A 72,089-nucleotide genomic window follows, 5' to 3' on the forward strand; every position below is an offset into this window, starting at 1 on the left:
GGTGCTACACAGGATTTGGCAGAATCCACATTATGGGCTTTTAGGGATTGGTATATGATATTTCAGAAGGCAAAGGAGATTGAATTACAACCAAGAATAAACTAGCCAGGAAAAACTGAACATCCTCTTTCAGTACAAAAGATGGACATTCAATGGAACAGGTGACTTTCAAACTTACCTGTTGAAATGACCAAAACTGAACAGAAAGTCTGATCAATTACAACATTCAGGTGAAGCATAAAAATGGTGGACAGGAAGGGCTAATTTTGAAGGATTTAATAATGTGGAACTACTTGTATTACTTCATGGGAAGAAGACACTAATAACTAATTTACAAGAGCAGTTAGAAGGAGAAGGCACAGGAGGGAGCTGAATATAATGGTATAATATAGCATAAAATTGGAGTCAATGGGTGGATAATAGAAATGTACTGAGAGTTAGGGAAAGGAGAAGTAGAATGGATTAAGATATTTCATGTCAAAGAGTTAATAACAATGGAGTAGAAGGGGGAAAGGTGAGGGGAAAATTCCATTCTCACAGTAATGACTCAGAGAGGAAATACCATATAGACTAAGTAGGGTATAGAAATATTAGAAATATATCTTACCCTACAGTTAAAAGGAAATGAAAATGGTAAGAGAAGTGAACAGGGGGAGGGGAGGCAGTGAAGATTGTAGAAGAGAGGGAAGATTGTGGGAGATGGTAGTCAGATACAACATACTTCTGAGGATTGTCTCAGTGGAAGGAGAGAAAAATTGATTAAATGGGAATGGTGAGGAATAGATTGGGGGATACACAGTTAACAATAGAAACTGTGGGAAAAATATTGAATCAGCTTCTCTGATGGGTTTATGATAAAGAATGTAACTCATCCTAGAGACAAAGTCAATGGTATCTGAATACAGACTAGTATACTTTTTTGTTCTTACGTCATTTCTCTTGAGGTTTCTTTGTTTTTTGGGGGGGAGAAGGTGGGGTTTATATTTATTCTCAGAACAATATAATTGTAGCAATATGAAAATAAATAAATATTTTTTAAAAATAGAAATCTAGATTTGGAGTCAGGGAGATCTGATTTCAATTCATTCCTCAGACACTTAGACATCTGTGACTCTGGATTAGTCACTTAAGTTCTTTCTGCTTCAATCTACTCATCTGTAAAATTGGGATGATATTTCCTAAGATTAATATGAAAAAATAAGCTAATCTGTGTTAAGAACTTTGAAAAGTTTAGAATACTATTAATACTAATAATCAATGTTATTATAGGCATTCACAAAAATATTAATAGAAAATTATAAATGAAAATAAAGTGTAGACATATTTGCTAATGAAATGTAGCTTATCTTAGGAATACAATTAAATTTTTCTCTTTATTAGAACATCTGAAAATATTGGGTCGGATATAATATTGCAAATTCCTATGACTAATATAGTAATCAATCAGTAGGTCACAAGTAGTAAATTAAATCTACCTCTACAAAACTTTCTTGTCTATAAGCTTATACAGGAGACTAATCCTACAGATTTTTTGACAAACCTTATAAAAGTACAAATCTAAATATTATGACATGAGCTATCATATTGAATTCTTGTCTCTTGGGGCAAGAATGATTTTTCTGTCAAATAAAATAAACAAATAATAAAAAGGTATTATACAAAAAGAAAACCTCACTGGAAAAAAATCACAGGAAAACAAAGAGAAAAAAAAACAAGATATATGTAAACAAATAAGAGGCACAAAATTAAGATATTAACCCAGTGGATTAAATGGAGAGAATTGCTGAAGAGAAAAACTGAAAGAATTGTAATTCTTCCAGAAGACTTAGTAGACATTTAGCAATAACTGCAATGGGTTTAGTAAGATAGATAATAAATATTTATAAGTATTTAGTATGTATCAGGTGTTGTGTCAAATACTGAGCATACAAAGACCCAAACATTGTTCCTTTCCTCTAGTAGTTCACATTCTAATGGAGCAACAACATATAAACAATTATAAATAGAGATTCATACAGAAAATATAGAAGGCAAATAACAAGGGCAAGGCACTAGCTATGAAAGGGAATGAGGAAAAGTCTCTTGCAGAAAATGGAATTTCAACTGTTTTGGAATAGATGGTGATGGTGATGTTTATTTTTTTGTTCCCAAAGAAGGCTTTGACTTCAAGGAGCAGTTACTATAACAAGCAAGTGAAATGAATTTGAGTGGGGTGGATGCTGTGCTAAGTTATCACTTTCACTTTCTCCTCAGGAGTCATTTGGGTCCAGTGACTAGATATGAATCAGGATAACTAGAGATTGTCCTTTACATGAAGCAATCAGGTTTATGGTCAAGGTCACAGGACTACTAAGTTTCAAGTATCAAGGTCAGATTTGAAATGAGGTCCTCCTGACTCCCAGGTCTGGTTCTTTATTCTTGCACCACTTAGGTGGAATTAGAAAAGAACAAGTAAATTCAAAACAGGAGATAATAAGGGGGAACATTTTAGAATTTCAAAATAGACATTGGGGGCTGCTAGGTCACACTGTGGATAAAGTACCGGCCCTGGAGTCAGGAGTACCTGGGATCAAATCCGGTCTCAGACACTTAATAATTACCTAGTTGCGTGGCCTTGGGCAAGCCACTTAACTCCATTTGCCTTACAAAAACCCAAAATAGACACTGGAAAGAAAAAAGACTGAAAGGTAAAGTATGGTATGTGAAGAACAACTAGAAGGCTAGAGTCATGAGATTAGAGGGAAAGAAAGGGTAAGAAAATTCAAAAGATAAAGTGAAATTGGATTGTTGGATTGTTGGCAATTAGATTGTACAATTTTAATAGCTAAAGAAAAAATTTTATAAATGTTTCCAGAGGAAATAGGACTACATTTTTATTTAATAATTAGAGGGTTGATTTGTCAGACCTATTTATCAATAAAATTAGAAATAAAATTGCTACAGGAAGAATCCAGAAAAAATGTAGTATAGTAGTGAAGTATAAAGAGTGTTGAATTTAAATGCATTAACTTGACTATCTGAGCTCTGCATTTAAATCCTGATTCTTCCATTTACTACCTTTGAAACCATAGATTAGTCACTCTTCTTCTATGAGTTTTAAAATGCAGGCATTGGAATGGAAGATCAATAAGATTCCTCCTACTTCTATATTAAAAGAGACACTGGGCCATCAATGAACAGAGATTTCTGATTTGAAATTTGAGAAGTAGATTGGATCCATAGGGAATGTTATAGATAACATAAAAAAGATTAATTAATCTAAATAATTAATAAATTAGTAAATGGATAGATAAGTAAAATATGATAAAATTGAGTGCAACCTATAAATATTTGTATCTATAGATTTGGTATCATTAAAGTTATACTCCGCAATTGGGATAAAAATACCTGGTATTTATCCCTACATTTGTAACTAAACATCCTATATTCTCTTTAGAAGATTATTTGCACTCTCAGGAAATCAGTCTAAACATCTACAAGAGCAGCTTTGAATATATGACCACTATATCTTCAGTGCTAATGAAAAAGAATGTGAAGAGCATTGCCTTCTAAGAAAATATATAATCAATGGTTATTGACTTGACTTTTAGAGGGTTGTTCAACCAACACTTTCAACCCTGACACAATAGACAAAAATTCATTGGCAGCAAAACAAACATTATAGCCTCTGGACTGTTGTTGCAACCTTTTTCTTGCTCTCAATATTTTCTGGATGCATAAACCTCAGGACTTTACTGATGTGGATACAGTGGGTTTTTTTCCTAACTCCCATGACAAACTTTACTCAACTAGCAAATATATTTCCACATGATTGTCAGCTTTGCAATCAAACACAAGGTCTTTTCCTTTGCTTTATAATTTTCTGTTTTTTTTAATTTCTTGGTTGCTCTGATTTATTCAAAATTAGTAAACATTCTATTTCTCCTCATTCACATTATTATTTTCTTTTTTCTTTTTATAGTCATATTGTTCTTTTCTCCACATTTAATGCAGTTGTCATCTCAAATGTATGTTAGGATATCTGATGTGCTATCATGTCCAATTCCACTGTGCATATGTAAACACAATCAATAAAAAAATCTATTTCTGTGTTTTCTACTTGGAGTGCTCTTAATTCACATATCACAGATACTTTTTCTTCATCTGAAAAATTGGTTATTCAAGTAATTCCTCTGGTGAACAAGAACAAAAAATAATCATTTGATTGGATAAACATTTGAAGTGTTGAGATCTCAGTCATCATCACAAATGAGAATTTATCTATAATTCAATTACTTCTGAATAACTAACCAACTCCAAAAGATGAAAAAAGAAATTCTAAGTTTCAGTTTGATTCAAGAAACTCGTAAGATGACTTCCATGGTAAAAGACAGAGAAAGAATGTCTCAAGACACATCTAACCATGAGTGTTTCCTGGAGTTTCTGGATAATGTTCATTTGGACACAAAGCAAGCATTTCATGGATTAGGAAAAGTGTTTTTTTTTTCTTTTTACTATGCAGAAATGTATATTGATTTTAAAACTTCCCAAGTATATAATCATGGAAATCACTATTCCTCTTTGTAATTATCTTCCTTATGATAATGATATTCATTTACCATCTCACAAGGTTATTGTGAAAAAATAAAATAATACCTAAAAATGTTAAATAAATGTTATTATTTTATTATTACTTGATGAGGAGTATGTTAGATTCTGAAGAAAGGTGGACAGTGACCAGAATTTAGATGGGAAGGCAAAACTGGGGAGATAAGATCTGATCTATTGGAGAAGGAAATAGATTTCAGGTTTGCTGACTGATTTTAATCTAACTCTAATGAAAATTAACCCCTAAGGGGTAGTTAGGTGATGCAGTGTTTAGAACACTGGCCCTAAAGTCCAGAATACCCAAGTTCAAATCTGACCTCAGACATAATAATTGCTTACTGTGTGAACTTGGGCAAGTCACTTAACACCATTACCTTAAATAAATAAAATTTTAAAAAAAGAAAATTAATCCCTAAATCAAACCAATACAACTTAATTCAATATTGTCTCCTGTGTATAATGTAACTATGAAATTCTTTGGGGGTTACAGTGATACGTTTAATAAAGTCTCCACTGAGAAGGAATTTTAAATTTATTCATGCAGAAGAGTAATGTACACAAAAAATGCCTCACATGTAATATATATGGAAAATAGAGATTCAGGAGAATTGTTATGAGAAATCTTAGTTAAAAAGAAACTTCTGAATTTGGTGGGGAGGGATTTGAATGGATAGAGAGGTTGTTATTTTTTTTTATTGCTGGTGAGTAGTTTCAATCATGTTTCTTGGGGTTTTCTTCAATTTATACTTAATAAACTAAGACAAACAAATTTAAGTGACTTCCCCAAGGTCACATAACTTGAAAGCTTCTGAGATCACATTTGAATTAAGGAAGATGAATCTTACTGATTTCACTGATCCAGCTATCTGCCATAGATAGAGAAGGAATTGATTTCTTCAAATATCAGTAAAAATAATCAGACTATCATGCATCTCTCAGAGTTTACAAAGTTTGCAAATAAGGAAATTAAGCTTCCAAGTGATTAACTTCCTCAAAGTCACAAAGGGAGTAAAGATAAGTTGATATCTGAATACAGACAATCTGATTAACTTTTGAAGATATCTTATGAAAAGATAAGATGTAAATTTAAAATGGAATGAACTAGTTTATCAAGGAATGCATTTGTGAAAGCAAAAGCAGAATATAAATATTGGGAAATTTTGAAGAGATGAGAAGACATAGATCAATTCACATATTTTTTTTTATCAAATACAAATGGAGAATAACTTGAAGATTCCTGAGTAGAGTCACAATTAATAGGAAAGCAGTGCCTGCCAATGGTTTTTGGTAGTAACCCCATTACCAGATGATAACTTCAACCTCTATTATGTTATGAAAGTACAGTCAAGTATAAATAAAAGAACTGTGTTATCTTTACACCCTAACAGTAACATGGGGGTGTTGATCAACCTTAATGGACTTGCTCATTCCATCAGTGCAACAATCAGGAACAATTTTGAGCTGTCTACAATGGAGAATACCATCTGTATCCAGATAAAGAACCGTGGAGTTTGAACAAATTTCAAGGACTATTCCCTTTAATTTAGAAAAAGAACCTTATATTTTATTGTCTGATCTTGTTATCTCTTATACTTTATATTTCTTCCTTAAGGATATGATTTCTCTCTCATCACACTCAATTTGGATCAATGTACAACATGGAAACAATGTGAAGACTAGCAAATTGCCTTCTGTGGACAGGTTGGGGAGGGGGGTAAGATTGGGGGAAAAATTGTAAAACTTAAAATAAGTAAAATCTTTAAAAAAAAAGAACTGCCTTATGTGTACCATGGGGTTTTATATAATTTTTCTTTTAGATCTTATCTCCCAAGGCAAAAACAAAAAAATATGAAATTTTCCACATATATTATTATTTTCAATTTTCTTTCTCTAAAATTTAGAACAAACTGTTGTAATGAATTTTCCCAGTATATCTCAAATTTTAATATGAAATAAATCCTAATTAGATAGTAGAGAGATCAGTAATCTCTAGTCAGAAAGATCTGAATTCAAATAAGGTTCGGGCACCTACTAGTTGTAAAGTCCTTAGTGGGAAAATTATTTCACATTGTGTGCCTTAAATCATCAGCAAAATATAATATAAATTATAAACTACTCATTTATCTTTGCCACAAAACAAAACAAAACAAAACAAAAACACAAATATTGAGGGGTTGATGCAAGATGGTGGAGAGAAGCTAGGAAGTCCCTCAAGATTGTCGCAATGTCTCTCTGATATAACTTTAAGTCTAAAAAGATCCTGGAGTAACAGAACACTAAATAAGAGCGAAACTTTTACCTTTTTGGTCAAGATATCTTGGCAACATTTCAGGAAAGGTCTGGTTAACTGGGTAAAAGGGGGGGAGAGGGAAAGTCAGCAGGAGGTTCTTAGCCACAGCTCAGATCCAGTAATTGAGTCTCCTCTATTCTGTCTCAGCAGATCAGAGGTTAACAGTGAAGTTCCAGACCCAGAGCAAAAAGCATATAATGAGCCAGAGAACAGCAGAGAAGAATATGAATTGGTCTTGAATTCAGAAGAGATTGATAGAAGAGATCAGAAAAGATTTTAAAAAGTAAATGGAAAAATTGGGAAAAGAAATGCAAGTGAAAATTAACATCTTGAAATAAAAAGTGACAGAAGAAAAGATCCTTTAAAAATAAAATTGAACAAAAGTAAAAGAAAACACAAATAGGCAAATGGAAAAACATAACAACTTTTAAAAAATAATGGATGAGGAAAAGGCAATACAAAAATTAAATGGTGAAAAAATGCCCTGAAAAATAAATCTGCTAATTATTTCATGTGACATCAAGAATCTGTTACACAAAATCAAAACAATGAAAAAAATAGAAGAAAATGTAAAAATACTTCACTGGTAACAGAACTGTCCTGGAAAATAGATTCAGGAGGGGAAATTTAAGTAACAAAGGACTACTTGAAAGTCATGATAAGAAAAAAGAGGCTGCAGAGTATTCCTCAGGAAATAATTAAGGAGAACTGCACCGATATCCTGGAACCAGAATCATCATTGAAAGAATCCATTAATCACCTCCTGAAAGAGATCCCAAAATGAAAACACCAAGGGATATTTTAGCCAGATTCCAGAATTTTCAGATCAAGATGAAAAATCTTGCAATTACCCAGAAAGAAGCAATTCAAATACCAAGGAGCTGCAGTCTGGATTACAGGTCTTTGCTGCATCAACAATAAAATATCAAAGGATCTGGAATATGTTATTCCAGAAGGGAAGAGAGCGTGAATTACAATAAGAATCAACTATCTCTGTAAACTGAGCCTTCTTTTTCAGTGGAAATGATGAACACTTAATGGAAATGTGACTTTCAATGATAAAAATACAAGCATTCAACAGAAAATTTGTTTTTTAAATGGGAGACTCAATATATACATGAAAAACTAAACAGGAAAACAAAAGGACCACTATTCATCAAATTTAAACTGGTTCCATTCTTACCTGGAGTAAGATTCTCTTGACTCTTGAGAATTACAACTGTATTAAGTGAATATACTTATACATGGATGCATGTTTATGGCTATGATGAAATGATGTTTAAGATTAAGATATCAAAAATTGTAAAGTTACTGGAAGATGGAAGATGTAGAATGGGGTAAATTGCTTCACTTGGAGAGGTACAAAGGGCCTATTGCAATAGGGGAAAAGAGAGGAGGGGATGAGAACCACCTGAATCTTACTGTCATCAGATTTTACTAAAGAATGATTAACTCATATATTCTGTTGGGTATAGTAATTATTCTTAGACGTCAAATATTAGGAGGGAAAAATGGAAGGGAGTAAGGGAAAGAGGGATGGAAAGCAGGAAGGGAAATAAGAAGGGGAAAAATGAAAGGGGAAAGAAAAGGGAAGGTGGATGATGAGGGAGATGGAAGAAAGGAGAGGGAGAAAGTACAAATGGAGGGGGGATAGCCTGGAAGATAATAAAGAGTAAGTATAATTGTGAATCTGAAGAGGTTGAACTCTCACAAAAATGGAAGTAGATAGCAGAATGGATTAAAAAATCAAAATCATACAATGTGCTTCTTACAAGAAATACATCTGAAGTAAGGAGACTCAAAGAGTGAAGATAAAAAACTGGAACAGAATATATATTATGCTTCAGTTGAAGTGAAAAAAAAAAAACAGGGTTAGCAATCCTTGGCTCAGACAAAGCAATTGCAAAAATACATTTCATTAAAAGAGATATGGAAGAAAACTACACCCTCCTAAAAATGTATGAAAGACAATAAAGTAATTTCAGTATCAATTTTATTTGCACCAAGTGATATAGCATTCAAATTTTTAGAGGAAAAACTAAATGAATTTCAAGAACACATAAACAGCAAAACTATATTGGTGGTGGACATCAGTCTCCCTTTCTCAAATATAGATAAATCTATCCATAAAATAAACAAAAAGGATGTTAAGGAGGTAAATAGAATGATAGAATATTTAGATATGATACACTTCTAAAGAAAACTGAATGATGGTAAAAAGGAATATCCTGTTTTTCTGGTGTAGATAGCTCCTATACAAAAATCATTGCTGTTTTAGGGCAAAAAGACCTCATAATCAAATGCTGAAAGGCAGAAATGCTTAATGCATCCTTCTAAGATTTTTATGAAATAAAAATCATGGTCAAAAAAAAGTTCCATGAGAGCTAGAACTAAAATTAATTGCAAATTAAATAACCTTATTTTAAAAATAAGTGGATTTGGGCAGCTAGGTAGCTAGTGGATAAAGCACCGGCCCTGAAGTCAGGAGTACCTGGGTTCAAATCTGATTTCAGACACTTAATAATTACCTAGCTGTGTGGCCTTGGGCAAGCCACTTAATGCCATTTGCCTTGCAAAAAAAAAAAAACCCTAAAAAAAAAAGGATGAGTGCACTGAACAAAAATCATAGAAGGAACTAATAATTTCATCCAAGATAATGACAATAAGGAAACAACACAGGACAACATATGTGATACAGCCAAAACATGTATTAGGGGGAAAATTTTATTTCTAAATGTTTATATGAATATAATAGAGAAAGAGGAGATCCATGAATGGGGCATTCCAATTAAAATATTAGAAAGAGAATGAACAAATTAAAAATCTCCAATTAAATACCAAATGAGAAATTTGGAAAATCAATAGTGAACTTAATAAAAATCAAAGAAATAAAAAAATTAATAAACTAAGAGTTAGTTTTATGAAAAAAACAGCAGAATAGGTAAATCTTTGGATATTTTGATTATAAAAGAAAATAGAAAATCAAATTACCAATATCAAAAATGAAAAAGGTGAGGAGGAAATTATGGTAATAATTAGGAGTTATTTCTTTCAAGTTGTGAGTCAATAAAGTTAATAAGTGAATTGGGTGAATATTTACAAAAATATAAACCATCCAGGATAAAAGAGGAAATTAACAACTTAAAAACCCTATCCACAAAAAAAGAAATTGAGTAAATCCTCAATGAAATCCCTAAGAAAAATCTCCAGAGCCAGATGATTCAAAAGTGAATTTTATCAAGTATTCTATTGACTAATTGGTTCCAGTTCTATATAAACTATTTGAAAAAATGGTTGAAGTTCTTCCTAATTCCTTCTATAACACCAGTTTCTACTGAAACATTAACCAAGAAGAATCAAATAAAAAAAATTCTAGACTGATTTCCCTAATTAATATGGATGCTATGATTTTAAATAAAATATTAAGAAATTAAAGAAAGTTATCACAAGTATAATACATTATGATCAAGAAATAATTATATCAGGAATGCAGGGTTGGTTCAATATTATAAAACTATCAACATAATTGGCCATATCAATAACAAACCTAAAACATATCATATAAGTATTTCAAAAGATTCTGGTAAAGCTTTAGATAAAAGACAGCATGCATTCCTCATAAAAACCATGAAAGAGCATAGAAATAAATTGAATGTTCTACAAAATGATAAGTGATATCCATCTAATTATCATCAATATGCATTATTTGTAATGGGAAGAAGCTAGAAGCATTCCCATTAATATCAGGAGTGAAACAAGGATGCATGTTATCACCACTATAATTGTATTAGAAATAGTAGCTTTTGCATTGAGAGAATAAGAAAAAAATTGAAGGAATTAGAAAAGATAAGGAAGAAACTGAAGCTTCTCTTAGCAGATTATATGATGGTATACCAGAGAACCCTAAAAAGCCATCTAGAACATATTTGAGGCAATCAGCAACTTTATCAAAGATGTGGGATATAAAATAAACACAGATAAATCCTCAGTATTTCTATAAATAGCTAACAACCCACAACAGTAAGAAAGAGAAAGAGAATTTCCATTTAAAAGAGCTTCAGTTAACATAAAATACCTGGGATTCTACCTATCAAGGCAGACTCAGAAAAATTTTAAGAAAACAGCTACAAAACACAAAATTAAAATCAGATGTAAATAACTGGGAAAAAATCAGCTGCTCATGTTTAGATCAAGCCAATATAATTAAAATGACAATTCTACCTAAATTAAATTGCTTATTCACTGTCATAGCTATCAAACTTTCAGAAAAATACTGAGCTAGAAAAAATAATAGCTAAAGTCATATGGAGAAAAAAGTCAAGGATATCAAAGAATTAATGGGAAAAAAATTCAAAGAAAGTTAGCCTAGTCAAACCAGATCTAAAGTTATATTATAAAGCATCAGTCATCAAAACTATCTGGTACTGACTAAGAAATAGAATGGTACATATAGTAATCTATTGTTTGATAAACTGAAATATTCCAGCTTCTGGGATAAAAACTCACTCTGTGTTAAAAACTGCCAGGAAAACTGAAAGATAGTATGGCAGAAACCAGGAAGAGACCAACAGCTCACACCATATACTAAGATAAGGTAAAAATGAGAGAATAATTTAGACATAAATGATAATATTATAATCGAATTAGGAGAAAAAGGAAGAGTTAACCTGTTAGATTTATGGGAAAAGGAGCAGTTTTTGACCAAAGAAGAGATAGAGAACATTATGAAAAAATAAACTGAATAATTTTGATTACATTAAATTAAAAAATTTTTGCACAAACAAAATCTCTGCAACCAAGATTAAAAGAAAATAGCAAATTGGAAAACAAATTTTACAAGTGTTTTTGACAAACGACTCATTTTATAAATATATTTTGAACTGAGTAAAATTTGTAAAAAAGCATGTCATTCCCCAATTGATAAATGATTAAAGGATGTGCAAAGACAATTCTCAGACAAAGAAATCAAAGCTATCTATAGTCATATGAAAAATTGATTTTAATCAATATTGATTAGATAAATGCAAATTAAAGCATCTCTGAGGTACCACCTCTCAGAGTGGTCAATATGATCAGAAAGGATCAGGAACAATGTTGGAGACGATGTGGAAAATTTGGATCATTAATGTATTATTGGTGCAGTTGTGAACTGATCCAACCATTCTGGAGAGCAACTTTAAATTTTCCCAAATGGCAATACAAATGTACATACACTTTCATATAACAATATTATTACTGAGTCTGCATTCTGAAGAGATCATGGAAAAGAATAAAAATTCCACATGTACAAAAAAATTCATAGAAAAAATATTTTTGTAGTAGCAATGAATTGCAAATTGGGGGGATACCCATCAATTGGAGAGTGACTGAACAAATTATGGTATATGTATGTGATGTTTTCCATTGTTAACAAAGACATCTTTAGAAATGAGATTTCAGAAAAGCTAAGAAAGATTTGAATGAATTAATGCTGAGTGAAATGAGCAGGACAAGAAGAAAAATATGCACACTAACAGCATGAAGTGGTGATCAACCATGATAGACTTGTTCATTTCAGCAGTACAATACTCAAAGTCAATTTTAAGAGATTTGTGATGGAAAATACCATCTGTATCCAGAGAAGGAACTGTGAAGTTTAAATTAAATCAATTTTTTAAAGTTTTCTTTTGTATTATGTAATTTTGTTATTTCATATGCTTTGTCTTCCTTTTGGAACTGATACTTCTCTTACAACAAGATCAATTTCAATCTACATTTAGCATGGTTACAATTGTAGAACCTATATCACATTGCTTTCTGTCAGGGGGAGGTGGAATGAAGGGAGGGAGGGAGGAAAAATTGTAAAACTCAAAATCTTGCAAAAATAATAATTAGTAAAATATACCAATGTATATAGCTGAAAATTTAAATTTTTATATAATGTGCAAAAATTAAATATTAAATAGTTTAAAAACCTCTTACGGGTTAAGAAATAGAGCAATAGATCAATGGAATAGATTAGGTGCAAAAGATACTGTAGTGAATAACTATAGCAATCTATTGTTTGATAAACCCAAAATTTACAGCTTTTGGGTTAAGAACTCACTCTGATAAAAACTGCTAAGAAAACCAGAAGACAGTATGACAGAAATGAGGTCTAGATCAGCATCTCACAACTTAATTCAAAACAAGATAGAAATCTGTACAGAATTTTGACATAAAGGGTTATATCACAAACCAATTATAGAGACAAGGGATAATTTATCTGTCCAATCTATGGAAAGGGGAGCAATTTATGACAAGAGATAGTGAATTTAATAAGACAAAATGAATAATTTTAGTTTCATTAAATTGAAACTTTCTCCACAAATAAAAACGATACAACCAAAATCAAAAGGAATACAGTAAGTTAGGAAACAATTATTGCAACTTGTGTTTCTCACAAAGGACTCCTTTCCAAAATAAATAGAGAACTGATTCAAATTAATAGTAATAAAAGTGATAAACAGTCAAAGGATAATGGCAAGGCAATTCTCAGATGAAGAAATCAATGCTATTTATAGTCATGCTCCAAATCATTGTTGATGAGAGAAATGCAAATTAAAAAAGTTCTGAGGAATCACCTCAAGTCTATCAGATTGACTGAAATGAGAAAAAGAGAAAAATGATCTATGTTGGTAAGGATATGGGATAATTGGGAAATTAATGCACTGCTATGAACTGATCTAACCATACTAGAAAACAATATGGAAAAATTCTCAAAAGGTAATAAATCTGTGCATATCCTTTCATCCATTAGTACCAATGCTAGGTCTGTGTCACAAAGAAATCATGAGAAAATGGCAACAGTTCCAAATGTTCAAAAATATTTTTATCAGATCTTTTTGAAATGTCAAAGACTTGGAAATTGAGGCAAAATCAGTTTGGGAATGGCTGAATAAGTTATGGTAAATGAGTGTTATGGAGTATTATTATTCTCAAGAAACCATGATCAATCAGTCTTTAGAGAATGAAAGGCCTTGCATGAGCTGATGCTAAGTGGAAAAAGAACCAAGAAAAAATTGTATACATCAGCTACAACATTGTGAGATGATCAACTATGATGGATATAGCTGTTCTCAGCTAGTTCAGTTATCAAGGATAGTCCTGCCTGAGAGACCCATTTATGAAAATGCCATCCACAACCACATAAAAAACTAAGGATATGCATAGCAAAGGATAATATATTTAGTTTTTCAAAACTTCTTTTATGTCTTTGCTTCTTTTTTTTTCCTTTTTAAAACATATTTCTCTTGTACAACATGACTAATATGGAAATCTTTTAAACTTACCACTAACCAATCTACTCACCATCATGAAGATGGGGTAGAGAAGAAAGGGTGTAGAAAAATGTAGAGCTCATAAACTTCCAAATGGATGAATGTTGAAAACAACCTTTTCATGTGCTTATGAAAATTAAATAAAATATCAATAAAAGAAAAAAGAGAAAGAAATATATCCTATATTCCAGAAAATAGTAAGGGTAAGGAGGGAAAAAAGTGAAGGGACTAATAGAAGGGAAGGCAGAAATAGAAGAGGAAGGGAGAAAGAAAAGAGAGGGGTTCTAACTGAGGGGTGGCCAATAGTAACATACTGGTGAGGAATATTCAGTGAGAAGAGAGAATAAATGTTTAAGTGGGGAAAAATAGGATGTAGGAAATAATAGACTTAGTAATCAAAATGGTGAATATAAATGAGATAAATTATGCCATAAAACAGAAGCTGAAATTCACATTTGAATATTGATTAAAATTTAAACAAATATTAGAAAAGAAATTACAGCAATTTATCAATAGGAAAATGTAATATGATCAGGTAAAATTGATACGAGGAATACAGAGATAGTCCAATATTAGGAAAAATTCTGCATAATTGTCTGAATCAAGAAAAAAAACTGATAGAAATAATAGGATTTTCTTAACTGATGTTGAAAACCTTTTGACAAAATTGCCACACATTCAAATTAAAATAATAAAGAGAATAAAAATAAACTGATTGGTCCTTAAAAAGATAAATAGTATCTATATAAAGTCAGCAGCAATCATTATATATAATGAGTAGAAGCTCAAACCATCCTTAATAAGATCAGGGGTAAAACAAATATGTCTACTTTCAGCACTGTAATTCAATATTATGTTATAAATGTCAACTTTAGCAATAAGAAAAGAAAATGAAACTGAAGAAATTAGAATAAGCAATGAGGGGAAAAATCATTATTCTTTGCAGATAATGAGGGTAAACTTAGAGAACTCTAGAAAATCAAAAAAAAACTATGATACAATTAACAATTTTAGCATATATATATATATATATATATATATATATATAGCAGGATATAAAATAAAACCACATAAATCATCAACATTTCTACATATTACCAATAAAGTTCAACAGAAAAAAGAGAAAGAGAAACTCTATTTAAAGTAATGGTATACAGTATACAAATCTTGGGAGACTAACTGCCATGACAAATCCAGAATCTATCTGAACACAACTAAAAATACTTTTGACAAGTATAAAGTCACATCTAAGCAATTGGAAAAATGTCAATTGATCATAGGCAGTCAATGTAATATAACAAAAATGAAAATTCACCCTAAATTAAATTTCTTATTCAGTGGAACACCAATTAAATTACAAAAATTATTTTGTAGAGCTAGGAAAAAAGTAACAAAATTCATCAGAAACAGCAAAAGGTCAAAAATAACAGAAAATTAATGAAAAAATATTCAAAGGTGACTTTAAAGAGCTAAAACTATTATAAAGTGACAGTCATAAAAACTGTTTGATAATTACTAATAGTGTAGTGAATCTGTTCAAAAGATAAGGTAGAGGGGCAGCTAGGTGACACAGTGGATAGAGCACCAGCCCTGAAGTCAGGAGTACCTGAGTTCAAATTGGGCTTCAGACACTTAATAATTACCTAACTGTGTGGCCTTGGGCAAGTCACTTAACCCCATTGTCTTGCAAAAACCTAAAAAAAAAAAGATAAGGTAGAGAAGATACTACAGGAGAAATTGTAGTAGTCATTTGATAAACAGAATGCCTCTGCCATCTGGGATAAGAGCACATTATTTCCCAGAAATTGGTGGGAGAACTGGAAAATGATATGTCAGAAACTAAACATAGACTGATATATTACAGCCAATGGTAAGATAAGGTCAAAATGCATATGTTAATTAAACAAAAATATTTATAACATAATTTAATTATTTGAATGAGAAATAGATTTTCTCTCAGATCTATGTAGAATGAAGAAGTTTATGAGAAAACAAAAATAGAGAAGACTGTAAAATGAAAAATGCATAATTTTACTTACATTAAATAAAAAAAGGTTTTGTACAAATAAAATCTATTTATCCAAAATTAGATGAAATACAGATAGCTTGGAAATAATTTTCACAGGTAGTATTTCTGAGAAAGAATTCATTTCTAAAATATATAGAGAACTGAGTCAAATTTGTACAAATATAAAATGATAAATGGATATGAACAGGCAGTTTTCAGATGAAAAAGTTTAAGTTATCTATAATCATATGAAAAAGTGCTCCAAATGATTTTTGAATAGAGAAATTCAAATGAAAACAACTATGAGGTTCCACCTCACACCTATCAGATTGGCTAATATGACAGTAAAGATAATTTGCAAGTCTTAGAGGGAATTTAGTAAAACTGGGACACTAATGCATTGTTGGTGGAATTGTGAACTGATCCAAGTATTCTGGAAAGCAATTTAGAGCTATTGCCACAAGGCAATAAAACTGTGCTTATCCTTTGATCCAGCAATATTATTATTCAGTCTATATACAAAATAGATCATAAAAAAGGAAACAACCCATGTGTATAAAAATATTTATATTGTATGAGAAAGAATTGGAAATTTAGGTGATAGCTATCAATTGAAGAATCAGAACATAATGTGGTATAAAAATGTGATGGGGTGCTAATCTTTAAGAAATCTTTAAGAAATTTTAACAAAATCTGGAAATAGTTTTATGAACTGATCATGAGTGAAGTCAGCAGAACCAGAGAACACATTAAGAGCAATTTTGTGTGATGATCAATCATGGAACACAACTATTCTCAGCAGTTGGATGATGAAAAAATTCTATAAGATGTGTAATGGAAAATACCAACTCCATCCAGAAAAACAACTATAGAATCTTAATGCAGATTAAATCATTCTGTCTCAATGATTTAATGATTTTCAAAATTTAAATTCAAAAATTTAAAAACACCAATTCGTTTTTATTACTTTTATCATTTTACCTTTTGTTGCAATTCTTCTTTCAGTTAATTGATATGGGAACACATATATGTTTGACTGCATTTTATTAACCTATATCTGATGACTTGCTCTCAAGAAGAATAAGAAGGGAAGTAAAGGAAACAGAAAAATGTGAAACTCAAAATCTTACAAAAAAAATGTATGTTAAATACTCTCTTTACATGTAATTGAAAAAAATTAAATTAAAATTAAGAATGAACTTATGACCAAAGAACCATATAAGTTTGCAACAAAAACACATACATAAATGTGTACAAACATATCAAAAAATACATCTGTGTGCATTTATGTATGTTTTTGAATCAATGTTTTCTGTTGGATAAATGACATTCTGTTTATTTTAAGGCTTTTCAATTCCTTCTGCAAAGATTTTGAAATTTGTGTTCCAATGGTCTATCCTACCTTACATATACTTTTAAAAAATTTACTTTATTTGTTTTAGTTTCTCTACTGATGAACCATTATTAAATTCTTAAAATGTTTTTGACAATCTAGTTGTTACAATAAGATGATCATAATCTAGTAAAAACCTATTCAACCTCATACTACAGTTATGGGTTAAGGATGCAGGGTTGGTAGTAAAGTGTACGCCAGTGTAAAAACTGCTAGTGAAAAAGAAGATTCTTTTCAGTGAGATTTGCATAAACTTTTTATAACCAATTAAAAAGTGACAACAATGGATAGCAATTGTCCTCTTGACACTTGTGAGAATATCATATGTTTAGTTTGAGGATTTAATTATCTCATAGATATGCAAACTCCTTCACAGTTGGAACTATGAATTGTTGGGGTTTTTTTTCATTTTTTCTGTCCTGAATTTAGCACTTTACTTTGCATATAAGCAAAGGGTTAGAATGATGTCTTTAATGTGATTTCATTGGGAACTCCTAGATTAGGAATGTCCTCCAACAGTATATATATATATATTTTTGAGTAGAAATAAGAAATTAAAGATTAAATTAAAATTAAGATCACAATCCCATATGTTTCAAAATTTTGTTCAATGTGTCTCCAAACCCTACTACCTATTTATTGCTCATACCACCTTTTAGATAGCATATAATAGTTTCTTAATAAATTTCCACCTTACCATTTGTTTGACAGTTAATAGTGATGAATAGATAGTGGTGTTAATAGTGGTTTCTAGGAAAATTCATTTTATTTCAATTCTATAATCATTGTTTTTTTCATAATATATCAAGAATTTAATCAGATATGAGAAGTGGGTGCAGTTATGCTTCAGTTGAGAAGTTCCATTTACATACACAAGTAAGTTGAAAATATAAAAAAGTACATAATTTTTTTGCATGTGAAGAATATGAAGAATATCAATAATTTGTGGACAACATTGACCTCATATAGTAATAGCTTAAAGAAGGAAACTACACATTTTAAGAGGCAGTGGTGATAAAGGAAAGTATTTTGAGTTTAGGGAGACAACTTTTGAAAAGGCAGGAAATAACATTCAGAATTAATTGTGTTGACTAATGTAAGTAGGTGGGTAAAAGTAGATTAACTATTGGTTAGCATTTCAAGAACTATTAAAATGTAAGGATATCTTTGGAAAAAAAGTATGATATCCTTGTTAAATCTGAGACATATTTTCCTTTGTACTCTTTGTAATGAGAGATACACTTCCTTTGTTCTGCTTTTGCAATGTTTTTTCCCTATCCTTTTCCTCCTTAAACTGACAGATTATGTTTCAGTGAACCATACAAAACTCCAAGTACTCAGAATTGAATTATTCAAGTTATATCTTCCTGAATTACACTTGAATAAAAAGAATATGAAAGAATTATTAATGACAATACATGCATATATGTTAAAAGAAGGGATAGAAAAAGTGTTTATGACAAACAAATGAATATAAAATCCCTGATTAAGTACCTAACTGCATGTGAAGCTCTAAGGTAGATGTCAAGGATTATAAACACACATATGCACATACATATACAACTACATATACATGGACATAAACAAATATAGTACATGTACAAGCACACAAGCTTATGTGTATGTGCTTATACAAATTCATATCCCTATGTTTGTACATGCACATAAATGTACATAAATTCATATGTATAAGTATAAATATATATGAACATAAATTTTTGAGTGCTTGGTAAATATATACATATTTGTGAATGTGTATGTATGTATATAAACACATACACAGACATATATGTGTGTAGATATACATATAAATGCATTATTGTCTCAATATATGCATTAAGGAGTTCCATTCATGATGGGAGAAGGTAGCACATATAGTATTACATAAATAAAGAATAGATATAAAGGACTCATAGTCCTAAAACTGCTATGACAACCCAGATTGTAATGGATCTTCTTTATGAATATTTTCATTGATAAAGTCATCTTTTTTGGCATTTGATAATGCCAAGGACTTTGTTAGTGAGAACTTTCTTTTATGGTTTTTCAATAACTTTGAAGATAAGTTTATACGTAGGCTCAAAATAATCAACAAGTATTTATTAAGCACTTGATAAATGTCAGTCAATGTTAATAGGTTTCAGACACTAAGACAAAAGGAATGTTTTCCATATTTATTCATGAGATTACCTTCTATCAGGAAAGATAATCCATATGTACATAAGACATTAAAATTCAATTTATAATAATATATACTATGCATGTGCAGAGAAATAGAATATATGCTGCATAATATGAATATTTAAACATGCAAATGAACAGAAACATACATATTATGCATATATATTAATACATATGTCTATTTTTATATATACATATATATGTAAATTTCTTTTGTTGAATAGGAAAAAACAGAAACAGAACTAATGAAATGGGGGTTTTCATTCAGAAGTTGTTATGTGACCAGAATTTGAAGAAAACAATGGGCAATGTGGAATTCAATTCCAGATTTGCAAGACAGCCTGCACAAAGGATAAAAATGAACTTTTCTGTATCTTCAATTCCCAGGTTAAACATTGCATTTGATCTGAATTTTATGGCTGCTTTGGATTTTTTTTTATTTCTATTGTTGTTTTCAGAATTCAAATTTGTCCTTAGATACTAACTGTGTTACCTTGGGCAAATAACTTATTGTTTGCCTCACTTTTTTTCATTGCCAGGATGGGGATAATAATAACACTCCTAAGGTTATTGAAAGAACCAAATGAGATAATAGTTTTAAAATTCTTAACAGTGCCTAGAACATAGCAAGCATTATATAATGAGTAATGATTACCATTATCATCACCCTCATCATCATTATTCTTTATATTTTTTTCTGCCTTGCTCCTTCCACATTACTGCATGTAAGGTCTTTCTCAATTGCTTTGATATTTTCATCTATTACTTTGTAGCAATGTTCATTATATTCATATACTGTAATCAAATTACTTCCAGTATATAATATGAAGGTGAACCTCGATTTTAATTAAAATTTTACATATATATATATATATAATTTTCATCAAATAACTTCCATAAGAATTCTATTTGTTCAGATTTGTTTCAAATAAATTAATTAATTATATTTATGACAGTGCCCATATAATTCTCAAAAAGACAAATAAAGTAACATAACCATGTAATTAATTATTCACAAAATCTTTAAAGCATTTGATTCAAAATTTATTACAACATACTATTATTAATAGACTGATTGTTCAGCAAAATACTGCTTAAAGTGTTGTCATTAGCATTATTGCTACTCAAAATTCTTTTTGTTTACCAGGTATTGAGATTAGCATTTTCTTTTAGAGTAACTGCCACAGAAAAACTGTTTTTATTCAAATACCATATTATGAATACCAGTGGAAAATATTTTATTCTATGTGATAAAGAAGGTAACATTTTAATTCAGGATTTTTTTTAATTTATCAAAGTCAAGAAATAAAAAGATTTCAGATTTAAATTCTTTCTTTAACCTATTGTCATACAATATTCATTTTCCCCTTTACAAAAGAAGGATAAGACTAAATATGTCATTTGACAATGGCTTCTTTTATCTATTCATTTTTAGAAATATCTAGGTTTTTTGAGACTGAATAAGAACTGCTTCCATAAATCATTCAAGTGATTAAGAATAACCTTCAATACGTACTTAAAAACTAGTACTATATCAATATTATATTTTCAATTTAAGAGTCTTACAATGATTTATTTCAAGGATTCATCATTTCAAAAAATAATTGTCACAGAGGAAATTTTCAAAAAGATTTTTTTCTCATTAGATGAAAATGTTTCCTCCTATTAGCACTCAGACATCAAGGAAATAATTTGGTTCAAGAAGTCAAATTTCATAATAATATATAAATATTGGTGGTTGATTTTTAAGTTGAGTGATAATTTTTCAAAGAAATTTTAATGAAATTCTAATGTTACACATTATATATATACATACATATGTATCATTTATACTTCATATTATTTCATTTATATTTATATTTTAAAGTATATATCCTTCTCATGCTTATTAATATAAATCATTTTGAAGTAAATTATGTATTTAAATTACAAACAAGACCTTGTAGTTTTGCCTTCTGTTGTGGAATAATTTCTATCAGATCAGATTCAAATATAATACTCCCACAACATATCATTTTGTATTAAATTTTTTTATATTGAAATTTTTCACAGTTTAAAGAGTAACAATTATTCTTTGATATCACTTTCAATGTATTATATAAGTAATAAAAAGTACATATTTAATTCTATTTGCTATTTAATCTACATGCAATTTAAAATAAAATTTTATTTGGTCAATTAAATGATTGCAAAAGTTTTTAGATACACAAAGAGCACAATTTCCCATGGCATTTTTTGAATTTCAAATTAATTGAAGCTGTTTTCCATTATTTACTAAGTGCTATTTTAACAAAATCGATAGCTTTGGACAACACTAACATTCCTCTTGATAAGAAAAGATTTTTATATTTGGCAAATCTATAAGATAAGGGCTTCAAGGAAGACTAATATCTTGGTATGGGGGTTGTTGAAATCTCTTCTAGACAGCTTTCCACCTTTGATGTCCACCTAAGCCAACTGTGGCTCAAAGAAATTGTAGCAAGTACAAGCAGTCACCCAATAAACTGTTTTAGCAGGTGGGCTAAAACAGGTTGAAACTAACCAAGGAAGTCTTAAACTCATTGGTGAGTAGTGGGGGATGCCTATCCCGTGTATATGCAGTCCTCCACTGGTGGAATGGGCAGAGGAGAAGAATTTGTTTCAATGGCCATGAAGCCAGCTGAAGCAGGTACTGTGGAGTGCTTAGAGCTTAGTTAGACATCAAAATGGTAAGGTCATCCACTCATCTAAAACCATCACTGGTTGTCTTGACTCTGTCTTGCTATGCTGGATCATGATGACTTTGGAAGAGAGGTGGATGATTTCATGCAGTTCTACTTCACTTAAATCCAAATTACTCATACAATAGAAGACATCACTTACAACCATTCCTCAAAGTCCTGTGATGACAGGGAATTGATGAAGGGGCAGGTACAGGTACCCTGGGAACTGTAGGCACAACCCTGCACATGGGGTGGCCTAGGTCCATAGGGTCATTTCTTGTCTAAAAAGCAGGAGTGGGATACTGCAGCTCCCTGGGTGATTGAGCAGCTCTTTTAGGAATCACACTACTCACCTACAGTTGTGAGGTGAGGCTAGTAAAGGAGTCCTAAAAATTGTCTGCTTAGGCAAGCATGCCTTGATTATTGAGACAGGTGAGGAAATCATACAGGGATCTTTTTGGGATGCAAAAAAATCTACAAAAACTTCTTCAAAGAAGATTCTAACACCATAGTTGAACTGAACATAACACTCATAGATAACACAAGATCCAATAGAACTGAATGATAAACTGAAATCTTGTAGCAAGAGAACTCAGCAGGTGTGGCATCCAAATATCAACCCTCAGTGAAACAAGGCTGGCAAAGGAAGGTCAGATTACTGAAGTCTGAGCTGGATACAAATTTTTCACAGTGAAAGCTGTGTAGCTGGGGTAGGTTTTGCAATCAACACTAATCTAAGTCAACATTCTTGAATGCCTACCAAAAGGAGGGAATGACAAGATCATGACAATGAGATTGTCACTTCTAGAAATACTCCATGCCCCCTTTATCAGTGACTATGCCCCACCATGATGAACAGTGATGAAGATGGCAAAAATTTTTATGAAGACCTGGAGATCTTTATGCTCAATATACCAAAAGAGGACAAACTTTTAATTCTGTATGACTATAATGCTAGAGTAGGTTCAGATTACCAGACATGGTATGGAGTCCTTGAGAGGAATGGAGTTGGAAACAGCAACATCAGTGGTTAATTTCTACTGAAGACTTGTGCATGTCTTGATCTTCTCATCACAAAAAACTGTCTTCCATTTAACTAAACACAATAAAACTTCATGGATGCACTCTTATAGCAAAGGGTATCTATTAGTCTATGAGATAATAAGGAGAAGAGACAGACAGAGTGGGAGAGTAACAAAGGTAATTGATTACAGACCCATCCTCTCCAAGCTAAATATTCATAATCAACCAAAGTGGCTGTTCTAATGCAAAATTAATACTGGAAGAATTAATGTCAACAGAGTAGAGTGCCTCTCTGAGAGGGACCAAAATTAGCACAAGCAGCAAAGAATCTATCCATACTTTATTGCTTCTCAGCTTCAGAGACTGCATTGAGTGCACAATTAGCTGCAAACAGAAGATCATACAGCAAATCTTTCCACTTTAGTCTTGACTTGTAGCCTTTTCAAGTTTGTTGCTAACATGAAGGGAAAACTGAGCTAACACACAGTTGGAAAAGTAGAGCAGAAAAGGAGTGGGCAGCTTTCTGAGATCTGGTGTACAACACTGCATTTTCTCATCTGAGTCAGAACACTCACAAAAACCAAGACTGCTTTGATGAAAATGAAGAGAAAAGTATAGAAGTTGCTAGATGAAAAATGAGAACTCCACAGGGTTTACCAGCAGAATAGTTTGACCATTTTTAAGAAGGCAGCATTTAATTCCATTAAAGATAAAGTCCCAGAAAAAATAAACAATCCTTCCAAATCTGATGAACAATTTATAAAAATTATCTCTTATGTATTTCTTTCCTTCAATCCCAATTTCTCATGCCAAAAATTATGAATTTTTAAAAATGTTTAACAAATATGTATGCAAAATATTAACCTGACTCTTCCTTGCAGAGGGGAGTGGGGTGGGAAGGAAGAGTGGAGGGAAATTTTGTAACCTGGAAATATGCATGCACAAATGGATGAAAATAAATAAATTTTAAAATTAGAAAAAGTAAAGTCCAAGCAAAGCTTAGAGAGATGTAGTAGTCTTGGCTCTGTAAGAAGGCAGATAAATTCAATTTTATGCAGACAGAAACAAACCAAAATGATTTTATTATGCCCTGAAAACTATTTATGAGCCAAAGATACATGGTGCATCTCAACTACTCAGTGTTGATGGATCCACTTTGATTAACAGTAGGGACTTGATCCTAGAGAGATAGGCTGAACACTTCCATAGTGTTCTTAACAGACCATCATTATTCAGTCAGCTTATTTGAAGTCATTCAGTCCAGAGCTGAAGAAGAGGTTTTGAATTTCATTAGGCTCCTTTCAAGTGACAAAGCCCATGGTGTTTATTCTATTCCAGCTGAAATCTACAAGGTGGGAAGTCCATTGCTCATGCAAAAGCTGACTGAAATTTTCCAGGTTATATAGCATGAATAGGTTATTTGCCAAGAATTCAAGGATTCTTTGATTGTCCATCTCTATGAAGGTAAAGGGAATAGATTGTCCTGTGACAATCACAGGGTTATTTCTCATTTAGTTATTGCTGTTAACATTCTTGCTATAGTCCTTCTCAATATACTCCTCCTTCAGCTGGAAGTTGGTCACTTGCTGAGACCCAGTGTGGCTTCAGAAAGGGTAGAGAAACAGTTGATTTGGTGTTTGCTGTCCAATAACTCCAGGAAATATGTCAGGAACAGAACAGAGGTGTGAATACAACATTTGTAGATCTAGCCAAGGCCTTTAATACCATCAGTTTGGAGGGTTTATAGAAAATTATGCCAAAATTTGGTTGCTCAGAGTTCATCAGTATTGTGAGTCAATTTCATGACAGCACGCATACCCAAGTTCTGGATAGTGGATGATGCTATTGAGATTTTCTAGTCACGAATGGAATAAGACAAAGATGTCTCCTTGTTCCCATATTTTTTTTTGCATGATGTTTTCAGCCATGTTATCACATGCCTTTATTGAGGATGAACATGGCCTCAAGGTCAGCTACCACACTGATGGCAAATACTTTAACTTGAAAAGGCTACAAGCCAAGACTAAAGTGAAAGGAATGTTGTATGATCTTCTGTTTGCCGAGGATTGTGCACTCAATGCAAACTCTGAAGCTGTGATGTTACAAAGTATGGATAGATTCTCCAGGACTTGTTCTAATTTTGGTCCAGCAATTAACACCACGAAAGCACAGGTGCCCTATCAGCTGGCACAACATATATATGAAACCATAGATTACAGCCAATAGAGAAGTTTTGAGTGCTATGGACAAGTTCACTTACCTTGACAGTGTCCTTTCCAAGGAGGTAAACATTGACAATGAGGTTGACACTTGCATTGCCAGAAGTAGGTAAGTATTTGGGAGGCTCCTAAAGAAAATGTGGAAGAGAAGAGGTATTAGACTGATTACCATAATGAAGGTCTACAGAGTCATTGTGTTGACCCCATCGCTATATGCCTGAGAAACCTGGACAGTCAGGAAACTGATTCGCTTCCATTTAAATTGTCTTAGGAAGATTCTAAAGATCACCTGGCTGGAGAAGATACCAGATACTGAGGTCCTTTCTCAAACTAATCTGCCTAGCATTCCAACAATACTACAGAGAGTGAAACTATGATGAGTTGGACATGTTATTAGAATGCCATACACATGATTAAAAAAAATTATTTTATGGAGATCTCACACAGGGCAAATGCTTACAAGGGGGTTAGAAGAAGTGATACAGAGATACCCTGAAAATCTTATTGAAGTACCTTAGAATTGATTGTACAATTTGGCAGACATTGACACAGGACTGTCCAGCATGGCATGTCCTCTTCATTGAGGGTGCTGCACTCTATGAGGAAGACAGAAGTGAAGTAGCTCAAAAGAAATGTGACATATGCAATTTTAAAGAGCTGATTCTTGGTGTTGTTCAAATGGACTATTTGTACCCAACCTAAGTTAGAGCAACCTGAAGTCATATTGTTCTGATCAGCCACAGTCAGATACCCTGTAATTTGTCTCAAACACAGTGATGCCATTTTGGTCTTCTTGGATAATGAAGGACAAACACTAACCAAGAACTGGTAAGTGATACCAAAAGGCTCCTTTGAATGTGATAGACTTTGAATGTGATAAACTTTTTTTCTTATTAAAAGGACTAATTTTTCTCTAAAATTTTTCATCTCATTCATTTATTCTGCATATAAAATTTCAATATGGCATTCTATATTTTTGTTATCAAGCAACATGTGGGAAGTAGGCATCTTCAAAACAATTACAATAGTTTGTCTTACTTATTAATAGTTGTAAATACAAATGATCAATGTATGAGATTATATTTTTTGAACTGGGACTTTTATTACATTGTGTGTCTATTTTACGCTATTTAAATTATTTCCATTACTTTCAATTAAATAATTGTCAACTGTTCCAGAAAAAAATAAATTAATAAATTTGGTTTGTATTGAGTCATCAAAATAGGAATCCATTGAATTTAAAAAGTCAGAAAATATTTTTATGAAAATTAAATTTAAATTCAGTTTCCAAATATGTCAAATGTTTTGAGTTATTGCAATTTTTATGTTATACATTTTTAAAATGCAATTTTGTTCCATTCAAGGTCAATGGTATTGAAAACTCCAACAGATATTGCTCTGTATCCCTCCATGCCCTATTAATGTGTTTACACACTTTACATTCTAATTCAACAAGCAGTACAGTGACATGGATCATTCTTAGCATAAGCTTTGAGTGACTAAATTTGACTAGGAAAGATCCATCCTACAAGGAGTTTCTTCATGCATTGATTCAAATTTGTCTTAATATGAGGAAAACATTAAAATAATCATGTACTATATTTACTGTTAATTGGAGTAAAGTTATTAAGACAATCATGCTTTCTGTGACTTTGACTTGAATTTTATTTGCACTGAAAAGTTTGATGCACTTATGTGGAGTTATATTTTTAAAAATGTGGTAATTGCTGCTTTGCTGTTTCTTTACTCAAGAAGTCTCCATTTCTTAAATTAAGACATATATTTCAAATAGGAAATTTATGACTCTTTATCCATTCTTTGATCACTGGGTATGTGCTTTGTCTAAAATAATTCTGCTATCAAAATAGTTAAGCTATGACTATATTCACATATACATATAGTTCATTATTGTCAGTATTTTTTTTCAACATGCCACAAATTTGGTTCAATTGTTATTGAAACTAATAACCTCAGATTTTAATATTAATACCTTATTGAGTGAAAAATGATGCTATCACTGGCAATTTATGCTTTCATAGTAAAGTCAGTAATCAACAGACACCCCTAAGATACAGAACCTGATGGAGAGCAAATTCTTTCTGGATATTGTAGGCTGTCAGGGTGTGGCCATCATCTAGCTACTTGCCTGCAAAGATGAGCCTCTACTGATCGGGGGATGCCTTCTTTTTCTTGGATTTTAGTTTTTACATTCTGAATGTTGTCATTTGGCTCTACCTCCAGGTTGATAGTATTACTTTCCAGGGCCTTCACAAAGATCTGTATGCCACCTCTGACAGAGGACCAGATAAAAATGGATTCTTTCCAGATGTTGCAGTGAGAAATGGTATGGTCATCTTCCATCTGCTTATCTGCAAAGATGAAGCTGGTCAGGGTGATTCCTTCTTTGACTGGATTTTAGTTTTTACATTCTCAATAGTGTCACTATGCTGTACATCCAGGTTGATGGTCTGGCCTGTAAGATCTTCATGCCACCTCTAAGACAGAGGACAGATGGAGATTGGATTCTTTCTGGATATTATAGTCAGACAAGGTGTGATTATCTTCCAGCTTTTTGTCTGCAAAAATAAGCCTCTACTAGTTGAGGAGATGCCTTCTTTATCTTGAATTTTAGCTTTTACATTCTCAGTAGTGTCACTGGGCAGAAACTATATAGTAACTATATAATAGTATCACCTCTAAGGTGACTGGGCAATAAAAGCAATACTAGGGATATTATTTCCAAATTCAATTGTTCCATATTGTGTAATACTTCCAAACATAAACATGAGTGCCCTCTAAATTGTTTAATATTGAATCATTATATCAAAATTTATTATTGATATTTTATGCAAAGATTCCTATCTAGACCATTTTTCATTTTTTATTTTAATGACATTTTTCTTTATATTTAAGGTTTTAATTTTTATGCGGTCATAGTAAAAACTTTTGTCTTTTAAGATTTTACTGATCTAGTGGCTGATTATAAATTGATAACTTATTTATATTTGTGATTTACTTGTGATATTTTATATTTAGTATATTTAGTCATCTAAAATTAATCTTAGAGTGAATTCTGTATCTAAGCTTATTATGTCATACACTGTTATTCTCTAAAATCAGCAATTATTGATGGATAAAGAGAGATAAGTATTCACTTGATAAGCAGGCAACCTTCTGAAGTAACAGGCCCAGATAAAGGAAGGCTTTGGGAAACTTATATTGGGAATATTAATGAGTTCATTGACCAAAATTAATTGACTTAACCCTCTGAATCTCAGTTTACTCATCTTTTGTATGAAAATAAAAAGAACCATAAAATCTAATTCAAGATAACTATGTACAATTCTCTGGAAACAACGTCCTAAACATAGTTTGAGCATTTTTCTATTAGAATTAGAAAATTAAAAACATAATAGAAATTTAAAATATTTTTAAGTATAAAACATTTATCTTTAAAATTTGAAAGATCTAGGAGGAGATGGAAACTACGGCATAAAATTCTACTTGAACTTGATTAATTTAAGATATCGAATACACCTGATTAAAATGACTGGATATGTGAAATTAAGTTAGCAAAATGGGTGGAACAAGACAAGTACATTTGAAAATCACCAGCATTTAAATGTTAATTAAATCCATATGATTATATGCTATAATTAAGTGAAATATTGTAGGTTGAAAAAACGAGAAGAAAGCTTAGGAGAGAATCCTGAAAGACAACTGCAGTTGGAAAATATCACCTAGATTTCAACAATAAAATCTAAGAAGGAACAGATAGGTAAGAGGAGAACCAGAAGAGATTAATGTTCCAAAAACCTAAAGAGAAAAGGCTATCAAGGATAAGATGGTGCCAACAATGTCAAAGGCAATAGAGCGGTCGAGGAGACCAATAACAGAAAAATTCATTGCATTTGGCAACAAAGACATTAATTATATATCTGAAGATGGAAGTCACAGTGGAATAAAGTCAGAAGCAAGATTTTAAGATGAGACAAAGAAACTGAGAGGAGAGAAAATTGAAAGTTACTATTATAAATGGCCTTTTCAAAGAGTTTACTACTGAAGAGATATATGCTTAAAATTAAATGTAGTGAAAGGATCAAATCAGTAATATTTTTCAGAATTAGGAAAATATGGATCTGTTTTTGACAGTAGGAAATGAATCAGTTACAGGCAAACATTAAAAGTGCTAAAAAATTCTGTGTGATGTGTACAAGATGGTAAACTAGACAATCTAGTTTGATTTCTGATTTCAGATTCTTCTAACTTCTGATCCCTTTCAAATCAGTTTCCATGGTCAGAATCCAAATTGAGATTAAATATCCAAGGAGTAAGTGTTTACTGAACTTGAGTTCACTCAGCACCACTCCCACAACTAACATGCCAAAAGAAGTGAGGCTGCACTAAGCCAAGAAAGTGATATGGGATTAAATCCAAACCTACTTCTATACTCTGGGCCTCCCTCCCTATTTCCATTAGCACAAAGATTATTACATTTTCATACTTCATAAATTGACCTAGGCATTAGAAGGCACCTTCAGAAATAGAATGCTATTAGGAGATCCTTCAAAAGCACTGAAATGTAAATGCTGGGGAAAAGAGATATTAAACAGAGATGGGGAGAGCAGAGGGAATGGAACAAATAACTATAATAAGAATATATGTACATATATATATATATATATATATATATATATATATATATATATATATATATATGTTGATGTATAGCACTTCATTTACACTGAGAAAATGAGCAACTGGGATCAGTTCTGAAATACCAAAATTTGCATGAGATAGAGACTAAGACTGGTGAGTCATAAATTATCCATTGTGGAGAGAACTGAGATATTTTGAGAGTCAGGCCTTTAGGACAGTACAATCAGGGGAGAGAGAATCAGGAACAAAGTGATAATGAGAAAAATAAGGGGGGGAAGACTGAAAATAGCAATTTCTTCAGGAAGAAGAAATATCACAGAACTCAAAGTTGACAAATCAAAACATAAAAGGTTAATAAAAGAATTATGGAGTTCAGATTTAGAAAATTATTTCAGACATATAAGCATAATCACTTCAAAATAAAGGAATTTGACATGCCAGTAGATTATGTAACATTTGAGGAGAATATGGAACAATAATACACTGTTACTAAGTGGTTTTATAAAATGAGAATTATGAGAGTAGAATTTAGCCTTACATAGTAAAAAATAAAGAGCAAAAACAATGAATTTGCAATGGAAAAATCTTACAAAAAAGTAACAATTGATTGGAAATTTGATTAAAAAAATGATGACCTAGAAGAAGAAAAGCAAAATCTCAAACAAAAACAATCAAAAAGGGAAAATATTATAATAAAATATGCTCTTTATGATCTTAACATAGGATAGATAAAGACAATATAAGCTTCATAGGTCTCCTGAAAAGCACAATAGGAGAAAAAAATTTTAATTTATTAATAAAGTAAAAATACAAAAGAACTACTGAGAATTTCTGAACAAAGAAAATGCAATTATAATTGAAAGAATTCACAGATATTCTCCAGAAACAAACCTAAGATAAAAAACGTCAAGAAAAAATGGTCACATTTTACAATTAAATGCAAAAAAATAGCAATATCAGCAAGTCATAAGGAGAAAGATTTTCAAATACAAAGAGCATTTGAATCATGAAATATTTTTACTTGCATACTACAAAGAATAGGAGGTAATAGAGCAATATGTTGTAGAGAGCAATTAAGTTCAGAGTACAGTCAAGTATAACCTATATAGAAAATCTGAGCTTTACAAAACAGGACAAAATATATTAAATAAAAGTAGTCAAAGGAGCATTACACTGTGCTTCTAGAGTAAAAGAAAAATAACATAACTTGAAAAAATAACTTTATAGTGACATGGAGGAAAATATACCCCTAACTCATCATTTTGAATAAAAATGAATTAAACAATTGAATGAAATGAAAAAGAAAAAACAGAGAGATTAAGAAAATGAAACTCTTGCTTACCAGCAACACTCTCAAAAATTAAATATATACACAAAATAAACACAAGGCGATAAAAAATGTATTATTCATTAAGTGTAACCAAAATGAGTTATGTCATAGTATTATGCAAAGCAAAAACAAACATTAACAAATTTTATAAAAGGATGAAGAAGGAAATGATATGCTGAAAGGGATGAAGACAATAAACCAAGATAAAATTTGTGTACAAAATATCTTTATGTACAAATTCATGAAAGAAACATTGTCAGTCCTTCAAAAGATATTCAGAATAAGGCATTAGTTACAGGAGTCTTTAATACCCCACTCTCAATTTCAATTATTGTAACAGTAGTTAGCAAATTGGAAAAAAAGTAAACGAGCCAATTTATTTTTTTTAAGATTTTATTTATTTTGAGTTTTACAATTTTCCCTCCTAATTTTACTTCCCTCCTCCACCCCCCCCCCCCACAGAAGGCAATTTGCCAGGCTTTACATTGTTTCCATGGTATGCAATGATCTAAATTGAATGTGATGAGAGAGGAAATCATATCCTTAAGAAAGAAACATAAAAGTATAAGAGACTGAAAGAACAGACAATAACACATCACGTTTTTTTTTCTAAATTAAAGGTAACAGTCCTTGGTCTTTGTTCAAACTCCACAGATCTTTCTCTGGATACAGATGTTATTCTCCATTGCATACAGCCCCAAATTGTCGCTGATTGTTGCATTGATGGAATGAGCAAGTCCATTAAGGTTGATCATCACCCCCAAGTTGCTGTTAGAATATGCAATGTTTTTCTGGTTCCGCTCATCTAGCTCAGCATCAGTTCATGCAAATTCCAGGAGGCTTTCCAGAATTCCTGTCACTCCTGTTTTCTAATAGATACCACAGTTTGTTAAGCCATTCTCCAATTGAAGGACATTTACTTGATTTGCAATTCTTTGCCACCACAAACAGGGCTGCTATGACTATTTTTGTACGAATGATATTTTACCCTTTTTCATCATGTCTTCAGGGTGTAGACTCAGTAGTGGTATTGCTGGATCAAAGGGCATGCACATTTTTTTTTGCCCTTTGGGCGTAGGTCCAGGGTGCTCTCCAGAAGGGGTGGATGAGTTCACAGCTCCACCAACAATATATTGGTGTCCCAGATTTCCCACAAACCTTCCAACAATGATCATTGTCCTTTCTGGTCATATTGGCCAGTCTGAGAAATGTGAGGTGCTACCTCAGAGATGCTTTAATTTGCATTTTTCTAATGAATAGTGATTTAGAGCATTTTTTCATGACTATGGATCAATTTGATCTCCTCATCTGTAAATGGCTTTTGCATATGCTTTGACTATTTGTCAATTGGGGAATGGCTTTTTTTTTAATTTTACTCAGTTCTCTGTATATTTTAGAAATGAGTCCTTTGTCAGAAATACAAGTTGTAAAGATTTTTCCCAGTTCACTACATTTCTTTTGATATTGGTTACAGTGGTTTTGTCTGTGCAAAAGCTTTATAATTTAATGCAATCAACATAATTTAGTTTGTTTTTAGTGATGTCCTCCATCTCTTCCTTAGTCACAAACTGCTTCCCTTTCCATAGATCTGACAGGTAAACTATTACTTGATCTTCTAGGATGCTTATAATATTGTTTGTTATGTCTAAATCCTGTATCCATTTGGATCTTATCTTGGTATATGGTTTGAGGTGTTGGACTAATCTAAGTTTCTTCCATACTAACTTCCAATTTTCCAGAAGGTTTTATAGAAGAAAGAGTTTTTATCCCAATACCTGGACTCTTTAGGTCTATCAAACAGCAAATTACTATAATCATTTTCTGCTATTGCACTTTGTCTATTGCACTGATCCACTGCTCTATTTCTTTTTTTGCTTTTTTTTTTAGTTTTTGCAAGGCAAATGGGGTTACGTGGCTTGCCCAAGATACTACTCTTGTTCTTAGCCAATATGAGACAGTTTTGATGACTGATGCTTTATAATATAATTTTAGATCTGATAAGGCTAAGTTACCTTCTTTTGCACTGTTTTTCATTGAATCCCTGGAAATTCTTGATTTTTTTATTTTTCCATAGGAATTTACTTACCACTTTTTCTAACTCATTAAAATATTTTTTTGGAATTTTGGTTGGTAGGGAACTAAACAGGTAGTATACTTTGGGTAGAATTGTCATTTTTATTATATTAGCTCAACCTATCCATGAGCAGTTGATGTTTGCCTAGTTATTTAAATCTAATTTTATTTGTTTGAGAAGTGTTTTGTAATTGTTTTCAAAAAGGTTCTGAGTCTGCCTTGGCAAATAGAATCCCAGGTATTTTATATTGTCTGAGGTTATGTGGAATGGGATTTCTCTTTCTAGCTCTACTTGCTGTATTGTTAATAATATATAGAAAAGTTGAGGATTTATGAGGGTTTATTTTATGTCCTGCAGCTTCGCTAAAGTTACTAATTATTTCCAGTAGCTTTTTGGATGATTTCTTGGGATTATTTAGGTGTACCATCATGTGATGTTATCTACAAAGAGTGATAGTTTTCTCTCTTCCTTCCCAATGAAATGAACCAATTTCTAAGGAAACTAAAGGTAAATTCATATGGAGTCTTCTAAGTAGGACAACAGGAATATAAGCATTTCTTTGTATCACATGGGGTTTTTACAAAAAACAATAACCATATGGTAGGGCATTGTGATATTAGGAACCAAATATAAATAAGACAGAAAGAAGGAAAATATTATATATAGTGCCATAATTCAGTAAGAATAGAAATTAATTCAGATATCAAAAGCAAAATATATATAGAACAAATGAAGATATAAAACATAGAAATTTTAAATAATGTGTATATCAAATAACAATGAAAATAATTTGATATTATTAATTATTTATTTCAGTTATGTTTGACTCTGTGATTGAATTTAGTATTTCCTTGTCAAAGACAGGGAGTTGTTTTTTTGCCATTTGCTTTTCCAGTTAATTTTACAGATGAGGAAACTGAGTTAAATATAGTTAAGTTACTTGTTCAGATAGGATTATTACTTGTTCAGGATAAAACTTCTTTGTAAGTGTCTCAGAAGAGATGTGAACTCACTTCTTTTTGTCTCCAAGCAAAGTCATTTTATCATCTGGAGAAATTTTCTGTCCCTAAAAATATACATAATAGTGATCTAAAATAAACTGATAATGATGAAATAATATACGAAAGAATATGAGATAATGCAATCCTCAGGAGGAAAATCACATTCTTAAAATCTTATATTAACAAGGTAAAAAGAGAACATTAATGAATGCAATATATATTTTAAAATTACATAACAAATAAAAATATAAAAGAATTAAAAATAGAAGAGAAGTAGTAAATTTGTATATTAAAAAGTCTAACTTAAATTATAATCTGTTTTTGAAAAAATTATAAAAGGAATAAACTCTTAGCTAATCTAATGAAAAAGCAAATCCATGAATTAAAAATGAGCAAAGTAAATCAATAACAGAACTAAAGAAACTAAAAAGAAGAATGATCAGGACATATTATGCATTAGAAACACACTAGAGTGTTTTCCAATGATTAAATAAATAAAACAAAAAATTTCCACTCTCCCTCAAGAATTTCAAATAGTTCTATAAATGCAAGGGAAGCAATGGGAATAAAAAAATTGGACAAATAGAACTAAGAGAAAATATGCAAATCGAATATAAAATTATCCTTGTTGATGACCTGGTATTTTATTTGAAAAACCCCAGAGAATCAGTAAAGATACTAAATGAGGCAATTGTTTCAGCACAATTGCAGATTACAAAAAAAATTTCTTCAAAATCAAACACATTTCTGCATAATAATAGCAATATATACAAGAAGCAATAAAAAGGAAAATCCTATTCCAAATAACTCTAAAATACACAAAATATGTGGAATTGAAATTCTAAAAAGACACAGAATATTTGTGCAACTTTATATACAAAGTGATCCACAAAGCATTAAACAATATCCAAAATAGATGGAGAAATATCCATAGTATATAGCTAGAAAATGCTGATACGATATAAATAATCAAACTACTATTATTAACTTACAATTTTAATTCTCTGTCAATGAAATTACCATGGGGATACTTTACAGAGGATGATAAAATAATTTATCTTGGAGAATTAAGCAAAATATCAAGAGAAATTGTGAAAAGAAATAAGGAAAAAAGAGGAATAGCACTTTCTACCTTCAAACTATATTATAAAGCAGTAGTCATCAAAACTATTTGTTATTCATCACTTGTACAAAAATATTAATAGCCTCCATGTTTGTGGTGGCAAAGAACTGGAAATCAAGTAAGTGTTCAAAATTTTTCTCCAGAATGGTTGGATGAGTTCACAGCTCTACCAACAGTGTAATAGTGGCCCAGATTTCCCATAACCCTTCCAACAATGATCTTTATAATTTCTGGTCATATTGGCTAGTCTGAGAGGTGTGAGGTACTACCTCAGAGAAGCTTTAGTTTGCATTTCTCTAATGATTAATTATTTAGAGCAATTTTTCATATGGCTATGTATTGCTTTGATCTCATCTGTAAATTGTCTTTGCATATCCTTTGAACATTTGTCATTTGGGGGATGGCTTTTTTTAAAAATATGACTCAGTTCTCCATATACTTTAGAAATGAGTCCTTTATCAGAATCATTAGTTGTAAAAATTGTTTCCCAATTTACTACATTTCTATTGATCTTGGTTACAGTGGTTTTATCTGTGCAAAAGCTTTTTAATTTAATGTAATCGAAATCATCTAGTTTATTTTTGGTGATGTTCTCCATCTCTTCCTTAGTCATAAACTGCTCCCCTTTCCAAAGATCTGACAGGTAAACTAGTCCTTGTCCTTCTAATTTGCTTATAGTATTTTTTATGTAACTATTTGGATCTTATCTTGGTAAAGGGTGTTAGGTGTTGGTCTAATCTAGGTTTCTTCCATAATAACTTCCAATTTTCACAACAATTTTTATCAAAAAGAAACTTTTCATCCCAATAGCTGGACTCTTTGGGTTTATCAAACAGTAGATTACTATAATCATTTCCTGCTATTGCAACTAGTCTATTTCACTTATCCATGACTCTATTTCAGAGCCAATACCAGGCAGTTTTGAGGACTGATGCTTTATAATATAATTTTAGATCTGGTAAGTCTAAGCCACCTTCTTTTGCACTTTTTTTCATTGAATCCCTGGAAATGCTTCACTTTTTATATCTCCATATAAATTTACTTACAGCTTTTAGTAACTCATTAAAGTATTTTTTGGAATTTTGATGGGTAGGGCATTGAAGAAATAGTTTAATTTTGGTAGAATAGTCATTTTTATATTAGCTCGACCAATCCATGGACAGTTGATGTTTGCCCAGGTATTTAGATCAGATTTTATTTGTGTGAGAAGAGTTTTGTAATTGTTTTCAAAAAGGTTTTGAGTCTCCCTGGGCAAATAAGGTTACTTTGAATGGGATTTTTCTTTCATTCTAGCTCTTTCTACTATAACTTTGTAGTCATCTATAGAAATGTTGAAGATTTATAAGGGTTTATTTTATATACTGCTACTTTACTGAAGTTGTAATTATTTCTAGTAGTTAATTAGAAGACTTTTTGGGATTCTCTAGGTATACCATCATGTCCTTTGCAAAGAATAAGAGTTTTGTCTCTTCCTTCCCTATTCTAATTCCTTCAATTTCTTTTTCTTCTCTTATTGCTGAGGCTAATATTCCCAATACAATATTGACTAGTAGTGAGGATAATGGGAATCCTTATTTCACCTCTGATTTTATTGGGAATGCCTCAAGCCTTTCCCCATTGCATATAAGTCTTCTTGATGGTTTCAGATAGATACTGCTTATTATTCTAAAGAACAAACAATTTATCCCTACATTCTCTAGTGTTTTTATTAGGAATGGGTGCTGTATTTTATCAAAAGTTTTTTCAGCATCTATTGATACAATCTTATGATTTCTCATAGGTATGTTAGTAATATAATTAATTATACTAACAGTTTTCCCAATATTGAACCAACCCTGCATTCCTGGGATAAATCCTACTTGATCATAATGTAATATCCTAGTGATAACTTGTAATCATTTTGCTAACATTTTATTTAAGATTTTGGCATCTATATTCATCAGGGAGATAGGGCTATCATTTTCTTTCTCCGTATTAAGTCATCCTTAGTTTAGGTATCAGTACCATATTGGTGTCATAGAAAAAGTTACTCGGAGTTCTGTCTTCACCTGTTTTTCCAAAGAGTTTATATAGAATTAGAATCAATTGTTCGTTAAATGTTTGATAGAATTCACTTGTGAATCCATCGGGCCTTGGAGATTTTTTCTTAGAGAGTTCAGTAATTGTTGAATTTCCTCTTCTGAAATAGGGTTATTTAAGCTTTTAACTTCCTCTTCATTTAATCTGGGGAACTTATATTTTTGTAAATATTCATTCATTTCATTTAGATTGTCAAATTATTTGGCATAGAGTTGGGCAAAATAATTCTGAATCATTACTTTAATTTCCTTCTCGTTGGTGGTGAGTTCAACTTTTTCATTTATGATTATAGCAATTTGGTTTTTTCTTTCTTATTTTTAATCAAATTGAACAGAGGACAATCAATTTTATTGTTTTTTTCATAAACCAGGTCCTGGTTTTATTTATTAGTTCAATAGTTTTCTTGCTTTTGATTTTATTAATTTCTCCTTTAGTTTTTTTTTTAGGGTTTTGCTAGGCAATGGGTTTAAGTGGTTTGCCCAAGGCCACACAGCTAGGTAATTATTAAGTGTCTGAGGCCAGGATCTGAACTCAGGTAATCCTGACTCCAGGGCCGGTGCTCTATACAGTGCATCACCTAGCCACCCCTCTCCTTTAGTTTTTAGAATTTCTAATTTTGTATTAACTTGGAGGGTTAATTGGTTCTTTCTCTAATATTTTAATTGCATCTTTAGTTCATTGAATTCTTTTTTCTCTAATTTATGCATATAAGCATTTAAAGATAAAATATATCCCCTGACAGCTGCCTTGAGTGTCTCCAATAGATTTTGGTAAATTGTATCATTATTGTCATTATCTAAGATAACATAATTAATTATTTCTATAATTTGTTGTTTGATCCACTCATTCTTTAAAATGAGGTTATTAAGTTTCCAATTAGTTCTGGGTCTATATCTCCCTGGCCCAGATTTGCCTATGATTTTTATTGCATTATCATTTGAGAAAAATATATTCACTATTTCTGCCTTTCTTCAATTGATCATTAGGTTTTTGTTGTAGTACATGATTAGTTTTTGTGTATGAGCTATGTACTGCAGAAAACAAAGCATATTCCTTTCTATGCCTATTCAGTTTTCTTCATAAGTCTATCATATATAGGTTTTCTAAAAATCTATTTACCTCCTTAACTTCCCTCTTCTTTATTTTTTGATAAATTTATCTATAGTAACTTTTTTTTAGTTTTTTTTTGCAAGGAAATGGGGTTAAGTAGCTTGCCCAAGACCACACAGGTAATTATTAAGTGTCTCAGGTCAGTTTTGAACTCAGCTAATTCTGACTCCAAGGCTTGTGCTCTATCCACTGTGCTACCTAGCTTCCCCTGGTTAAATTTATCTAAATCTGAGATTGGGAGGTTGAAGTCTCCCACTAGTAGAGGTTTGCTGTCTATCTTTCTGTAGCTCTTTTAACTTCTCCTTTAAGAACTTGGATGCTGTCCCATTGGGTGCATATGTATTTAGTATTGAAATTACTTTATTGTCTATGGTACCTTTTAGGAGGATATAGTTTCCTTCCTTATCTCTTTCAATGCTATCTATTTTTGCAGCTCCTTTGTCTGAGATAAGGATTGCTACCTCTGCTTTTTTCACTTCAGCTGAAGAAAAATATGTTTTGCTCCAACCTTTTACCTTTATTCTATATGCATCTGTCTACTTCAAATGAGTTTCTTGTAAATTGCATATTGTAGGATTCTGTTTTTGAATCCACTCTGCTATTTGCTTCCTTTTTTTAGGGTTGTTCAAGGCTATGGGGTGCCGGGTTTTTATTTACAACGCCGGCTTCTTAATGCTAGTCCGTCCTCTTACTCACCAGTCCAACGCGTGGTGAGTCTTCGGGGTACCTCCGGCCCCCACTCTTTGATGGGGGAAGAACCAGACAGAGCGCCTGAGGTGGGTAATGAGTCTTTATTCTTCTGTGATCACATTCCCGCTCCCCCCCACCTCTCAGCAGACCCTTTTATCCCCTCTGTCCTCCCTCCCATGAACTCTTACTCAATGAGGGGCCGAGTTCTGTAACATTCCCTTATAAGGTGATTATGTTTCCCCTCTAAGCGACCGCCAAGCCTCTTCCCCCCGCCCCCAACATCTCCCCCTTTCTGTTTTACAAGGTTATCACTTGGTGTGACCTTAAGTGGTGCTGAGGTTAGCCTTAAGCGGTGTCATTTCTACTGGCCTCTGATAGCCGGGGGCGAGGAACCCTGTCTTAGGTCATCTCCTTCAACCCAGGACCTTGCCCGTCCTAGGCGCCCGACACCCTCAGGGCCTGTCTTAGGTGGCTGGGTCAGGAGAAGTTGCCCGTCTTGGGGTTTACCTCGTCTTACCCCTAGGTGTCACATGTCATGCATGGCGGCTAGCCAGACTTGGGGATCCGCCGGGGGCGAGGAACCCTGTCTTAGGTCATCTCCTTCAACCCAGGACCTTGCCCGTCTTAGGTGGCTGGGTCAGGAGAAGTTGCCCGTCTTGGGGTTTACCTCGTCTTACCCCTAGGTGTCACATGTCATGCATGGCGGCTAGCCAGACTTGGGGATGCTCCCCCGTCTCCATGGCCATGAAGGCTTTCTGAGTAAGAAGCATATAGCCCCTCTGTCGCCTAGCTAGGCGGCAGAAACAGACAACAAGTAGGGTGATTCCCAGAATCAGCGTCCTTGTTCACCCTCAAGGGGGTACCCTCCCGCCATCTGGCAATCCCTCCATGGTATGGGATCCTCGATGTCTTCCCCTGTGGCCACACATGAGGGGCCCCACCGAGGCAGAAGGGAGCCCCATCGATGTATTGGTCACTAGCAGGCGAGGGTAGATCGGGGAGTTCCGTGCTACCGGAAGGGGAGAGGGAATAACTCGGAGTATTCCCCATGTCGGATTTCCTTCAGATGGAGCACCTCCAAGGATCCCTACGATGATCAGAAGGCCTGAAAAAGAAAGAAATTCCTCTCACCCCGTAGGGTTGGGCATTAATCAAGGTCTCTTATCTTGTAAACAGGGAGCCATCTTTCTGGCTCTTCTATCTTATCCTCGGGATGAAATGACAGGTGGCCCTGTCTTCTGTTCTTTACCGTTACAGGGCCATGCCAACCTCCCTCTTCATCTCTCCACATGACTTTAGAGCCTGGTAGGGCCTTGGTGGGAGAGGGCAGGAGCGTTGGTTCTTTCTTAGCATGTCCTTTTGGGGAGAAAAATCTCTGGGCGGCTGTAGTGCCGTCATCCCTGACTTGTAGGAAATTCATGGTAAATAGTACCTGAGACAGGTCTGAATGGGTCAGTGACCTGCCAACTCCCCCTTTCTGTTTAAAAAGCGTAGTTTTGAGTGTGCGATTTGCTCTTTCTACCAAAGCTTGGCCAGTGGGATTGTAAGGGATCCCGGTGGAATGGGAAATGGAAAATTCTTTGCAAAAGGAAGCAAAGGCTCTCGAGATGTAGGCAGGCCCATTATCGGTTTTGATAGCCGAGGGGACCCCTAAGACAGCCATCTGGGCATATAGATGTGAGAGAACGTGTTTAACCGCTTCTCCTGGCTGTAGAGAGGCGAAGGTGAAGGAGGAGAAGGTGTCCACCGAGACATGGATGTACTTACGACCCAGGTGAGTAATGTCCATCTGCCAAAGAGCATTGGGGCCGTCCCCACGTGGGTTAGACCCCTCTGCGGGGAGGGCTTGTCTAAAGGGAGCACAAGAAGTGCAGGAGCGCACAATTTGGCGAGCCTCCTTCCGGGGAATGCTGTATAGGCGCCGGAGCGACCTGGATGACAAGTGATACTTACCATGTGCCAGCTGGGCAGGTGTGGACAGGTTTAACAAGAGAGCCCTATCTGCCTCCGCATTGCCCTGGAATATGGGGCCGGTGGAAGAAACGTGAGAGCGCACGTGAAGAACAAACAGGGGGTGGTTTCTATCACGGAGGGAGGATTGTAGCTGTGTAAGGAGTGGGCTAATGGAAGAAGTCGAGGAAATGAAGGCATCTTCTAAACGAGGGATTAGCATGGCACAATACATACTGTCAGTAATAAGATTAAAAGGGGTGTCTCTGTAGAGATGGAAAGCCTGAAGTATAGCATATAGCTCATTCTTCTGAGTGGAGTCAAAGGGGGTATCAAAAATCCAGGTGGCGGGTCTAGCAGGGTCATGGACCACAGCACGGCCCAACCTGGTAGCGTCAGTGAAGACATTAGGGCCGGTCACTGGTTCTGGGGACACTAGAGGGCGCGGGCGGGAAAGGTGCAGTTCAGCGAACACTCTAACCACGGGAGGTGGCGTGAGTCTGGTCTGAGAGAGGGTAGTCAGGACAGTGGCCCAAGCGATAGATCTATCAACTAGCGAGTGGGTCACCTCCTCTGGGAGGGTAAAGTTGAGGAAAGGCAAGAGGCCAAAGAGACGCTGGCATCGCTCTGAGGCCTGAAGGCAAAATAAGGCCAGGGCCTCCCACCGGTCCCGGATGATGCTCTTAGTGGTACGGGGGTATAGCCATTCAAGGCATCCATGTCTCTGGAATAAACATCCCCAGCCCAGGGAACTGTCCCCCAGTGTGTGGAAGAGGACAGGCGACTCCGGGTCGTATTGAACCAAGAAGGAAGAGGTTCTGCGGAAAATTTCCGAGAGCGCCTGTCTTGCCTGGGGGGTCCAACTTCTAGGGGATGACAGATGGGAGTCGCCTTTAAGGACATCATATAGAGGTTGCATTAAGGAGGATGGGAGGGGCATAGCGGGACGCAGCCACTGTATGGCGCCAACAAGCCTCTGAAAATCATTAAGAGTAGTATATCCCTCGATGTTGATCGGAGGAAGTGCCCTACTAATCTTTCCTGGAAAAATCCTATGCCCCAAGTAATCATAGGGGAAATCCATCTGTACCTTTTCCGGGGCTATGTGAAGCCCCTTCTCGCGGAGGACATGGGTGGTGCGTTGCAAGCAAGCCCGAGCCCCCGTCACAGAAGGTGCTGCAATCAAGATATCATCCATGTAATGTATGAGCATGCAATTCGGGAATTCTTTTCTGATAGGATGTAGCAGAGTATCCATGTAAAGCTGGCACAGGGTGGGGCTATTGGCCATTCCCTGAGGTAGGACGGTGAACTGATAACGTTTACTGGGGGCTTGGAAATTGATCGCGGGGAGGGAAAAGGCAAATTTTTCTTTGTCCTCCGGGTGGAGGGGAATGCTATAGAAGCAGTCTTTAACATCAATCACTATAATAGTCCACCCTTGCGGGACTGCAGTGGGCATAGGGAGACCAGGTTGGAGGGTCCCCATGGGTATCATGTTGGCATTTACTGCCCGAAGATCAATCAACATTCTCCAACTCCCCCCTTTCTTTTTTATGACAAAGACGGGGGAGTTATACGGGCTAAGGCACGGTTCCACTTTGTTCTCGTGCAGGAGGGTCATTACTATGTCTGTGAGGGCGATGAGCTTTTCTTTTGTCAGGGGCCACTGCTCAACCCAAATAGGTTTCTTATTAATCCATGTTATTCTGGGGGAAAAGCTCATCTCTAGAGTGGCCCCAATTAATTTCCCCGCAGGCTATCAGGGGTGGCAAGTGTCAGGTTAAGCTGGCTCAAGATATCTCTACCCCATAATGCATAAGGGAGGTCGGGTAGGCACAGTGGGGCGAAGAGTCCAGATTCTTCCAAAGCTGACCACCGTAAGGCGTGTGCTGCTTTCATGGCAGATCTATTGCCCCCCACCCCCGTCACTGCTTGAGGGCTCTGTAGGAGTGGCCACTCGCGCCTCCACTGTCCCCTATTTATAACAGAGCAATCGGCTCCAGTGTCAATTATCCCTTCGAGCTTCTGATTTTCCACCGTGACGGTTAACAGTGGTCGCCCAGAGCTGACCGGGTGGACCCAGTTCACATGAGCGGGAGGGGTCCGCAAGGGCAGCGCCTTTCCTACCTCTTGGCCCTGTTTTACCAAGGTGGGAAAGGGGTGGGGGTTTGTGACCCTTACGGATGTGGGACTTCCGGGACCAAAAATGACCTGGGTATGGGTGACTAAGTCCACACATCTCTCAGCCCCTGTGATGAGCGCTGGGAAAATATTTAGCTCAATGGGAATCATCGAGGTTTCCCAAGGCCCGATCTCTCTCTGCTGTGTCCCTTCTCTATAGTCAACCCTCACGGGGATAGTCACAGTGATGGGGCCGCTGTCTTCGAGCACGGGGGGGGTCCCCGCGGCCGGGCCCCTCCCTTTCCCTTTTCCCGACTTCCCTTTGGATCGGCAGAACCTGGCTATGTGACCTGGCTTTCCACAGGAATAACAGGTCGGAACTGAAGTGGAGGGGGGCCGCTGCCTGCACTGTGCTTTGAGGTGCCCTGGCTTTCCGCACCCAAAACAGGTGGGTCCCACCTGCATACCGTGAAGGGCGGTCAGGAGGCTATCCTCCCAGTTCTCCATGGCAGTCACTAAGGCTTGAATTGAATCCTCGCTGGGCATGTCCAGCAATTTGTCAACAATTCCTTCTAATGAAGCGTCGGGGGGAAGGCTGCTAATGGCTGCGATCCCTTTGGGGCGAAGACCCTCTTTAATCAATTGTCTCATAAGTAGATCAGATCCCGGGGTGTCTCCCATTATACGAGTCACTGTCTCTTTAACCTCGTTCACAAATGAGAGGGGTGTCTGATCTGCTCTCTGCTTCAGCCCAACCAACTTCTGTGTGGCTCTCCCCCCTTTCATGGCTCCAATCTTATCCCAAGCTGCAACATGTGTTTCTTTAACAGTCTCTAGCTCAAACTGGCCATACTGGGCCTGAACAGCAGGGTCAGTATAGGCTCCAGTTCCACACAGGAGGTCAATGGCTAAATCCAGGGGAGTATAACCCCGGGATTTTGCCAGCTTAGAGGCCTCTCTGCGGGCCTGAGCCTTAAAAGCTAAATATAAGGAGGCATCTAGGCACGCGGCTGCAATTTCGTCAAAGTCAGCAGGGGTCCAAGGGTGCGTAGCAAAGAGGTTTTGCATCAGTCTTTTTACATAAGGGGAGCTTGGGCCGTATTTAGTCACGGCCTCCTTAAGTTCCTTAAGCATCTTAAAAGGGACAGGGCGGTAGTCTCGGGCTCCGGTAAGGGGGTCCGTAAATACCGGGTAGAGGCCCCAGTCATCCCAGTCCACCTCCTCCCCTTTCTCTATTGCTATGGAGGCACTGGTGGCAAGTAGGCCGGATGGGCGGAGCCCTTGAGGGGATCTCTGAAGGGCGGACAAGGAACACGGGGGATTTTTGCCTCTGTTTCCTGGCTGGGCCGCCAAGCCTGGGGCGCGGCAGCTGTCCAATCAGCGCGGACTTCTCCCTCCTCGTCAGCAGCCTCCCGGTCCCACCTACTCACGCTCCTCTTCCTGCCACCCCTGAGGGCTGTTTGCACCCCTCCCTTCCCGCGCTCGGAAACTTCCGGCCCTGAATCTTCTCCCTGGGGGCCCCTTGTTCCCCCATTGTTTCTTCTAAGTTCCTCCCACGGATACAGGGGAGGGAGTGGCCTTCCCTCTTCCTCTGAGCCCTCTGAATCCGATCCCGCCAACGAGCTACCCACCTGAGTGCTGATTGTTCGTGCTAAAGTCACCTTCTGGGGATGCAGGGCTGCATCCACTATCTTATACACTGTAAAATCCTTGGGGGTTAGTTTTCCCGGGCAGGTGTCATTATAGGAGGCCATCTGCTGCCCTACCACCTTCCATTTATCTGGTTGGATCCCACTATGTTGCACCCAAGGGCAGATGTTCCAGATATTCTCAACAAAAGCACGGCACATCTTGATAGGTAATTTACGACCATGCTTAGCGCAGAGTTTATAAAGCTGCCTTGCAACGACCTCTTTTTCCTCCGGCTCAAAGGTGGGAATACTATTCCGGCCCCCCATGCTGTCTACTAGCCGAGGCTGCAATCCTAACAGGTGGCAGAACTGGAAAGTTCCCGTTCGGCAAAAGAGAAGGAGGCAGCAGGGCACAATCAGACAGGCCAGCACGGCAAGGAGCGTGATTAGAGCAGAAGGAGAAAGGGGAGAGAAAGAAAGCATAGTCAACACAATAGGGATATGTCCCTCAGGCAATATCTGAGAGTAAACGCCCTCTCCTTCCTCCCGGTCAGAAACGACCGAGGCTGTCTGGAGAATCCGACCAGCGGATTCAGACGTTCCCTAGCAAAATCAGGTCCCGGGTTTCGGCACCACTTGCCGGGTTTTTATTTACAACGCCGGCTTCTTAATGCTAGTCCGTCCTCTTACTCACCAGTCCAACGCGTGGTGAGTCTTCGGGGTACCTCCGGCCCCCACTCTTTGATGGGGGAAGAACCAGACAGAGCGCCTGAGGTGGGTAATGAGTCTTTATTCTTCTGTGATCACATTCCCGCTCCCCCCCACCTCTCAGCAGACCCTTTTATCCCCTCTGTCCTCCCTCCCATGAACTCTTACTCAATGAGGGGCCGAGTTCTGTAACATTCCCTTATAAGATGATTATGTTTCCCCTCTAAGCGACCGCCAAGCCTCTTCCCCCCGCCCCCAACAATGGGGTTAAGTGACTTGCCCAAGGCCAGGCAGCTAGGTAATTATTAAATGTCTGAGGTCAAATTTGAACTCAGTACTCCTGACTCCAAGACCAATGCTCTATCCATTGTGCCATCTAGCCACCCCTCACTTACATTTTAAGGGAGAGTTTATCCCATTCACATTCAAAATTATAATTACTATCTCTTTATTGCCCTTCATGCAATTTTCTTTCTGTTTGTATTTTCCCCTTTTTTTTCCCTTTATCCATATTCCCTAGTGTTTTGTTTCTGAATACTGCCACCTTCAGTGTGTTTGTCCTCTTAAATTGCCCCCTCCTCTTTTTTCCCCTTCCCTTTTCCCCTTCTTCTCTTCCTTCTGTTAGTCCCCCTTTTTCTCCCCCTCTCCTTTTCCCCTTTTAATGCTTTAAAAGTAAGATAAGTTTCTGAACTTGATTAAATATGTCTAAGTTAACTTTTAGCCAAATCTGATGAGATGAATATTCAGGTGGTTCTTACCTCCTCCCTTCTTCCCCTTCATTACAATAGGTTTTTTTGTACATCTTAATATAATGAGATTTACCCCATTCTGTCTCCTTCCAACCTACCTTCTCCTTACTGCTCCCCCTTTTTAAGGAAGTATTTTTTTAAAATCATTCTATCTGAGTCACAGAAAGGTTATGAGTGTCCATCACTTCTGACTATGTATATTCTCTCTAAGAGTTAAAATTCTCAAGTTATAAGACTTTCTCCCAAGTGGCTATATAGCCAGTTTCATCTTATTGTATAGAAGTTGTTTTTTTGTTTTACCTTTTCATGTGTTTCTTGAGCCTCCTATTTGATGTCCAAATTTTCTTTTGGTCTTTTCATCAGGAAAAGTTGGATATCTCCTATTTCATTAAATGTCCATCTTTTTCCCTGGAAGAGAAGGATCAGCTTTGCTGGATAGTGAATTCCTGGCTTCATTCCAAGCTTCCTTGCTCTTCTGAATATCTCATTCCAGGTCCTCCCATCCTTTAATGTTGCTGTAGTGAGGTCCTGCATAATCCTTACTGTGTCTCCTTGGTATTCATTTTTTTTCTTTCTGGCTGCTTGCAGGATTTTATTTTTTTTTTTATCTGACAGTCCTCGAATTTGGCCACAACATTCCTTGGTGTTTTCATTTTAGGATCTCTTTCCAGAGGGGATGGATGTATTCTTTCAATAACTATTTTGCCCTCTGGTTCTGTGATATCAGGGCAATTTTCCACCACTAAATCCTGTAATAAATGCAGACATTTATCTCTTCAATGTCCTCAGGAAGAGTAATATTTCTCAGATTCTCCCTTTTCGATCTATTCTCGGGGTCAGTGGTTTGCTGATGAGGTATTTTACATTTTTTTCTATTTTTTTGACTTTTTGGTTTTTGTTTAACACAATCTTTTTGTCTCATGAAGTGATCAGTTTGTGCTGATTTATTCTTTTTTTAGAGGAGAAGATTTTTCTTCATTTACCTTTTGCAAATCCTTTTCCAGTTGATCCTTTCTATTTTTGAAGGACTTTTCTAGTTACCCAAATGTAGTTTTGAGAGAATCATTTCCTTTTTGCATTTGCCCAATTGAAGATCTGAGAGAGTTATTCTCATTTTGTATTTGTCCATTTGTTTTTTCCAAGATTTTTTTTTCTTTTTGTGAAATCTTAATTTTCTCTTGCAATGTGTTAATTTTCTCTTGGATTTCCTTTCCCAATTTTTCTAATTGATTTTTAAATTCCTTCATGATTTCTTCAAGGAAGTCTTTCTGGGCTGGAGACCAATCATATTCTCCTCAGCAGTGCTAAAACTCTCTGGGTTAAAATCTATCTCTTCTAAGTATTTCTCCATGAGCTGCCCTTTTCTCTGACTTTTTCATCTTATGTTGGGGGTGGGGGTGGGAACTGGCTCTCAGAGGTTTGCTTTTGAGGATTCTAGAGGCTTTATTCACTTGGTTTAGTAATTTCAAGGGCCAGCCAGTAGTGGTTCCAGTTGCTTTCTCTGGAGTGAGGTCCTCAGCAGCAGGGTCTGAGTTGACCTTGAAAACTGGCTGGGCCCTGGGGGAGGGAGTTAATCTCTTTCTGTGGAGTGAGATTTGATGCCCTGGGGGGTGTGGGGGGGGGTTGTTTATTGTTTGTTCTGGGCAAAGGGCTCTGCAGAAAGTATGGAGCTCAGTTTGCTGGCCCAGCTGGTTGTTCTCCAGGCATGCTCTGAGACTGTGCTGGAACTCACCCTCCAGTAGCCCTTCTCCCTCTGGCCAAAGACTCCACAGCTAAAGCTGAATCTCACACTGCCACTCGCTGACATCTCCATGGCTGAGGCTGACCCTTTGGTCTCCCCCAGCTGCCATCCCTAGGTTGCTCCTCTGCTCTCTCTCCGGGTTCACCCATGGTCCCTGGCGACAGACCTTCTTGGTAGGTGTTCTTCTCCTAGCTGCTCTTTCTGGATTTTGTTCATCAAATTTCTATTAATAGGTTTCTCTCATGTTATTTCTGAAGAGAAAGAGAGAGCACCTATCGCAGTGTCTGTCTTCTCTCTGCCATATTGGCTGGAAGTTTCAGTGAGTTTTTGTAATTCTAGCCATACTACAATTTGGCCTGTTTTGCTTTTAGGAAATTCTTTGTAACAATCTTTTTTTTGTTTTGTATTGTTTTTAGGTTTTTGCAAGCAGTGGGGTTTAAGTGGCTTGCCCAAGGTCACACAGTTAGGTAATTATTAAGTGTCTGTGTTTGGATTTGAACTCAGGTTCTCCTGACTCCAGAGCCAGTGCTCTATCCACTGTGCCACCTAACCACCCCTTAACAATCAGTTTTGTAAAGCTTTGAGTTCCCCATTTTTCTCCCTCCTTTATGTCCTTCCCCACTTCCCTTAGCAGAGAGGAATCTGATCTAGGTTATATAGACATAACTATGTCAAATATATTTCCATATTAATCATTTTGTAAATGAAGAATCAGAACAAAAAAATGAGGGGAAAAATCATAAAACATGAAATAAATTTCAAAAATTTATATTAGTATTCTTTGGTCTGCATTCAGAATCCATATTTCCTTCTCTAGTTATGGATGGCATCCCAAGTCCTTTAGAATTGTCTCTGGTTATTGTACTTCCACGAAAAGCAATTGCATCATAATTGATCATTACACAATGTTGTTGTTAATGTGTATAACATTTAATTCTAGTTCTGCAATTATCACTCAAAATAAATTTTTCCAGATTTTTCAAAAGTCCAGTCACTCGGGATTTCTTTTTTAAAAAATAGTATTCCATTGTAATCATATACCACAATTTTTCGGTCATGCCCTAGATGGTGGGCATCCCTTCAATGTCCAATTCTTTTCATTACAGAAAGAGCTGCTATTAATATTTTTATACATTTTTTTACCCTTTCTTATGATTGAGACCCAGTATTGCTATTGCTGGATCAAAGGGTAGGCACATTTTATTACCCTTTCGATATAGTTCCAAATTACTGTCCCAAAAGGTTATCAGTTCACAGCTGTACCCACAATGAATTACTTCCTCAATTTTCCCATATCCTGTCCAAATGGTGATCATTTTTCTTTTAGGGGGGAATATATGTGCCAATCTGATAGATATGAGGTATTATCTCAGAGTTCTTTTAATTTCAATTTATCTAATTTGTAATGATTTAGAACATTTTTTTTCATATAACAAAATAACTTCAATTTCTTCATCTGAGAACTACCTTTTTTTTGTCCTTTGCTCATTATCAATTGGGAAGTGAATTGTATCTTTGAAATTTGATTCAGTTCTCTCTATAGTTTATCAGAAACAATAACTATAATTTTCCTGACTTTGCATTCTTTTTAATTTGGCTTCATTTCCTTTATTTGTGCCCAAAATATAATTAAATGTAATCACAATTATATAGTTCACAATTTATAATGTTCTCTATTTCTTGTTTGTTCATTAACTCCATTCCATTCTATATATCTGATTGTCTTCTGTGAGTTCTTCTACATCTTTTACCATTAGCCCAAATTGTTTTTTAAGGTATAATTTTCTTCAGTGTTCTGTGACACTGTTACCAATCTGTTATAGCTTTTCATTATTTTCTTGCATCACTTTTCATTAGTTTTTAAATTTTCATGTGATACTCTTATCTCTTTACATTTTTTAAGAGGTCTTATTGGGCATATGTCTAATTTGTCTGTAATACTTTGTTTGAAACTTTTCCCACCTTGTTGTTTTCCTCTGAATTTGTGTTTTGATATTCCCTATCATGGAAGCAGTTGCTTAATGGTCATTTACTTTTTTTCTATATGCTACTTTTTCTATCCATTTTTTTAAAATTTGAATTGTATGTTTAAGTTAAGCTGTGTCAGTGGGAAGGAACTCTTCCAATTTTTCTTGTTTTTGAGATGCTGTTTTAAGATCTAGGTCCTTGATTCTGTAATTTTTTGTTGTTTCCAAGGTGGAATATTCCTGCAAAGGATATAGTCAGTGCTCTCCTATACTGATCATCAATCTGGTCATCAATCAAATGCTAGTGCTCCTCATGATTGTAAAAATGTGATAAGGACTCTAGTTTCCTTGTGACAACACAGGTGTTCCTCTGTTCTGGAAGTACAAACTAAAACTGACTATGGAAGTTTTCCAAAGATTGCTCAATTCTGAATCTATTGTCAACTCAGTATCCCCTTTCAATATTCACTTCAATTCAGTATGCACTTTCTGAACTATTATCCAATCTGTGGTCTCTTATCTGAGAGCTTCTGAAACTGCTGCTGCTGCTGTTATAATTGTCTCCAAAGTTGGCTATTGCTTTTTTGCCCCACATTACCTCAGACGGTCCACTAACCTAGTGTTACAGATTTCTGGACATTTTTTTTTAACTCAATTGCTCCAGAAATCTGTTTGGAGGTGAATATTTGTAGAGTTGGCTGTTTTGCTACCTATTACCCACCATCATGACTTTGCCCTCCCCCTAATATTATTTAACAATTTTACCTGTGATCCTATGTGATATTTCCCTCAATATAATTCATCTACATATAATTCATCAAGAATGATGATAGCATTCATGACAAAGAGGTAGAAAGCAATGGAAAAAAAGTGAAATACTTCTTTAACCTATCACTGGCTTATCAATGAGTTGAGTCCTCTAAATTTATCCTAAGGGATAGATGTTAGTTGAAGAATATTTTATAGTGATGTCTTATCAAAATATCTTTCTCTTTGCAATGTTGACAAATTAATTTGTACAGGGATTAATTAATTGATCTCATAAGCACTATACTCAAAAATTTTCTTGATCATGGGGGAAAATGTCAGTAAATGAATGCATATTTTATGAACACCTACTGTGCACTCAGCTCTGATCATATTTTGTTGATGATATGTATAAGATTAAATTTATAATAATGTATCATCATAGTGCCTGTTAATATAATTATCATATCTGGCTGTAAATCATGTCCTTCCTTTGCTATAATTCTATCTAAATAGTAATAACTAGGGATGCAGCCTTTCTAGGTTGTCTAGAATAGAATAAATTATTACTTTAATTTAAATATGTTGAATATTGCTACCCATAAATAACTAGCTTTTTTCCAAAATTTATTTTCTCCTTACAATTTTATATGTAAAATATCACTTCAGATCTCTACAAAGCAGATAATCATAGATCATAAGTCCCCTTTGTTCGAAGCTCATTACCTTGCAGAACCAGATCAACATAAGTTATAACTCATTTTAAAATACTCAACTGTCTGGATTTTTCTACATGATTCTAATTTAAGAAAATATTTCTAGACTCCCCCTTTTAGTTCAAAGAATGTGTCAAGAAATTCAGTAACTTGTATAATTACAAGTAGTTTGTGATAATTATTTTATCCTAAATCATCACACTAACATCTTTGTGAACGCTAACATAGAAGAACACGATAAGACCAGGCAAAAAGGAAAGTCATTAAATTCATAACTAAGTATGGACTTTATTTATTTTAACAGAAAATTATCATCATTAAGTTTAGTAGATTAATCACAAAGCAGTCAGAACACCTCTGTAAGACTATCCATTGAGTTAAAGAAGGAATAAAATGTGGATTGACAGAAGTTATAACAATGCCCATTAAGACATAAGATGACTGCATTATTGAAGTCAGAATATAAATGTGACAGAAAATGTATTCACTGACTAGGTAAAATGAAAACTCAAATTAAATTCACTAAGAATAATAACAATGAAACTATAGAATTTTTATATCAAAATATATTCTCAGGAGGATAAAAAGGCATAAAATATTGCTGTTTGCAAAACAAAGCAATTTGACATTTTGACAAACAAAGATTAATTGGCATATCCTAAAATAAAAAAAAAAATCACGTTCTCAAAAGAAGACTAAAAGTCTCAAAGAAATTCACAACTTTTTGTAAAAGAAAAGATGTTATATCATTTCTTTAATAGGACTCAGAATTGATCGCACAATCAATAGAAATCACATGAAGATCTCAATAACTGTTAAAGAAAAGCTTTGCACAAAATATAGACCCATTAAAAATAGTAAAGAGCATAGGGGCAGCTAGGTTGCGTAGTGGATAAAGCACTGGCCCTGGGGTCAGGGGTACCTGGGTTTAAATCCAGTCTCAGACACTTAATAATTGCCTAGTTGTGTGGCCTTGGGCAAGCCACTTAACCCTGTTTGCCTTGCAAAAAAAATAGTAAAGAGTATATGAAGTAGAACTTCATTTAAAATGTCAAAGAATCTATCTAAAACCATTAACAAGCATAATATGTAATAGGGATAAGTTATAAGTCTTGTCAATAAGATATGAAATTAAACGAAGATGGGTATTATCACCACTATGGTATAATGTTGTATTAGAAGGATTAACCTTAGTAAGAAAATAAGAAAAAGGAATTGAAGGAATTATAATAGACAATGAGGAAATAAAATTAAAACTCTTTGCAAATGACATGATGTTATACTTAGAGAATTCTAAAGAATTAACATAAAATTATTTGAAATAATTGACAAATTTAACATAATAACAGAATTAAGATGAACTCACATAAATTATCAGTATTTCTAAATATGATCAACAAAAATTCCTACCAAAACATTTTTACAACTAGTGTTTCTGACAAAGAACTCATTTCTAAAATACTTAAAAAACTAAGTCAAATTTATAAAAAAACAACCTACAAAACAAGCCATTCCCCAATTAACAAATGGTCAAAGGATATGCAAAGGCAATTTGCAGATGAGGAAACCAAATCAATGCATAGTCATATGAAAAATTGATCTAAATCATTACTGATTAGAGAAATGCAAATTAAAGCGTCTCTGAGGTACCACCTCACTCCTCTCAGATTGGCCAATATGACCAGAAACAGCAATGATCAATGTTAAAAAGGACATGGGAAATTTGGAACACTAATGGATTTTTTGTGGAGCTGTGAACTGATCCAAACATTTTGGAGAATAATTTGTAATTATGCCCAAAGGACAATAAAAATGTACAAATCCTTTGATCCAGCAATAACTCTCCTGGGTCTATACCCTGAAGAGATCATGAAAAGAGGGTAAAAATATCACTTGTCCAAAAATATTCATATCAGCTCTGTTTGTGTTGGCAAAGAATTGTAAATCAAGGGGATGCTACTCAATTGGGGAATAGCTGAACAAATTGTGGTATATGTATGTTATGGGCCACTATTTTTCTATAAGAAACCAGGAGGATTGGGATTTCAAAGTTTGGAAAGACTTGCAGAACTGAGCGAGATGAGCAGAACCAGAAGAACACTCTATACCCTAATAGCAACAGAAGGATGATTATCAACCTTTATGGACCTGATCATTCCATCAGTGCAATAATCATGGAAAATTTCAGGGTATCAGATATGGAGAATACCATCTGTATTCAGAGAAAGAATTGTAGAGTTTAACCAAAGACCAAAGATTATTATCTTCATTTTTTTAAAAAGTTGACTTATGTACTACATATTTTGCTATGTCTAATATTTTATTTCTTCCTCAAGGGTATTTTTTTTTCTCTCAATGCATTTAATTTTGATCAATGCATAGCATGGGAACAATGTAAAGATTATCAGATTGAGTTTGGTGGGAGGGGGGAGAGAAGAGAGGGTAAAAATCATACAGTTCAAAACCTTACATAAACACAATAGGTAGAAACTACTATTATATATGATTGGAAAACAAATAAAATATTTATATAATATTAAAAAAAAAGTTTCCCATCAAGAAATAGAAAGACTCTATAGTTTTGGGGGGTTGTTTGCCCTGTGGACATAGATGGCAATTCCCATCAGAAGTCTTGGAGAATTATATAACTGAATTGCTGTAATAGTTGATCATCATGTAATGTTGTGGTTATTGTGTGCAATATTCTTATTGTTGTACTTGTTTGGTTCAGCATCAGTTCATGTAAATGTTTCCAGAATTTTCTGAAATCTGCCTGCTCATAATTTTTTACAGAGCAATAAGATTTCATTGCAGTCATGTAAAACAACATATTCCGCCATTCTCCAAGTGATGGAAGTCCCCTCAATTTCCATTTTTTTATAAAATTTATAACATTTATAATTCATATTTTTCTCTCATACTATCCAATCTGATAGGCATGACATGGCACCTCAGAGTTATTTTAATTTGTCTTTTTCTAATCAATATTAATTTATGGCATTTTTCATAAGAGAGCTTTAATTTCTCCATCAGGAAATTGCCTATTCATATACTTGGACCCTTCATCAATAGAGGAACGGCTTGTATTCTTATAAATTTGATTCTGTTCTCTATATATTTTAGAAACATGGCCTTATCAGAAATACTGGTTATAAAGATTGTTTCCTAATTTTCTGTTTTCATTTAAATCTTGTTTATAATTATTTTACTTGTGCAAAAATCCTGTTTTAAAAATTTAGTGCAATCAAAATTATTTATTTTGCCTTTCATAATATTCTCTATCTCTGGTTTGGTAAAAATTTCTTCTCTTCATAAATCTGATCTTAACCTATTCCCCATATTCCTAATTGTCTTTTGGTATCACCATTTATGTCTAAATCCTTTACCCACTTAGATCTTTTCTTGGTATAAGGTGTTAGGTGTTAGTCTATGTCTAGTTTCTGTCTTACGATAATACATCATTCTCAACAATTTTTATCCAATAGTGAGTTTTTATCCTAGAAGGTGCAGTCTTTTGGTCTATCAGACAGTAGATTATTATAGCTATTAACTATTGTAGTAGAATTGTCATATTTATTATATTAGCTGTCCCTATCCATATGCAATTGATATTTTTCTAATTATTTAGATCTTATTTTATCTGTATGAAAAGTGTTTTGCAATTCTATTCATATAGTTTCTGGGTAAATTTTGGTAGGTAACTGTAGAAATATTTCATATTGTCTACATTATTTTATTTTATTTTTAATAAACATATTTATTTTTCTGCCAATACATATAAAGATAGATTCCAATGAACATTTTTGTAAGGTTTTGAATTCCACATTTTCCCCTCCTTGTCCCTCTCCCTTCTCCTTGATAATATAAGTTACTATAGTTATCTATATATAATGATGTCAAACCTGTTTCCAAAATAATCATATGAAAGAATCAAAACAAAAAGGAAAACAAAACATTAGAGGGAAAAGAAACATAAAACATAAAACAATTTTTAAAATTGAAAAATAATATGCTTTGATGTCCATTAATCCTCCATAATTGCATCTCTGGTTGTGGATGGTATTTTCTTTCACAAATTCTTGAGAATTGTTTTTGATTATTTTCCTACTGCAGAGTACAAGTCCATCAACATTGTTCATCATACAATGTTGCTATAAATGTGTAAAATCTTCTTCTGTTTCTGCAGTCATTACTCAATATCAATTCATAAAAGACATTCCTGGCTTGCTTTGTCTGGTCACTTATGATTTCTTACAGAAAAATAATATTCCATGCCATTCATGGACTGCAACTTTTGTAGCTATTCCCCAATAGATGGGCATCCCTTCAATTTCCAATTCTTTGTCATTGCAAAAAAGACTTGCTATTTTTGTATTTGTGGGTTTTTTACCCTTTTTTAAATAAACTCTCTGAAATACAGAACTTCTACTGGGATTGCTGGATCAAAGAATATGTAAATTTTTATTATTTTCTAGATGTAGCTCTAAATTGCTCTCCAGAAGGGTCAGGTCGGTTCACTCCACCAACTGCACTTTTAATTATTCTCTCAGTTATTCAATATTCCTTCCAACATTGATCATTTCCTTTTTCAATCAACTAAGTCAATCTGATTTGGAGCATTTTTTAATATGACTCAGATACCTTTAATTTATTCATCTCAGAACTGCTTGTTCTTATCCTTTAACCGTTTATCATTTGGGAAATGACTTATAGTGTTAGAAATTTAGCTCAATTTTTATTAGGTTTTTGCAAGGCAAACGGGGTTAAGTGGCTTGCCCAAAGCCACACAGCTAGGTAATTATTAAGTGTCTGAGATTGGATTTGAACCCAGGTACTCCTAACTCCAGGGCTGGTGCTTTATCCACTACACCACCTAGCTGTCCTGGCTCAATTCTTTATATGTTTTAGTAAGAATTGCTTAAACAATTCAAAAATGCTAACTATAAAAAGGATTTTCCAACTCGCTGTATTCCTTTAAATCTTAGGTGCATTGGTTTTGTTTGTGCAAAATTTTTTAATTTGATGTGATCAAAATGATCTATTTTGCATTTTATAATATTCTCTATCTCTTTTTTCATCATAAACTCCTTTCCTTTCCATATATCTGACAGATAGACTACTCCTTGTAGTCCTTATTGATTTATGTATCACCTTTTATGTCTAAATCCTGTACCCATTTTAACCTTTTCTTTTAAGGGTGTGAGTTGTTGGTCTATGCCTAGTTTTGTCCATATTATTTTCAAGTTTTCATGCAGTTTTTTTGTAAAAGAGTGAGTTTTTATCCAAGAAGCTAGAGTATTTGGGTATATCAAACAGTTGATGACTATAGTCATTTACTACTGTTTCTTTTGTACCTAATCTATTCTACTGAACCATTAAGTTATTTCTTTTTGCTGTTGTTGTTCTTAACTTTTTTTAACTCTTCCTTTATTTATTTTTCCAGCTATATTTAACAGTAGTTTTCAACAATCTTTTTTTACTAATATAGACTATAGATCTATAGCCATGCTAAACATAGACCCATATTTTTTCATATTGTAAAACAAGAACCATATCCACTCAGAAGAGAAAAAATTAGAGAGAAAAAAAGAAGGTAATTTAAAAGACATTTTTTTAAAAAAATTGAAATTAATAAACTGGTCTGAATTTACAGTTCCCATTTCCTTCTTTGAATATGGATGATATTTTCCATCATAAATCTTTTAACACTGATTTTTCAATTTTGTACTGCAGATAAGATCAGGTTCATCATAGCTGATCATCACTCTATGTTGTTGTTAATGTGTATAATTTTCTTCTGGTTCTGATCACTTCACTCAGCAACACATTCCTCATCACTCTTTTCCTGAGCCAGTACTGAATGGTTTTGATGCCTGCAGCTTCATAATATGGTTTTAAATCTGGTATGGCTAGGCCATCTTCCTCTGAAATTTTATTCATTAATTCCCTAGATTACTTGAATTTTTGCCCCTCCATATAAATTAAAAGGTAGTATTACTACATAATATTCATTTTGCTTAAGAAGAAATTAGGGCCAAGGGAAAAGAAAGAATATCATGAGATAGGAAGGAAAAACAAGATAATTTCTTTTAAAAAAGTGAACACAATATATATGAAGATTATGTTATTTTGATTTGTATTTTTCCTCCTCTGGCTGTGGATGGTATTGGGCGTAACGGGATTCTCAAGATTGCTCTTAATCTCTGAATTATTGAGCATAATTGCACTCATAATATATGATCAACTTCAGTTTTGTTCAGCATCAGGTCCTGTAATTCTTTCCATGCTTGAAATTCCAATTCTTTGTTGTCAAAAATAGAGCTGTATCTAAATAAAATATTTTTTATTTTTTAAAATATAGAAAAAAATTTTTGAAATTATTGAAAAAGTAAATATTTTTGAACTTGTAGGTTTTTATAACTTTTTATGATTTCATTTGAATACAGGCCTAGTATTGGTTTTGCTGGGTGAAAGGATATAATCAATTTTATTGTCATTTGGGCATAGTGCTACTCTACTCTCCAAAATGGTTAGATCAGTTCACAACACCTACTGTGTATTAATATCATAATTTTCTCCCATTCTCTATAACATTGATGATTATTCATTTTTGTCATCTATGCCAATTTCACATGTACAAGGAGATCCCTCAAAGCTGTTCTAATTTGCATTACTCTATTTAATAATGCTTTGGAGTATTTTTTTCATATAACTACATATGACTTTAATTTCTTGATCTGAACACTACCCATTCATATCATTTGACAATTTTTCAATTGGGGAAAGACATGTATTCTAATAAATTTGATCCAGTTCGCGATATATTTTGGAAAGGAAACCTTTATCAGAAACACTAGCTGTGAAAATTGTATTCCAGCTTTCTGTTTTCCTTCTAATACTGACTGCCTTGCTTTTATTAAAAGCAAAATCTTTTAAATTTATTGCTGACAAAACCATTCATTTTGCATTTATAATGTTTATTTCTTGTTTGTTCATAAATTTCTCTACTTTACAAAGATTCAGCAGGCAGAGTATTTCTTGATCTCTTCATTGCTCTAAATTATAGGTCTAGATGTTCAAATCCTATACTCATTTTGACCTTAGGGTTTCAGATGTGGGTCTATGCCTAATAGTAGTCATAATATTTTGTAGTTCTCCCAGCATTTTTTTCTGAATAAAAGTTCTTATGCCATAAACTTATGTCATTGACTTTTTCAAACAGTAGATTACTGCAATCATTTGCTTCTACTTCTTTTGACCTTATTCTAATCCACTAATCCATTCCTCTATTTGCTAACCAGGCATCTTTGATGACTATAGTTTTATAGTATATTTTTATTTATCTATTTATTTGGTTTTTTTGTCTGTTTGTTTATTTTTGGGGGGATTTTGCAAGGCAAATGGGGTTAAGTGGCTTGCCCAAGACCACAGCTTGGTAATTATTAAGTGTCTGAGGCCAGATTTGAACTCAGGTACTCCTGACTCCAGGTTCAGTGCTTTATCCACCATGCCACCTAGCCACTCTCTTATAGTATATATATTTTTTAGATTTTGGACACTAGATCTTCCTTTGCACTTTTTTTCATTTCCCTGAACGTTTTTTAAATTCTTGAACTTTTGTTACTCCAGAAGAATCTTGTTAGTATAGTTTGTAGTTCTGTAAATTAGTTTTTGATAGTTTGATTAGAATGTCACTGAATAAGTAGCTTAATTTTAGTAAAATTGTGATGTTACTATTTTACCTTGGCCTAATGATGAGCAATGAATGCTTTCCGAATTGTTTAGATCTGACTTTACTAGTGTGAAAAGAATTATGTAATCATGTTCATAGAACATGGGAGGCAAATTCCCAAGTATATTATGCTATGGAATTTATGTGTCTATCTCTTGCCCTTGGGCTTTGTTGTTTGTATATAGAAATGTTGATGATTTATGTGGGTGGGCTTATTTTATATTCCTGATACTTTTTTGAATTTGTTAATTGTTTCAAGTATTTTCAGTTGATTCTCTAGAATTCTCTAAGTATACTATCATATCATCTGCAAAGACAGAAAGTTTTGCTTCCTCACTGCCAATTGTAATTCTGTCATTTTTTTCTCTTCCCTTAATGCTAAAACTAACATTTTAAACACTATATTGAATAGTAATTAGTGACAATAGGCATCCGTGTTTCATCTCTGATCTTATTGGTAATGATCCTAGCTTATCTCAATTATATATAATGTTTGTTGATCATTTTAGATAGATATTGTTTATCATTGTAAGGATAACTCCATTCATTCCTATACTCTTTAGTACTTTGATAGGAATGGATGCTGTATTTTTTCAAAAGCTTTAATATTATGATTTATTTTAATTTTGTTATTAATATGGTCAATTATGCTGATAGTTTTTCTAATACTGAACTAATCCTGTTTTTCATATATAAATCCTATATGATCAAGAGCTTTAAAAAAGAATTTTAAAACCAGAGAGGAATAAGAAAAATAGAAAAAAAAAGAAATGTGAATCATAGTAGAAAATTATGAAAAATCAATCAAATAATGAACTCCTTTAAAAGTAAAAATAACAAATGGAAAAAGAATGTAACCCTTCAAAAATGTAAAATCAACCAAATAGAAAAGGAACCATACCAACTAATTGAAGAAAATAAAACCCTTAAAATTAGACTTGAAGAAAAATTAAGCAATGAATCTATGAGACTGCAAGATTCACTCAAAGTAAAAAACCTTTGAACCTTTAAAATCAAATGACCAGGTTACTAGATCCTGAAGAGTTCATATAGGAATCATTGGATTTCCAGAAAGTCTAGATAAAAAAAGAACCTGGAAAGCATCTTGCAGGAAACTATCTGGAAAAAAAAATATTCAAATCTGCTAAGGCAAGACAACAAAATAGCCATTGAAAGAATACACAGAACTCTTGTATAAAAACTCCAGAGCTTTCATAGCCCAATTCCTAAATTCTCAAATAAAAGAGAAAATTCTACAAGCAGCTAAAAGAAGCAATCTGAATTCAAAGGAAACACAATCAAACTTATACAGGACTTATTTATTAGCTTTAACATTGAAACACCAGAGGACATGGGATACCATATATAAGAGTGCAAAGGGCATTGGGTTACAACCAACAATTTAACAATCTGCAAAATTCAACATATATACTGTCAAAAGAAAAGATGAATTTTTCAATGAAATAGAGGATTTCCAAAATCCCCCGATTAAAAGGACCAGAACTGAACAGAGAATTCAATCATCAAATATACTACTCAAGATATATATATATATATATATATATATATATATATATATATATATATATAAAATATAAATATAAACAAATACAAAATATAAACAAAAAATGGAAGGAAACCAAACAATATAAAACAAAACAAATGGTAGTCAAGAACAAGTTTTATACAACCCTACAAGGGAAGATATAACACTTGAAACTTTTGAAAACAGTCTGTCTCTTAGTATAGTTAAAGGGTAAAATATAATTGAAGAGACTGGATTTAAAGGAAATGGGTATGGTTGATTTTTGTATTTCCATTGAAGAGGACAAAGATGTTTTTGAGATAAAAAGAAGTGTTATTAATTCTAAAGTTATGTGTCTCAGTTTCTTTACTTCTAATGAGGAAGGAAATCCTATGCTGGGTGGTCCTGAGCCAGTATTTCCAATAAGTTGCAATCAATTGTAAAGTTCTTTTTTCTCCCCAAGGCAAATTTGGTTAAGTGGCATGCCCAAGGCCACACAGCTAGGTCATTATTAAGTGTCTGAGACAGGATTTGAACCCAGGTACTCTTGACTCCAGGGCTGGTGCTTTATCCACTGCACCATCTAGCTGCCCCTATTGTAAAGTTCTTAAAAGAAGCCTTAAGTTTATCTCAATACTTAGAGCACTTTGAGACATGATAGCTAATTAAATCAAAAATGATTTTAGGGGCAGAGCATTTTACTTAATCCATGCCTCAGTAAACAAGGATTTAATTTCTCTGGTTGAGGAGCTAAAGCAGGGAGTTTGGGGGGAAGGATACAAATGGTTCAATGAAAAAATTTGGTTTGGGATGATACTTTGTCTCTTGAGCCTTGTCTGTCCTTGGAGGGTAATTGAAAAAAGGGGAAGGTACAAAATGATTATAATTTGAAGTAATCCAAGACTCTTGAGAAATGCATTTCTAACAATACAGAAGGGAGGAAGGAACTTAATGGCTTTGAGGCAATGCTGTTTATCACACAATCAAGCAACTAATCTGCCATTATACCCTGATAGTACCTTCAGCTTACCAAACAGTCAATTAATCAAATTTTGATGGATGGTATCTTCTTGATAAAACTTGATTGATACCAGGTGAAGAAGCAGAAAGCTCTATTTTATTAGAGGGAAAGAAGGTAAGGTGTGAACACTGAGCAAATTCTATTCAATAGTGGTGGGGGAAGAGAAGGAAAAGGGAAGAATGAAAGTGAGGGTGAAGATATAATTGAAAATAATTTGAAAGTTAAATTTTAAAAGAAAAGTTAAAAGGAAAAGGAAGGATAACTGTTTGGGGGAGGAATAAGAGGAAAGAAAAGAGAAAAAAATATATATTTGGGAAAATAGCATGGTGGGAAATGCAGACATAGCAATCAATGGTAAATATGTATTTTATGAACTCTCCCAAAAAGAAAGGTCTATAGCAGAATGCATTAAAAATCAGAATCCTACAATTTTTTTTTTTACAAAAATACATTTGAAGCAAAGAGATACATACTGTAAAGGTAAAATGATGGAGCAAAATATCTTATGCTTCAGCTGAAATGAAAATATCAGGGAGAGTGACCCTGATCTCAGATAAAGCAAAAAGCAAATGTTGTTCACATTAAAAGACATAAGGAATGAAACTACATATCATTATTAAACTTGTATGCACCTAGTGGTATAGCATCCAAATTCCTAGAGAAAAAGCTGCGAAAATTACAAGGAGACAGAGACAGAAAAATTTAATAATTGGGGGCATCAGATTCCTTCTCCCAGAACTAGATAAATCTAAGCAAAAAATTACCAAGAAGGAATATAAGAAGGTGAATTAAATCATATAAAACTTAGATAAGATAGACTTCTGAAGAAAATTTAATGGAGATAGAAAAGAATATACTTTTTTTTTCTCTTCAGTATATGATACCAATACTAAAAGGGACCATGTAATTTGGCATATACATATCATAACCAAATGCAGAAAGGCAGAAATAATAAATGCATAAATTTCAGATCATGATTCAATAAAAATATGAAATAATTGTAATGTAAAGAAAAACCAAAGATTAATTGTTAGTTAAATAACAAAATTAGATGGCGACAAGAACAGATCTTGTCTTGGGCGCTCTCTCATAAATCTTCGAAACTAAGGACTCTAACAAAATTTTTGAGAGACAGAAACCACAGAGAGACCAAGTGAGGCAGTTCCCCTACTCAAGGTAACCTGGAAAAGAACAGAAAGGCTCTGCTCCCTGTGGATGGAGGTACAGCCCGCCAGAGGGGTGGCCCTCCAGAACCAAAGAACTTCAGCCTCCCGGAGGCAGCCCCAGGGCACTGGGAGCCACTGCACAAAGCAGCAGAGGATTTTCCTGAGCTATGCACTCCCGGGAGCACCAGGCAAAAATTGTGGGAACAGCAGGGGACCCCTGCCAGAGCAAGCACGTGAAGCCCAGCCCTCAGGGCACACAGCAAGTAGTGTGTCCAGATCTAGGAAACAGAAGGAGAAGGGCCCGTGAGCAGGAGCCCCCAGCTTCATGTGCCCATTGAACATAGGGAGGGAAGTGAAGAGAGACTTCAGAGCTCTGCCCCTGGAAAAGGATTGTGGGGCTCCAAACACATTCAGTTCCTGTTCTCAGTTTAGGCCCCCCCCATAGAACAGCAGGGCCCCCCCACCTCAGTCATCCTGGTAGAAGGCACACATATGGTCATTCACAGACCAGGAGGGAGGACAGAATCTCACACACTGAGACTCTTGTGGGAGTGTCCCAAAAGCTCAGGAAGCACTCCAAAAACAGGCTTAGGCTGGGAAAATGAGCAAGCAGAGAAAAAAAAGAAGAACACCACTGAGAAATACATTATCTATGATCCCAAGAAGGATCAATATACTCAGTCTGAAGATGAGGAAGCACAAACTCCTGAATCTAAAGACTCCAAGAAAAACATAAATTGGGCTCAAGCTATGACTGAGCTCAAAAAACCATTTGAAAATGAAATGAGGGAGTTAGAAGAAAAATTGGGAAAAGAAAGGAGAGAGATGCAGGAAAAACATTGAAAATGATGTCAGCAGCTTAGTCAAGGAAATCCAAAAAAATGCTGAAGAAAATAATATGGTAAAAACCAGCTTAGGTCAAAGGGATAAAACAGTTCAAAAAGTTATTGAGGAGAAGAATGCTTTAAAAAGAAAAATGGGCCAGATGGAAAAAGAGATAAGAAAACTCTGTGAGGAAAACAAATCCATCAGACAAAGAATAGAACTCAGGGAGATTGATGAATTTATGAGAAATCAGGACTCAATACTTCAAAACCAAAATAATGAAAAATTAGAAGAAAATGTGAAACATCTCTTCTAAAAAAACAACTGATATGGAAAACAGATTTAGGAAAGATAATTTAAAAATTATTGGAATATCTGAAAATCATGATCAGGAAAATAGCCTTGACATCATTTTCAAAGAATTACTACATGAAAATTGCCCTCATATCCTAGAAGCAGAGGGCAAAATAGAAATGGAGAGAATCCACCGATCCCTCCGAGAAAGAGGTCCCAAAAAACCAACCCCTAGGAATATTATAGCCAAGTTCCAGAACTCCCAAGTCAAAGAGAAAATATTACAAGCAGCCAGGACACAATTCAAATATCGTGGAGCTGCAGTCAGTATTACACAGGACTTAGCAGCAACTACATTAAAAGCTTATAGGCCTTGGAATATAACATACTGGAAGGCAAAAGAGTTTAGAATGCAACCAAGAATCAACTACCCAGCAAAACTGAATGTCCTCTTCCAGGGAAAAAGACTTTCAATGAACCAGGGGAATGTCAAATGTTCCTGTTGGAATGCCAGAGCTGAATAGAAGGTTTGATCTTCAAATACAGGATTCAGGTAAAGCAAAGAGATTGGAGGAGAAGGGGAAAATATGAAGGATTTAATGATGATGAACTGCACGTATTCCTGTATAGAAAAATGACACTGATAAACTCCTATGAAGCTTCTCAGTTAATAGAGCAGGTAGAAGGAGCTTTTATAGTTGAAGCACAGGACAAAGCTGAATTTGAAGATAAAATATGGTTTTAAAATGGAGTCAATAGAACAAAGGGAAATGTAATGGTAGAAAGAAAAAGGAGAGGGGGGAATAGGTCTAGATATTTCATTTAATAAGATTTTTCTTTATTACAATGAGCTATGCCAATGATATGGATGGGGGAAGGCAAGGGGGAATGAGGGAATCTTTGTTCTCATCAGAGGTGGCTAGGAGAGGAAACAGCATATATACTCAATGGGATATAGGCATCTGGAGTAAGAAGGAGAGTGGGGGACAGGGGGAAGTGGGGTTGATGTGAGTGATGGACAAGAGGATGGACCATGGGGGAAGAGTGGTCAGATATAACACATTTTCCTTTTTACTTCTTGTAAGGGGCTAGGATTGGAAGGCCTCTCCGGGACCATAGGGCCAGGTGGATGCTGGGCCTAAGGGGTGGTAGGGGTGCTTGGGGCCTCTTGGCCCCAGGACCAGGGATCTGTCTGCTGCACCACTCAGCTACCCTACAGCAGAGTCAGAGTAAAGTGAGAGAGAAATATAGTACATGGTAGTGAAGAAATAACGAAAGGAGGGAGTTGCAATCAGCAATGGCAACAGTGGAAAAATATAGAAGTAACTTTTGAGATGGATGTATCATAAAAAATATGATCCACCCGTGACAAACTTGTTGGTGTTGGAACAAAGAGTGAAGCACATTTTTTATCATTATCATTTTTTGGGGGGTGCAGGGCAAATGGGGCTGGGTGGCCTGCCTGGGGCCGCATAGCAGGGTGATTGCTGGGTATCTGAGGCTGGATGTGGACCCGGGTACTCCTGTCTCAAGGGCCAATACTCTGTCCACCACCCAGTCACCCCTACTATTATTACTATTTTATTTTATTTTGGGTCTTCTTTTTTTTTGTTTGTTTTTGCAGGGCAGTGGGGTTGGGGTTGGCTTGCATGTCACACAGCTGGGTGATTGTTGGGTGTATGGGGCCGGATATGGGCTTGGGTGCTGCTGGATCCAGGGTTGGTGCTCCATCCATCGTGCCACCCATCCATACCTACAATTATTATCATTACTTTTTTTAAATTTTAATTATTTTCTATCCCCTTTACTTTATCACTCAAGCGAGTCTATATTTTTGGAGAGAGAGGGTATTTTGTTTACTCTTAAATAAGAATATTTTATTAATGTATAAAAAACTATTTATACAAAATGAGAATAAATAAATATTAAATATAAAAAATAAACAACAAAATTAAATAGTGAGTGGATCAAACAGCAAATCATAGAAATAATCAAAATAATTATATCCAAGAAAATGATAAAAAATGATATACCATACAAAAATCTATGGAATTCAATCAAGGCAGTTTTGAGGGGAAATTTTATATCTCTGAGTGTTTATATGAATAAAATAAAGATATCAATGAATTTTATAAGCAACTAAAAAGCAACTAGAATAACAGTAAATTAAAGATCCTCAATTAAATTACAAATTAAAAATTCTGACAATCAAGGGTGAGATTAATAAAATGAAGGCAAGAAAATGATTAATCTAATAAATAAAACTAAGAGTTGGTTTTATGAAAAAAATACAATAAATTTTTGTTTAATCTGATTAGAAATAAAAGAAAGAAGTTAACCAAATGACCAATTTCAAAAGTGAAATGGGTAAATTCCATTAATGAGGAGGAAATTAAAGATATATTTTAGAGCTACTTTGCCAAAATGTATGCCATTATATTTGATAATCTGAGTGAAGTGTATGAACATATATAAAAGTATATATACAAATAAATCACATTAACAGAGGAGGAAATGAAATACTTAAAACCCCCATTTCAGAAAAAGATATTGAAGAAACCACTAATCTTATCTCTAAGAAAAAGTCTTCAGGTTCAAATGGATTTACAAATGAATTCTATCAAGCATTTAAGAAACAATTAATTCCTATTCAATGCTAACTATTTTTAAAAAATAGGAGTTCTGCCAAATTCCTTGTATGACACCAATATGGTGCTGATACCTAAACAAGGAAGAATCAAAACAGAGAAAGAAAATTATAGACCAATCTCGTTAACAAATATTGACGCAAAAATCTTAAATAAAATTTTAGGAATGAGACTACAGCAAATTATAACTGGATGATACATCATAATCAGGTAAGTTTTATACCAGGTAGGCAGGAATGGCTCAGTATTTCAAAAGCACTCAACATAACTGAATATATCAATAGCAAAATCCAACGAAATCATATAATTGTTTCAATACCTGTTGAAAAACCCTTTGATAAAATACAGTATCCATTCTTGTTAAAAACACTAGAAAATACAGAAATAAATGATGTTTTCCTTAAAATAATTAGTATCAAACTTCCAGACAAGATGGTGGAGGGAAGACAGGCCCTGTCCTAAAGTTTCTTGGCTTTCCCTCAAAACTAATATGAATCAAGCCTCTTAACAGTGTTTGAATCCACAAAACCTAGAAATAAAAACCTATGAGAACATCTACCAACAAAGTCTATCTCAGAACAGTGTGGGTGAGCCACGGGCAGAAAGCAGAGAGCCAGCACAGAAGCAGTGGGTTGAGGCCCAGGGACTAATATGAGAACAGTCACAGAAACTTTAGCTGTGTAAGCAGTGGACAGGAGGGTTCCAGCTCAGCAGGCTGAAGAGTTCCAGAGGGCAGACAGATATCAGATCCAGTCAGTTAGGCTGGTCTGAAAGACCAGGGCCACTAGCCCATATTTTCAGTAGAATCCCCATGTTTCAAGTTAAGTCCCTTTCCCCACCCAATCCTGTGGAAGAAAGTGACTCTTCCTAGAACAGGCAGTAACAACCCCAGACACCTCCCCCACACCCAGGCTCAGGTGTGGGCAGCAGAACTCTACTCCTGAGAGTACTGAGGGAGGATTAAGGAGATTGACTTTATAGCCCCAGGGCTGGGGCCACATTGTTCAGGGATAACCTCGATCCTGCTGTGCTGCCCCCACAAACCTAGGGAACTGGTCACCAATCAAGGTCATAGAGAAACCAGAGAAACCAACTAGCACCCCTACTAGCACACTTGGAGTTACTAGGCTCAGTGAGCAAAGATTCTAGGAATTTCAACATCAAATATCTGTGACCCCACCCCCAGCACAAGGTCCTAGAAAAATGAAGAAAAGCCAGTAGATATGGGGGTCCATTGAAAGTTACATGGAAGAAGAAAAGATCCTAACTCAGAGAGATCTAGAAATTCTGAGGAGAATATGAATTGTTCTCCAGCCCAGAAAGGCTTCTTAGAAGAGAACATGAAGGAGTTTAAAAATGCAGTGGAAAAATTGGGGAAAAAAACACAAGAGAAAATTAGCACTTTGAAACAAGAAAGCAAATCCTTGGAAAGTACAAATGGACAAGCACAAAAAGAAAATAATTCTCTCAAAATTGCAATTGGGCAAATGAAAAACTCCTTCAAAAATAGAATCAACAAATTTAAAAAGGAGTTACAAAAGGTAAATAAAGAAAATTCTTCTCTAAATAAAAGAATGGATTCTGTGGAAACTAATGACTTCATGAGACAACAAGAATCTGTTAAACAAAACCAAAAAAAACAAACAAAATAGACAAAAATATAAAATGCTGCATTGGCAAAACAACAGATATAGAGCCAACTTAAGAATCATTGGACTTCCTGAGAAAAGATTGAGGAAAAAAAAGCCTGGAACAATATTTCAGAATATAGTGATGGAAAATTAACTTGATATTATGGAACCAGAGGGTGAAATAGTATTGATAGAATACATTGACCCCTCCTGAAAGGAATCCCAAAATGAAAATATCTAGGATTTTTTTGACCAAATCCCAGAACTATCACATAGAAGATAAAATTCTACAGATAGCAAGAAAGAAATAATTTAGATACCATGGAGCCACAGCAAGGATTGCATAGGCCTTAACTGCATCAACATTAAAGGATCAAATGGCTTACAATACTATACTCTGAAGAACAAGGGATCTTGGAATGCAATCAAGAATTCTGTATCCAACAAAACTGAGCCTTCTCTTCCAGAGGAAAAGATGGACATTTAACAAAATAGGAGACTTCCAACTTTTCCTGATGAAAAGACCAGAGATAAATAGAAAATTTGGACTTCAAAGAGGCGACTCAAGAAATATATGAAAAGGTAAAAGAGGGAAAAGAAACAAAAACTACTATCCAATAAGATGGAATTGACTGCATCCCCACCGCCTGGGAATTGTACCTCTATTAGAGTATATATTTATACAGAAGAAATGGGCACTCACGACTTGTCTGTGACTCTTATATAATTATTTAAAAGCAATATCTCCTTAAAATGGGGGGAGCAGTCAGTAAAGAGACAGAAAGATGGAGGCCATTTAATGGGGAAGTCACATTACATGAAGAGGTACAAAGGACCTACTGGAATAGAGGGGAAGAAGGGAGGGGCTGAGAACTGCACGAATCTTACTCTCATTAGATTTGGCTCAAAGAAAAATTAACATACACACACTCAGTTAAGTTAAGAAACTTTTCTTACCTTTCAGGTATTAAAAGGGGAAAGAGGGAGGGGGAGGAAAAGAGGAGCTAACAGAAGGAAGGGAAGGATGAAGGGGCAAAGGGAAAAGGAAAACAAAGGGGAGGGTGGCTGGATATAGGAGGTCAAACACACTGAAGGAGGTGGTATTCAGATGCAAAATCCTGGGCAATAAGGATAAGGAGAAAAAAGGGGAAAATACAAACAGAAGGAAGATAGCATGGAGGGCAAAAAAGAGTTAATAATTATAACTTTGTATGTGAATAGGATGAACTCTCCCATAAACCATAAATAAACAACAGAGTGAATTAAAAACCAGGATCCTGCAATATGCTGCTTACAGGAAACTCATTTGAAACACAGAGATATTGTAGAAGTTGGAGCAGAATATACTTTTGCTTCAGCTAAAGTGAAAAAGTCATGGGGTAGCAATCGTTATCTCAGATGAAGCAGCTGCAAAAATAGATCTCATTAAAAGAGATAAGGAAGGAAACTATATCCTCTGTAAAAGTACCATAGACAATGAAGCAATTTCAATACTAAATATGTATTCACCAAGTGATATAGTATCCAAATTCTTAGAGAAGCTGGATGAGTAACAGGAAGACAGACAATAAAACTTTACTGATGAGAGACCTCAGCCTCCCTCTCTTATATTTAAATAAATCTAACCATAAAATAAACAAGAAGGAAGTTAAGGAGGTAAGTAGAAAGTTAGAAAACCTAGACATAATAGACATTTAGAAAAAATTGAATGGGGATAGAATAAATTTTCTGCAACACATAGCACTTACACAAAAATATACCATGTACTCAGGCATTAAAAACCTCATAATCAAATGCAGAAAGATATAAATAGTTAATACTTCCTTATCAGATCATAATTTGATAACAAATACGTACAATAATGGAGAGATAGAACTAAAACTAAATAAAAACCAAATAACCTCATCACAAAGAATGAGTGGATCAAACAACAAATTATAGATAGAATTAATGATTCATCCTAGATAATGACAATAACAAGACAACATACCAGAACTTAAGGGATACAGCCAAGGTGGGTATTAGGGGATATATTATATCTTTAACTGCTTACTTGTATAAGATAGAGAAAGAAGATATCAATTAACTAAGTATGCAATTAAAAACATTAGAGAAAGAACAAACTAAAACCTCCCAATTAAATACAAAATTAGAAATAATTAAAGGAGAAACCAATAAAATTGAAATCAAGAAAACTATTTAACTGATAAATAAAATGATGAGTTGTTTCTTCAAAAAAAAACAATAAAATTAATAAAAATTTGGTTAGTTTGATAAAAAAAGAAAGAAGAATACCAAATTTCTAGTACCATAAATGAAAAATGTGAACTCACAACCATGAGGAGAAAATTAAAATAATAATTCAGAACTATTTTGCCCAACTGTATGCCAATAAATTTGAAAATGTAAGTGAAATGTATGAATATTTATAAAAATATAAATTGTCCAGATTAAATGAAGAGGAAATTTAATAACTAAATCACCCTAGCTCAGAAAAAGAAATTCACCAAGCCATCACTGAACTCCCTAAGACAAATCAAATACTTGAAAGAGTATGCTAATCCTTCTTTGAGTCAAATGTGATGAGAGTAAGAATCATGTGTCTTTCATCTCTCTTCCCTTCTTCCCATTTATTGCAATAGGTCCTCTGCACCTCTTCATTTGATGTAATTTGACCTATTCAGTCTTCCCCTTACTCACATCTCTTTACTGTCTTCCTTTTTTAATGAGATGCTATTTTTAAATCATTCCATCAAAATCATCACATGCCATGAGTGTCCATTCCTTCTGGATAAATATATCCCCTCTAATAGTGTTACAAGTCTCAGGAGGTTGAGAATCTTCCTCCCAGGTGGGAGGACACTCTTGAGTGTCCTGATTGAAGACCAAATTTTCTGTTTAGTTCTTTTCTTCAGGAAATGTTGAACATCTCCAGTTTCATTAAATGTTCTTCTTTGGGCGGCTAGGTGGCATAGTAGATAAAGCACCGGCCCTGGAGTCAGGAGTACCTGGGTTCAAATCCGGTCTCAGACACTTAATGATTACCTAGCTGTGTGGCCTTGGGCAAGCCACTTAACCCAGTTTGCCTTGCAAAAAAAAAACCTAAAAAAAAATGTTCTTCTTTCCCCCTGAAATAGAAGACTCAAC

General features: G+C 34.5%; 1 pseudogene; it reads right to left on the reverse strand.

The window, feature by feature from the left end:
- Positions 1-27,752: 27,752 nt before the first annotated feature.
- On the reverse strand, positions 27,753-48,819 carry LOC141522906 (polyubiquitin-B-like; annotated as a pseudogene).
- Positions 48,820-72,089: the final 23,270 nt, after the last annotated feature.

Source organism: Macrotis lagotis, chromosome 1 (assembly GCF_037893015.1).
Source record: "Macrotis lagotis isolate mMagLag1 chromosome 1, bilby.v1.9.chrom.fasta, whole genome shotgun sequence".
NCBI classification, from domain to species: Eukaryota; Metazoa; Chordata; class Mammalia; order Peramelemorphia; family Peramelidae; genus Macrotis; species Macrotis lagotis.